Below are 72,089 nucleotides of genomic sequence, written 5' to 3'. Positions count from 1 at the left end.
AATTGCTCACAATTTGCTAGTAGATGCATTGCAGCAAGTACAGCCACCAGCAGATCAACCAGAAATCAAATATATATAACGCTACTGTAGGCGTAAGTAAGCCGTTTGGATTCTCCTATGGCTATTTTCTAGCCAAGTATGAAAGCACACTACTTTGCAAGATGAGATGACACTGAGTTATTAAAAAAATAAACGTAAAATAAAAAAGGAAATGGCAGACTGTGCCTAATTGAAATCCAACCCCTAATAAATTTTCCCACTTCGGTCTTTGCAATGGATATGTGCGTCACTAAGCGCAAAACACAGCGGTCGCAAGTCTCACTACAAATTGCTCACAATTTGCTAGTAGATGTACTGCAGCAAGTACAGCCACCAGCAGATCAACCAGAAATCAAATATATATAACGCTACTGTAGGCGTAAGTAAGCCGTTTGGATTCTCCTATGGCTATTTTCTAGCCAAGTATGAAAGCACACTACTATGCAAGATGAGATGACACTGAGTTATTAAAAAAATAAACGTAAAATAAAAAGTAAATGGCAGACTGTGCCTAATTGAAATCAAACCCCTAATAAATTTTCCCACTTTGGTGTTTGAGGTGGATATGTGTGTCACTAAGAGCTAAACACAACGGTAGCAAGTCCCCCTGCAAATTCCTCACAATATGGTACTAGCTGCAAATAAAAAAAAAAAAGTATAACGTTATTGTAGCCCTAAAAAGGGCTGTTGGGTTCTTGGAGAATCACTCCTGCCTAACAGTAAGCTAATAGAACACCCTAACGCTTTCCCTGACCAGCAGCAGCTCTCTCCCTAGCGGCATCCAGACACAGAATGATCCGAGCAGCGCGGGCAGCGGCTAGTCTATCCCAGGGTCACCTGATCTGGCCAGCCAACCACTGCTATCGACGTGTAAGGGTACCACGTCATGCTGGGTGGAGTGCAGAGTCTCCTGGCTTGTGATTGGCTCTGTTTCTGGCCGCCAAAAAGCAAAACGGCGGGAGCTGCCATTTTCTCGAGCGGGCGAAGTATTCGTCCGAGCAACGAGCAGTTTCGAGTACGCTAATGCTCGACCGAGCATCAAGCTCGGACGAGCATGTTCGCTCATCTCTACTCCTGTGTCTATAAACTCTTTTATGCAATTTTGAAAATGGGGCAAGTTTCTGCTTTCAGAAATTATTTGGTTTGTTGGGTTTTTCTTTTTGCTGTAATTTCAATTTTATTTTTAACCATCAGAATTGTAAAAATTCTAGTCTAGTTATTATCTCCTATAATCTGACCATTTATAAATCTCACTTTTTCTCTTCATCTTTCATATTTATCTTCTATCATAATAACTATAATTAATAATTCTTTATTTATATAGCGCACACCGATTACGCAGCGCTGTAGAGAACTTGCCAAATCAGTCCCTGTCCCCAATGGGGCTCACAATCTATTCAACCTACCAGTAATTTTTTGGAGTGTGGGAGGAAACCAGAGGACCCGGAGGAAACACACGGAAACACCGAGAGATGCAACATGCAAACTCTTTGCAGATGTTGACCAGAGCTGCAAGGCTGTAGTGCTAACCACTGAGCCACAGTGCTGCCCATCAATCTCCCTATCATCTATCTATCTCCCATACAATTCGCCCATATTACAGTTTGTTTTACCATACTAAAGGGAGCCTCTTGCTGACTGTGACTGGTCATAAAATAGTTTTATTTTGGGGCCCCACTTTTAGTTTTGCCCAGGGCCCCACTTTGTCTAGAACCGGCCCTGGTGGCTCCATAGTTAGCACTACAGCCTTGCAGCGCTGGTCAACATTTGCAAAGAGTTTGAATGTTCTCTCTGTGTTTGTGTGGGTTTCCTCCGGGTCCTCCAGTTTCCTCCCACACTACAAAAAATTACTGGTAAGTTGAATAGATTGTGAGCACCATGGGGCAGGGACTAATCTGGCAAGCTCTGTGCAGGAATGGATAATCTGTGTGCACTATATAAATAAAGGATTATTAATTATAATTATTATGATAGAAGATAAATATGAAAGATAGAGATTTCTAGATGCAGAATATAAAGTAGATGAAATGAGAGATAAATACAGTAGAAGAGAAATAGAAGATTGATAAATAGAGAAAAAGTGAGATATATAAATGGTCAGCTTATAGGAGATAGTTAACTAGACAGATAGATATATAGACAGGAGAAATATGATAAGCATCTTCACCCGGGAATTCAACCAAGGGGTATTAATTCCAGGCATTTCTGGATTTTTTGTCCCGGTATTGACCAGAGCAATTTTTGCAATTTTGACATTTAAAAATAAAATCAAAATTACAGCAAAAAGAATTTAAGAAGTAAAGCAGACACTTGCCCCATTTTCAAAATTGCATTAAAGAGTTTATAGACATAGGCACCTTCATGCAATTTTGATTCAAACTGAAACATTTTATAAAAAATACTTAAAATTTGACTTTGATTGCAAAAAATGTGCTCTAAACAGAAAATATTTACCTTCACATCTCCTAAGTGTAATAGATGGACATGTGTAGAGTTCACAAATGTCCCATATTGATATGTTCACATAAATAAATCCACATAATATCACTAACTATAATAACTAGATATCTGCTTATGAAATAAAAGGCAATAAGAGAGAAAGTGTGCTCTTAGATAGTTCTGCAGGGTTAAAAACATGAATATTACTGTAGTTGTCAAAATGTAGTAACATATAAAGTGAATATTTCCATTATCTGTGAGGTGAAGCAGCTCCTGTGTGCAGTGGATTCTCCCTGTATCCTGATGGCTAAGAATCTGGAGTGGGGGGGACACTTCAGGGGGCTGTATCTCTGGCTCTGTGACACATAGAACCTCACTACTTATTTCTATGAAAGAAGAGAGTCTCCTCTTTTATATGAATCTAAACTTATGTTTCGGAAAACAGTGTCAGGAAAACGGAGATATTAACTGTTAAACTGCCATTGGGAGTGATTTTTATATATAAATATATGATATTCTCACCTTAAACCTGAATATCTCTGGATCCCTGGCACCTAGAAACACAATTCAAGATTCATTTGAAAGAAGAGATTCTCCCCTACCCATCGCGCCGGCCCTGAGTTGAACTACTTCCTTCTCAGCTCCAGTAGCTCACAGCTATGATCAGGAACTTCATTGCATTTTCTTGTGGTCATAGTTATTGTTGCAGAGGTTACATTAGCAAGTGATGATGACAGGAGCTTGAGTGCAGCTATAAGGGGTAGGGGGTAAAATAATTATTTATGGACGATACTATGGAGTGCTCTATCCTGCATGTACCTCCCTCCTGCCATTGGTGGCATGATAATATCAGGATTTTTTTATGCGGGAGCTAGAACAGAGGAAACCAAAGCAACTGTGGGGGGTGCCCAGTGGAAAACAATTATTTTTTCCCTATGGACCACCGTCCAGCTATATTCTATCAGTAAGTGGCATACGTATAATAGTATACAACAGTGGATAAATTCGTTAGGGGAGTCCAGTATAAATATGATTAACCCCTCACGCACCACAAAGTACTATGATGTGGTGCTGTAATGGGGTGGGTGGAGAGAGATCACGACAAGAGTACCTAATACTGCTGCTTTGTGCTCTGTAATAGCCACTTTTTTGCCATTTTGCAAATAAATGGTACCAATGAAAATGTCAGCTCACCCGCACACCCAAATATATAAAAGTTATCAACTCCAGAAGATGGTGGAAAAGAAGGTTTCATCTTTAAAAATCTATTAAAACATTAGAAAACCTATACAAATTTGGTATGCCTGTGATTGTACCAACCCAAAGAATAAATGGGAGGTGTCAAGCGCAAAGGCAAAGCCGTAAAAACAGAGAAAATGGTGCAAATGCATTTTTTTGCCAATTTCACTACATTTGGAACTTTTTTCCAGGTTCCTTGCAGGTTGCATGGAATATAAAATACAGTCATTAGCAAGTACAATTGGTTATGCAGAAAGGAAGCCCTTATATAGCTCTGTACAGTGTAAAGTTAATTCAGGCGACTTGCACATAATATTTTTATACAGAGTGCTTTACATAATCAATTATTCAGAAGGAATAGTTTATATTACAATATATTAGGAGTAACAGTTTTTTTTATTAAAAGCTCGATCATTTGTGTGTGCTAAGGGGAGTTTTCTAGGAGCACATAGTGCTATACATCTATACGATATATATATATATATATATATATATATAATTCCTTTATTTATATAGCGCACACAGATTATGCAGAGCTTGTCAAATCGGTCCCTGTCCCCATGGGGCTTACACTCTAATCAACCTACCATACCTACCAGTATGTTTTGGAGTGTGGGAGAAAACTGGAGGACCCAGAGGAAGCCTACACAAACACAGAGAGAACATACAAACTCTTTGCAGATGTTGACCCTGGGACATGAACCCAGGCGCTACAAGGCTGTAATGCTAACCACTAAGCCACTGTGCTGCCCAGATTATAAGAGATCATGGTGTTTTTAGGGGTACCCTATGAAGATTCTGCAGAATCCTAAACAGGACAAGTTGTCATGAAGGTCTCTTCTTGATGGAGCAGATTGTCCCATTTGAGCTGCTAGATAACTCTTATACCTGGTCTGATCAGTACTGGAGTCACTGACTAACCTTTCAGTTTGTTTGACAATTTTTAGCATGTACCTATCAAATCACTAGTGGCTTCATGTAGTCACAGTAGTCATCAATTATAATCAATATTTTAAGAATTTCTTGATTGGGGTGCGCATGATTGTTTTCAAGACTCACCTGATTAATTTCAAGGACATGAAAAAGTATGATATATGACAGCGCCCAGATAAGATTGTTGACTCCAGATTATTTACCTGCTACGTTGGAGTCTGATGTAGTCCTAATTTCACCTCCATTTCATCTATGAATTAGGTTGATTTTTCCATTTATTTTACTACGCTGCTACATTCATTAATAAAACCAGAATTCATATAAAAGTCTCTGACATAGACTTGAAATTCTCTGCATGGACATATATGGCAAAAATTTTACTCCAATAGGCATTTAGGCGTTATGTAATTCAGTAAGCAGCCAGCTCCCCCTAGTGGTGGCTGCTGCTAGGTAGAATGTTCTAATTTAACTAAGGCTGCATTCACACTAATGTATGTCCCGCCCGGCTACGGGACGCACACTGGAGAGTAGAAGGGGTGAGTGCTATGCACCTCTCTCCATTGGGATGCATGGCCGTGCACATAGGGAAAGGTAGCACATGCGACATGAGTGTGACACCGTACTGTCAGCGGGAGCCTTTTGCCATATATATTCACCGGCCACTTTATTAGGTACACCATGCTAGTAACGGGTTGGACCCCCTTTTGCCTTCAGAACTGCCTCAATTCTTCGTGGCATAGATTCAACAAGGTGCTGGAAGCATTCCTCAGAGATTTTGCTCCATATTGACATGATGGCATCACACAGTTGCCGCAGATTTGTCGGCTGCACATCCATGATGCGAATCTTCCGTTCCACCACATCCCAAAGATGCTCTATTGGATTGAGATCTGGTGACTGTGGAGGCCATTTGAGTACAGTGACCTCATTGTCATGTTCAAGAAACCAGTCTGAGATGATTCCAGCTTTATGGCATGGCGCATTATCCTGCTGAAAGTAGCCATCAGATGTTGGGTACATTGTGGTCATAAAGGGATGGACATGGTCAGCAACAATACTCAGGTAGGCTGTGGCGTTGCAACGATGCTCAATTGGTACCAAGGGGCCCAAAGAGTCCCAAGAAAATATTCCCCACACCATGACACCACCACCACCAGCCTGAACCCTTGATACAAGGCAGGATGGATCCATGCTTTCATGTTGTTGATGCCAAATTCTGACCCTACCATCCGAATGTCGCAGCAAAAATCGAAACTCATCAGACCAGGCAACGTTTTTCCAATCTTCTACTGTCCAATTTCGATGAGCTTGTGCAAATTGTAGCCTCAGTTTCCTGTTCGTAGCTGAAAGGAGTGGCACCCGGTGTGGTCTTCTGCTGCTGTAGTCCATCTGCCTCAAAGTTCGACGTACTGTGCATTCAGAGATGCTCTTCTGCCTACCTTGGTTGTAACGGGTGGCGATTTGAGTCACTTTTGCCTTTCTATCAGCTCGAACCAGTCTGCCCATTCTCCTCTGACCTCTGGTATCAACAAGGCATTTCCGCCCACAGAACTGCCGCTCACTGGATGTTTTTTCTTTTTCGGACCATTCTCTGTAAACCCTAGAGATGGTTGTGCGTGAAAATCCCAGTAGATCAGCAGTTTCTGAAATACTCAGACCAGCCCTTCTGGCACCAACAACCATGCCACGTTCAAAGGCCTCAAATCACCTTTCTTCCCCATACTGATGCTCGGTTTGAAATGCAGGAGATTGTCTTGACCATGTCTACATACCTAAATGCACTGAGTTGCCACCATGTGATTGGCTGATTAGAAATTAAGTGTTAACGAGCAGTTGGACAGGTGTACCTAATAAAGTGGCCGGTGAGTGTATACGGTTGTGTGAATGCAGGCGACTAATGTCTAAGTGAAAAGAAGTGGGGGGTTCAGATGTCATTGTGTGAAAAATAGAAGATTATCCCCTTGTATAGATGTACAATAAAACAAATCTCTACAGAAGTCTGATTAAGAAAAAAAAAACCTAAGCGAAGATGTTCCTCATTTGGCTTAATTTTAAATCTCTGCTGCATAAATTTGGGGCCTGTGAATCAGCCATACTTTCCTCAGATCTCCAGTGTTTATAGATCTGCCCCAAACTCTTCTGATTTCTTTCATTTAATCTTGGATGAAGATCTGTGAAACGATGATGAAAAGAATCTGACAGAACGGGGCGATAAAACAGAAAATAAGGGAAACAAGTCCCTGTGAGAGCAGTTTCAGGATTGGTGTTTATGTTCAAGGTTTCACCATTTTTAACATCACTGCTTGCCATGAGAATACTAGAATTATGTACATAATACTTGCCACAGCTGAACATTAGCCACACAAGTCTACACGTCTTGTTAGGTACATAACTGTGGCTCCGGACCTATTCCCCCTCATATAGTAGCTTTTGTTACACTGTGTCAGTGTGCGTAGGTGATGCAATGATTCACAAATGAAAGAGTTAAATAAGCGCAGTGTCAGCTTGGAGCTGAGTCCACATAACTGCCCTTCCAATGGCTTTTTTAGTGTGAAGTGAATTACCGCTGACTAATAATCATTTACAATCGTGTAATAACATTGCCATTAATTTTAACATTGTGCTGAATGTAATTCCCTCATCATTACTCATTAGATCATTTTGGGTAATAAAAGGAATAAGTGGCACAGCAGAGGTGAGGTGTAGCGGCACAGCAGAGGTGAGGTGGAGCTGGCTCCATGGGGATGACAGAGTTAAGAAATAAATGGAGGTTCTGCGCTGTGCAATTATATCAGCAGGCAATGGAGTCATGAAAGATACAGATTTAGCTCAGATCTGTCATGTTCATCTGTACAATGACACCGCTGTCAATTTCGGGGCGCTGCGCGGGCAGGATCTGCACCCCTGGCAGGAAACGTGCACATTTCGGAAGATTTTATTCAGATTTTTCTAAATTAAAAATCAAATTGAAAAGACAAAAATCTCAACATGAAAAGGTAAATGATGAAGAGTAACGAAAAGAGGTCACCCAGGATCATGAATATGAGAATCCACAGCAAAGAACCCATAATGTACAGCTCAGCTAAATCTATAGAAATAGACCCCGAGCTGCAGGAGGGAGGAAAGGGGGTCAGCACAGTGTCTCCATAAAACTAAGCTCCACTAAATACCTATCTCTATATCTCATCACTATCTATATCACATCTATCAATCCCATAACCAGGTCCTTGTTCCAACCAGTCACATGCAGAATATTAATATCCTCTACTTAGAATTAAGCTGCTTCTGTTTTCTCTACTTTTCTACAACATCAAAGCTTTATAAATCTGTGCCCCTTGTACTCTGACCTCCAAATCCTTATGGTGACCCTCTGGGCAGCTGTACCAGGGGGAACACACCTCGGGCAGGATGTATCAGACCCGTATGACTGTCTGATGACAGATCTATAGCAATCACAAACACCTGCACCATGTCATCGAGTGAAAGTGACCAGCCGCCCGGAACCGCACTTCATTTAATACTTCCAAATCCCTTGCTGGGAATTCTAATAATTAACGGTCTCATTAAAAGTGTAATGTGATTGGGCAACTGGAATAATATTAAAGAGGACAGGCTGTCAGGCATTGATAAGCTGGTTACATGATCTAGCTCCATCAGGAAGGGCTGAGTCTACTGTACAACTCAGCTCAGATAAAATGAATGAAATCTCCATTATGGTGGTCAGCACTTCAAAGTTTAACACAATTATTCAGGACCAAAGACCAATAGTCTGTGATATTAAAAAATTTAGCCCATTTTGCTGCATTGACGCATTTTCCAAGCTGCATAATAACAATAATAATAATCTTTATTTATATAGCGCTATCAAATTCCGGAGCGCATTACAAATCATAGGGGGCATATACAACATTTACTAAAGGTTGCACTGCTCACTTTCGTCAGACTGTGCACCTTTTTCGGGGATTACATGGCTTGCAGGGGTATTCAAGTGTCTGTGCTGGGCTTTGGCGCATGCAACACAATTTAGGGGGTGTGCCGTCGGACGATTCGACTGATTCGGAGCGCGGGATTTAACTTTCAAGTTGTGTTGCAAGCCCAAGCACTTAGATGCACCACTAAAAAGATGGTGAACTTTGTCGGACCTGAACGGGAAGCGACACATGCAGGATATGGGGCGCACAATGCACAGTGAACTACAGTGGGAATGAGAGTAAATGTGCCCCATAGACTTGTTTTAAATGTTGCACTATACACTTCCTCGTTATTCTTTAACAACCTACTGTATAGTGCACTGTATACATGTATACTGATATACTGTATAGTTCCTTCTAAACATAAAGATGCAAATTTACTAATGTGTCAACAGCTCTGACAGTGCAGACCTCGACAACACTAGTCATACGCTGCACCAGATTGAGATGATGAATTCTGGTGCAGTTTAAGACTGTCGGGTTCTATTTCAGACCTTCCTTTAGCTCATCTAAACTATGCACAACAGTATGGCTCATAGGCTACTTTTTTGGTGCACTAACTATGCTACTTTTTTGGCAAGGAGGGAAAATAGTGTAAAAGCTTTTAGAAATGTGTCACAAGACATTTTTTGCCAGAAGTCTGGCCAAATTGCCTTACTAAAATCCCCACTGGATGTATCTGCTGGACAGTATCTCACTTCTGAACATCCTTGTTTTATCTGCTGTATAGTTTTCTTCCAATGCTATAAAGACTTCAGTACAGTAGCTTTTCTTTACATGTATCATAGTTTATACGGTTGAAAAAAGACACATGTCCATCAAGTTCAACCAAAGAAGAGAAGGGATTAGATGAGGAAGCAATCCCCTATAACTTAACTGTCAATGTTATTTAGATGTAAAAAGCCTTCTTGAAGTTCTCTGCTGTCCCTAGTATGCCCAGCACCTGTGGAAGGCTATTCCACAGATTGACCGTTCTCATAGTAAAAAAGCCCTGTCTCCTCTGGTATTCAAACCTTGTTTTTTCTAGGCTGGCACCATAGTTTTTGTATGAACCATTCATATATTTATTTAAATTAATCATGTCCCTCGAAGTCGTCTCAACAGAGCCCGCCTCAAAGCAGGTTGGACTTCCTGTGGCAGGGTACCACCAGGTCGTTACACAGGTGCGACTAGACCGCAGTGGCAGCCGAGGTCGAGGTACATTAATGGAAGTCTCGTGGTCGGGTCCAGGCACAAGGTCAAGGCAGGCAGGAGAGATGCAGGGTCAAGTCCAATCCGGGATCAGCAGCTGGAGTTTGCAGCAGATGGGAACGAGAACACCGCCCACTGGACACAGGAACACAGCGACACAAGAACACAGCAACATGGAGGAACTCTGATAACATGGGAACACGGCAACACAGGACTCAGGAGCAGGAACACACGGGAGCAGGAACACAAGATACACAGGAACTAACAGGAATGCTGGAGGCACAGGAACGCAGGGGACACAGGAACACAGGGTAATTGCTAGGTAGCTTTTTCTAAGGCTGTGAGGCACAAATATCCGGCAGGGTGTGATGGGACAGGCCGGTTTAAATAACCTTATAGGAAAATGGTCAGCACCAATCAATGGTGCACTGGCCCTTTAAATTTCCTGAAGCCGGCGCGCGCGCCCTAGGACACAGGGACGTGCGAACGGAGCGAGGCCGGGACTCGGGAGTGGGGACAGGTGAGAGGAGCTGGCACTGCGCCTGCGGGGAGCGAGGGGCACCTGTGATATGGGTCGCGGGACCACCCGTGACAATTGCGTCCCTATCCCTAAATGAAAAGAAAAAGACAGATGTACATGGAAAAATAACTAATCTGTAATTCAAAAAATAACAAGACATATTAATAACACTTAAAACACACACAATACGGGTGAAAGCTCAATTCTCCCCAAAAGAATGATCAAATATAGAGTATAAACAAAATGGAGGTAAGTACAAATCATGCACAATAGTTGTTTATCCTGTATAAGCTGAATTGGGCAAAATTAATAACTACCTAAATGCTAGTGCAGAGCATGCTATACCAGTCTCCTAAAGTGCGGTTAATAATGCATGAAAATAAAGAACAATAACATTACCATATGAAAAGGTCCTGGGGAGAGGGAGTAGAGATGCCTTACATCCCTATCGATACCACTTTTGATACATGACAAAATGTTGCTGGCTTTAGAGGCAGCAGAGACATTGCATGCTGTTATTTAATTTATGATCTATTAGTACCCCAGGTCCTTCTCAACAAGGGACTCTCCAAGATTTACTCCTCCAAGGACATATGTTGCCTGTGGATTATTAGCCCCCAGGTGCATAACCTTACATTTATCTACATTGAAGCTCATTTGTCCCTGCAGCCTATGAACATCCTCCATAGACTGTATTACACTACACAGCTTGGGGTCATCTGCAAAAACAGACACAGTGCTATTAATTCCTACCTGTATATCATTATAAATATATTAAATAGTAGTGGGCCAAGCACAGAACCCTGGGGTACACCACTCATAACTGGTGACCATTCCAAGTAGGAATCATTGACCACAACTGTCTGGATACGATCATTCAGCCAGTATTCAATCCAATTGCAAATGATTCCTGCCACACCACTAGACCTTATTTTACCCATCAGGCGTCTATGAAGGACAGTGTCAAATGCCTTTGCAAAGTCCAAGAATACAATATCCACAACATCTCCTACATCCAGGCATCTGCTCACCTCCTCATAAAAGCAGATCAGGTTAGTCTGACAACTTCTATTCTTAGTAAACCCATGCTGGCTGTCACTTATTATACCATGTGATGTCACATACTCCTGTATGTAGTGTTTTACTAACCCTTCCAATATTTTCCCCACAATGGAGGTTAAGCTTACAGGCCTGTAACTGCCTGGCAAAGTTCTAGAGCCTTCTTTAAATATTGGCACCACATTCAACTTGCGCTAGTCACTTGGTGATTAGGGAATCTCTGAAGATTTTACACATCAGCACAGCAATAACAGAACTGAGTTCTTTAAGAACTCTGGGGTGTAACCCATCTGGTCCAGGAGCTTTGTACACATTGATTTTATTGAGCTTAGATTGGATAATGTCTACATTCAGCCAATCTAGTATATTACAGGATGCATGGCAAAACCCATGTCAGAAGTTCTTTATTCTATTGTATAAACAGAGCTGGAAAACCTATTAAGTATCTCCGCCTTCTCTTGGTCTCCAGTCACCGATGCCCCATTTTCAGAATAAAAGGGTCCTGCTCTGACCCATTTTTTTTCGCATCGAAATGCCTAAAATATTTCTAAGGATTTGTTTTGCTATCATTGGCCACCTGTCTTTCATTTTGTATTTTGGCTGATTTTATTTCATTCTTACAGAATGTAGAAGCATCTTGTAATTATTGTAGGCTATAGGTGACCCATCAGATTTATATGTTTTGAAAACTCTTTTTATCATTAATTTCCCTTCTAACTGTAGCTGTAAGCCACATGGGGTGCAATCTAACCCCTCTATACTTATTACCTATGGAATAAATTTGGAAGTATAATGACCCAGTAGAGATTTCAATGTCTCCCATTTAACTAAAGCGTCATCATGTGACAGTATCTGATCCCAGTCTATATCCGGTAGTGCAGCCCTGAAATTCAGGAAATTAGCCTTCTTAAAACTAAAGCTGCACATAATTGTTTAATCTGCTATAGAGTATTCTTCCTCTCCATGCTGAATAGGCTTATTTTACCTTCAGTTCAGTAGCTGTCCTATATATTCTACATATTTGATAGTATCTACTGTAGCCTTCCTCTACATGTATCTGCTGTATTGTATTCTCCCCCTCTGCTGTGTGGGCTTATTATTGTAGCCTTCCTCTCTGTGTACTGCATAGTCTTATTTAATTGTTTACTTGGTAACCTTATTTTATCTGCTGTACAGGTCACCGAGTCTCCATGCTGAACAGGCCATGTTCGTCTGCAATACAATATTACTCCTCTGCAAGTTGTCTAGACCTGTTTTATCTACAGTATAGTGGTACTGAAGTATCATAGGTCATCACTGTGTTTCATAGCTGTACTATTTCTGCACGCTAAACAAGCAAGGTTCATGTGTATTCCTCTTCACACAGCCTAGACTACTTTGATCGGCTACACAGGATTGTACTTCTTTATGGTGCATAGACTAGTTTTGTGTGCAGGAGTTTTCTCCATCCTTAAAATACCCTGTTACAGCTCACTTAAAGGAAATCTGAAATCAAAATCCATCATGTTAAAACCAGGGGCTCTTTTTATATTTGTTATCCATGACCTCCTTCCTTCTAAAATTTCCACCTCCCATGCTGTAGCTTCACTGGCTGTTACACTGAGCAGGAGCATCCCCCTCCCCTCCACTGTGTGAGATAACAGCAGGTACATGGAGTGAGGAAGTGATGATGGAGCAGTGGGGGGGAACATGATGTTGTATGGATTTTGATGGCAGGTTTCCTTTAGTGCCTCTAATTTCCTTTTGACTCGACTGAAATACAGACTGGGAAGTAGTAAACATTACCCATTTAACTACACATTAAGGCACTTTAGTAAAGATACATAATCCTACCCGTAACATTAATCCCATAAACCATTAATAACTAAACATAACTAAGAAATGATGACACAAGGCAGAAAAGGTCACAGCTATTTATTGCTGATAAACTCAATTATTATTATTTTAATATTCTCAAAATCAACCGCAATCTCTGTTCGTTTCTTTGGAAACCATAGCTCCAGACTCCAGAACCACCACTTCGACTTCCGAAAAATCCACATCCATTCTCTTTTCCGCCAGCTGTGACTTGAGATGATCACCGAAAACCATTATTACTTTAATACTCAAAATTAACCACAATCTCCGTCCATCTCTTTGTAAACCATATCTGCCCGAAGCGGTTTGCTCAACCAGACTCCCGAATTAGCACTTTGACTTCCGGGCAAATTCACATCAATTCCCATTTTCCATCAGCTGTGATTTGAGATGATCACCAAAAACAATTGTTACTTAATACTCTCAAAATAAAAATAAAATTAACCACAATTTTCATTCATCTCTTTGTAAACCATAGCTGCCCGAAGCGGTTTGCACAACCGGACTCCCGAATCAGCACTTCGACTTCCGGGCAAAATCCACATCAATTCTCAGTCAGCTGTGACTTGAGATGATCACTGAAAATCGAAATCATCAAAACACAAAAACCAAGTAACAGTAGGGAGGGAGGGAGGGACAGCTTGAAGATGGCGCGGGAAAGAGGAAGTGCAGGCACAGTGCCTGCCCTATTAAGGCTCAGCTATGGGAGGGAGCAGCAGCAGGGAGGAGAAAGGAAGCAAATACCACCCCTAACGTCCCATGTAATAAATTGCAACACTAGGACACCCCCAGTCTGTGGGCACCCTCCATATACAGTCGGGGGCACCCTTCATTATTGTAATGTAGTCTTTCCTCAAATATTATCTAACTATATATATAGTTATATATTACATTTATGCATATATATACACTCACCGGCCACTTTATTAGGTACACCTGTCCAACTGCTTGTTAACACTTAATTTCTAATCAGCCAATCACATGGCGGCAACTCAGTGCATTTAGGCATGTAGACATGTGCAACACCCTCGCCGATGCAAGGCAGAGCTGTGTTTGTGAATATGTTCCACCATGTAGCTGGCAGCCTGTGTAGGGTCTGACTAGCCCCACAGCATGTCACTACATAGTCCTTAGATAACACAGGGGAACACTGCAGTGGTAGAACCTGCCTGGTAAGGCAGGAGTTAAGTGTTTTGTGTGATGTCATATGTGTCAGCCAATCACATGTGTTACACTCTGTTTCTGTGAGCTGAGATGTAATTGGAGGAGTAGCCACCACCTGACCAGTGGGAGTAACAAAACCCCTGTTCAGGAAACTTCTAGAGGGCAGAAGAAGTCAGTTCTCTCTGAGAAGAGAGTGCAGTGTGAGGAGAGAGTTCCCTCTCTCAGATTAGAGACTCAGTGCAGCTAGCACACCAGACCAAGAGCAGGTGAGCCAGCTCCCTGCCTGAAGAGTGGAACTAATAGCTAGTATAGTGAGGAAAGGGGTATCATCCTACCTTTAAGGGTGATACCTGAAGCAATCCAGGATAAAGCTGAAGCATCCTTGCAGGACACAGCTACCTCCCAGCCTGCCCTTTGCATCCAGGCTGATGCTCCATCCTGTGGCTCCCTCCAACTACATCTCCAGCACTCCACCATCCTGTTAAGGCACGTTGCTACGGTTCCTGTCGGTTCCAATAAAGAACTGTAAGTTGTTTTTGTTCAACGTCTGCCTCCGTCTGGTCCCTGCTACTACGGCTGTCACCAACATAGGCACCCTGTCCACCACACAGAGACTCATACTCTAGACACCAAAGGGTTGCCCCAGGGAGAACCGCTATAGCAGCCTCTCCCTCATCATTTCTTGCCAACACCACCCTGCTGGAGACCTGTCAGGCTGTAGGACAGCCCTTCACTTCCCCATTCCAAGCACTGTGACACTAGCGTGCCTAGGCCGCAACCGCCAGCCACTCAGGTACTGCGGGCCCCGGCTGACTCCAGGCCCCAAGAAAAGGCTAGGCCCCGGTGAAGGATGTTGCACATGGTCAAGACAATCTCCTACAGTTCAAACCGAGCATCAGTATGGGGAATAAAGGTGATTTGAGTGCCTTTGAACGTGGCATGGTTGTTTGTGCCAGAAGGGCTGGTCTGAGTATTTCAGAAACTGCTGATCTACTGGGATTTTCATGCACAACCATCTCTAGGGTTTACAGAGAATGGTCCGAAAAAGAAAAAACATCCAATGAGCGGCAGTTCTGTGGGCAGAAATGCCTTGTTGATGCCAGAGGTCAGAGGAGAATGGGCAGACTGGTTCAAGCTGATAGAAAGGCAACAGTGACTCAAATCGCCGGCCGTTACAACCAAGGTAGGCAGAAGAGCATCTCTGAATGCACAGTACGTCAAACTTTGAGGCAGATGGGCTACAGCAGCAGAAGACCACACCGGGTGCCACTCCTTTCAGCTAAGAACAGGAAACTGAGGCTACAATTTGCACAAGCTCATTGAAATTGGACAGTAGAAGATTAGAAAAACGTTGCCTGGTCTGATGAGTCTCGATTTCTGCTGCGACATTCGGATGGTAGGGTCAGAATTTGGCGTCAACAACATGAAAGCATGGATCCATCCTGCCCTTGTATCAACGGTTCAGGCTGGTGGTGTCATGGTGTGGGAGTATTTTCTTGGCACTCTTTGGGCCCCTTGGTACCAATTGAGCATACTCCACAGCCTACCTGAGTATTGTTGCTTACCATGTCCATCCCTTTATGACCACAATGTACCCAACATCTGATGGCTACTTTCAGCAGGATAATGCGCCATGTCATAAAGCTGGAATCATCTCAGACTGGTTTCTTGAACATGACAATGAGTTCACTGTACTCAAATGGCCTCCACAGTCACCAGATCTCAATCCAATAGAGCATCTTTGGGATGTGGTGGAACGGGAGATTCGCATCATGGATGTGCAGCCGACAAATCTGCGGCAACTGTGTGATGCCATCATGTCAATATGGACCAAAATCTCTGAGGAATGCTTCCAGCACCTTGTTGAATCTATGCCATGAAGAATTGAGGCAGTTCTGAAGGCAAAAGGGGGTCCAACCCGTTACTAGCATGGTGTACCTAATAAAGTGGCCGGTGAGTGTATATATGCATAAATAAATAGAATAGTCTGCACAAGCTCCTCAATTTTTTGGATAATATATACTGTAAAGAACATAATATGCAGTTGTCTTCTCTACTTGTAGAGGTAAACATTGTATATTAGTAATTTCTCTTCCAGCTAAAGGCTCCATGGTGTGAGATTTTATGCAGAAAGCTGTAAACTTAGTTCTAAGGGGATTTTATGATTTAATCTTATATTCATCCTACTGACCTGCCCCTATAAAGTTGCGGAGACGCATGTGTTGAGAGTAGCAGGTGTTTCACCACTACATCATCCCCTGCACCTTCCCCATTGCTCACAGGTGTTCAGCGCCTGCTTTACTCATCATCCTCCGCCTGCTCTGTGATCCCATACATTTCCCTTATTAACTTCAGGTCAGAGCATCAAGAAAAAGGAATGATTGCAAATGTTAAACTTATACAGTTACTCTTTCTTTTGCTATAAAAATGTTCACCCAGACCCCCCTTTTCCCCAGCCTGGACATTATATTGTATAGCCCCCTGAGGGGAGACTAAAGTGATCTGCAGACATTTACCAACCATATTCAGGATATTTTGAGAACACATAAATAGGAGCTGTGTCTACAATGCATTCTGGATGAAGAAAAGTTATGTAAAGACATATTGGGGAAATTCATTAAAATTGTCACAAAGAAAGAAATAGTTACAATAGACTTATGCTAAGCCGTATTTATCAATGTTGACGATAATGGGTGATAATTCTGGCACAGTTTAAGACTATCTAGTCATTCTTTGCACCATCTATTAGTTGTTCTAATTTTGGCTTATATGCATAAGTTATAGGGCACAGATTTTTGTTCATGAAACCATGCACTATTAGTCGTAATAGTGGCTAACAGTAAAACCCTTAACAAATGTGTCGCTAGTCATTATAGAATGTTTTTTTTAAAGATATGAAATAATGAAATAATTATTAATAATTCCATTGCATACAATTTCTCCCCAAATGTACGGGGAACAAACAAAATAAAATTTAGGCCAAATTAAAGGGTTTGTCCGAGAGTAAGAAAAAAATCGGCAATGGGAGCTGCGCAAAAAAATAAACTTGTACTTACCTCGTCCAGTGCTCCCGGTGTACCGTGCCCATCTTTGTTTACAAGGGGACGGATCACCGATCCGAGAACTTCCAGCCACCCGACCACTTGATACAGTGCTGGGACAAGAGACGGTTGGGCGTTTCCAGCTGCCCGGAAGTTCTGGGAGTGAAGAAACAGGGGCATGGCTCAGGCTGACTACGGCACAAGACACAAGGACAGGAGAAACCTCTTTAAATTTACAGTACACAAATCGTCTTGTCTTATTTTTCGAATAATTGAGAGAAAAGGTCCTGGCAGAGTGGGGACATGGTGGATTATAGATCCCATATACTATGTGCAATTCTGAATATTGGTATCTTCTTATGTAGCAGGGGCAAGGCGTGATGCTTCCTCTCCACCCTCTATAGCTCCAACCCTAATATAGACATCCTGCTAAAAACTGTAAGGAGTTCAAAGAAATAATCAATGTCTTTAATACCAGTATGGTTGTATGTTGGCCTTAGATGGCCCATTAAAGGTTAGAACCTTAGAAGTGAGCTAGTTCCTAGCTCTTCATCAGCCGGTTATTATTTTGTATAAATGAAGGCACATTGGAGGAGAACTCATCTGATTCCTTTCCCTGCACTGTGAAAGGACAAATATAGGAGCCATGGTATCAGAGCTTCATTAAACACATAGAGATGGGTGCACCTTCCCCTCTCCTGCTGCAGATGAGAGATCACGTACTTGTATCAGGATATTGTTTTATCATTCTCACTTTCCTCACTTTCTTCTTGAGGTAATTACTGAAAATTGTCTCCTTACAGGTCAGAGGGGTCAAAAATTTACAGGCTGGAGTCGTGATGCTCTAGGATGAGAGCAAGAATAAAGAGTTGCGTGTGCAGGTCAATGTAAGACGCCTCTGAAAACGAGGATTATACACTACAAGCAAAGAGATCTGTCAAGACATCTACACAAGGGGCAGGTATGAAGTATATCCTATGTATGCTACAGTCTTATGTGAATTAAACCAATGCGTAATGAAAAATTCTTTATATTTTTATACTTTATTCCACATCTCTGGTAGCCGTCAGTAAATTGTTACCAGTTTGGCACATTAATAATTTGAGCTGCTAATTTATTTAGCACACAGGAAAAAAAAATGTCCTTACACATTATAAGAAACCTTCAGCTGTGAAAACGGTTAGAATGTTTTCCTTCCCTTACCTTAAACATAGCAAGTGTCTAAGAGATTCAAACATCAAGTCAGAGAGCTGTAGGATTTTTCGATATTGATATATAACTGAACCATCCCTTTAGTGACATAGTCCTCCAGTTTGCTTACCTTGATCCGTCAATGAGATATGGACATTTTCACTGAGTGCACAAGCTGAATTTTAATCTGTGAGATTTTTGATGTTGAGGTCAGTGTATAATTGAATATGCCCTTAAAATCTGTAAAGGAAAGGGTCAGTGTATAAGAACAGGAGATTAAACCTGCTGAAGTCTGGGGTATAATCAGAGTGGTAGGAAGCGCAGTCAGATGTGGGGAGGGGGGAACAGGAGAAAACTTTGAAGATAAAAGGAGAAGAAGGGAAAGCTGGGGCTATGGTTACAAGAGTCAGGCCAGAGAATACAGTCAGGGCAAGAAGCCTCCAATGTGACCGGGGACATAGAACAAGAGATCTTCTCATTCTCATTTTATCTTGTTTGAAGGAAGATGTAACAGCAAAGACGAGTAAAAATGTTTATTTCATATCAGCTCCAGCCAGAAAAATCGACTCACCAGATGGATCTGAGTCTCCAAGCCAATTTCATGCTATAAATCTACAGAAAAAAAAAACAAAACTGAGAGCTCAAAGTAAAATGTCAAAGAAAACAGACGGCCGAGGGATAAAATAAGATGCCTGTGAGATGTGCCGAGACCACAAGGACATGACGAGATCACTCCACAAGTACATACAGGGAAAGTCTTGAGGGAATGACAGCACCTATTCAGTGTAAAATAAATAAGGAATATATTTATAAAATGTATGTTTCAGGACGTTTTTAACCACCTATCCTCAGGTTAGATCATCTATAGAATGGCAGGCATTTGAAGCAATTGCGGCTCTTCAGTGCCACCTCTGCTTCACAGGCTGGTCATGTCACGTTCATTGTCATGTGACCTTGTTTGTAGTTCTGTTCTACTCGGATGGATGACATTCAGCTGCAATACCAAGCACTGCCACAGAACAATGGCCCACATTTATCAAAAGTAGTGCAAACTGCACCGCCAGAAAACTGTTGGATTCACAAGTGGTGCCAAAGTCGAGAGTGTTGGAAAACACCAATATTGCGACGCCGACACTTCATATTTAGGGCGCAGAAAGGGAAAAAAATTACACCAGTTCTCAGTTTGAAAGGTGATAATAAATGACCCCCAAAGTGTCTGTAAATGATAATAGGATTAGAGGATATAAAACAACCCATAGCGTGCCTGGTGGTCATGATGGAATCCATTTATCCTCCGATATGTTCCTTTCCTCTCTATAACTAAATCACGTCAGGTCTACATTCCTAGATTTTATTGATAGAGACCCATGAGATGGAAGTTCCCGTCATTCGTCGGCTCATGTGACAGCAGATTTCACTGTGATGAGGTTTGATTGTTCCCATATAACAAAAATAAAGGCCGCAGACGCCTCTATTACATTTAGATACGTCTGTTCTACGTTTCTCTGAAAATTGCTGTGACAAGAAAAAGCAGATCGTAGCGCCTCTTGTGCCTCCTGCAGTGACACGTTCTATACTGTGCCCAGCCGGAAGGACTGGCAGAATTGTAAACTGATTATTATATTCTTGGATAAAACCAATTCTGTTGCTGAACTTCCATCTGAAAATGAAAAATTTTAACATTCAACAGGGTGTGCCATGAATGTAACTTGCTCCTAAGCAAAGGTTCATTCCCTATGAATAGGGATCCACTTGTATACTTGACCGGTGTTCCAATATGTTCTATGGCATTGTTGAAGATCTCAGTCCCCAGATGTGAATGTAGCACTGGTCACGCATTCTGTCAATCGATGAGGGTACGACAACCCATTTTATATGGAGTATTCGACCTGTAGTAAGAAGCCATCATGATGCCGCATGTATCTGGCTGATGGACAACAGTAATAGTGAGCCAGTTACAGTGAAATATCTGTGCTCTCCCACCATGGCCGCTGTACAGAACAGAACAGCCATTCATAGACAGATGAGTAAAAGACTGGGCTGATGGAAGAGAAATATTGTTGTAAGTGGGACACTGGAGGTCACATGGAGGAGGAGACATGGGGCCATGGATTCCGACTCCCCCGAAGTGATGACTGACAACTTCAGGAAAATAAGAGTCGTGTTCAGTGAGCGGAGCAACATGAGTGTGGACAGCAAATTGTGTGGAAACCAATGAGTGGAGATATCATATTTTCCAAAACTAGGTCCTGCTATTAGCACGTGCTATTAGCACGTGCAAAGAGAGGTAGCACGCCCACTGCTGGTGGAAGAGACAACTGTCCTGGAGAGGAAACATGGGGCAAACAGAATAGTATTATTTCAACCACAAAGTGTCAAAAAGTAGTATACAGACATCGATGTTCACCAAAATGAAAACAGCAGAAAGTGTAAAAATGATAGAGAGCAATGACAAACATTACCAGTGAGGGAGAAAAGATAGCATGGAACAGACCCCCAGGGGCACAGAGACTGCACCAATTTAGCTAAATTGTCCCTAAGATAACTTCAACACAATTATCCAATTATGTGATTAGGCTCTTACACACTGACCATTGCAATTATAGTCACAGGGAGGGGTCCCAGTAACAGCTTACATATCTGGTTAACTATTTGTGGTATACTTGGATACTTCTCAGTATCTACTCTTATCCTGTATATATGGACACTGCACAGTACCACTTCTCTTGTCCTGTATACTGGGTGTAATTCTCAGTATCTGCTCTTATCCTGTATATATGGACACTGCACAGTACCACTTCTCCTGTCCTGTATACTGGATGTAATTCTCAGTATCTGCTCTTATTCTGTATATATGGACACTGCACAGTACCACTTCTCCTGTCCTGTATACTGGGTGTAATTCTCAGTATCTGCTCTTATTCTGTATATATGGACACTGCACAGTACCACTTCTCCTGTCCTGTATACTGGATGTAATTCTCAGTATCTGCTCTTATTCTGTATATATGGACACTGCACAGTACCACTTCTCTTGTCCTGTATACTGGGTGTAATTCTCAGTATCTGCTCTTATTCTGTATATATGGACACTGCACAGTACCACTTCTCTTGTCCTGTATACTGGATGTAATTCTCAGTATCTGCTCTTATTCTGTATATTTGGACACTACACAGTACCACTTCTCTTGTCCTGTATACTGGATGTAATTCTCCGTATCTGCTCTTATTCTGTATATATGGACACTGCACAGTACCACTTCTCCTGTCCTGTATACTGGGTGTAATTCTCAGTATCTGCTCTTATTCTGTATATATGGACACTGCACAGTACCACTTCTCTTGTCCTGTATACTGGATGTAATTCTCCGTATCTGCTCTTATTCTGTATATATGGACACTGCACAGTACCACTTCTCCTGTCCTGTATACTGGGTGTAATTCTCAGTATCTGCTCTTATTCTGTATATATGGACACTGCACAGTACCACTTCTCTTGTCCTGTATACTGGATGTAATTCTCAGTATCTACTCTTATCCTGTATGTATGGACACTGCACAGTACCACTTCTCCTGTCCTGTATACTGGGTATTATTCTCAGTATCTGCTCTTATTCTGTATATATGGACACTGCACAGTACCACTTCTCTTGTCCTGTATACTTGGTGTAATTCTCAGTATCTGCTCTTATTCTGTATATATACACTGCACAGTACCACTTCTCCTGTCCTGTATACTGGGTGTAATTCTCCGTATCTGCTCTTATTCTGTATATATGGACACTGCACAGTACCACTTCTCCTGTCCTGTATACTGGGTGTAATTCTCAGTATCTGCTCTTATCCTGTATATATGGACACTGCACAGTACCACTTCTCCTGTCCTGTATACTGGATGTAATTCTCAGTATCTGCTCTTATTCTGTATATATGGACACTGCACAGTACCACTTCTCCTGTCCTGTATACTGGGTGTAATTCTCAGTATCTGCTCTTATTCTGTATATATGGACACTGCACAGTACCACTTCTCCTGTCCTGTATACTGGGTGTAATTCTCAGTATCTGCTCTTATTCTGTATATATGGACACTGCACAGTACCACTTCTCTTGTCCGTATACTGGATGTAATTCTCAGTATCTGCTCTTATTCTGTATATTTGGACACTACACAGTACCACTTCTCTTGTCCTGTATACTGGGTGTAATTCTCCGTATCTGCTCTTATTCTGTATATATGGACACTGCACAGTACCACTTCTCTTGTCCTGTATACTGGGTGTAATTCTCAGTATCTGCTCTTATTCTGTATATATGGACACTGCACAGTACCACTTCTCTTGTCCTGTATACTGGATGTAATTCTCACTATCTGCTCTTATTCTGTATATATGGACACTGCACAGTACCACTTCTCCTGTCCTGTATACTGGGTGTAATTCTCAGTATCTGCTCTTATTCTGTATATATGGACACTGCACAGTACCACTTCTCTTGTCCTGTATACTGGATGTAATTCTCAGTATCTACTCTTATCCTGTATGTATGGACACTGCACAGTACCACTTCTCCTGTCCTGTATACTGGGTATTATTCTCAGTATCTGCTCTTATTCTGTATATATGGACATTGCACAGTACCACTTCTCTTGTCCTGTATACTGGGTGTAATTCTCAGTATCTGCTCTTATTCTGTATATATGGACACTGCACAGTATCACTTCTCTTGTCCTGTATACTGGGTGTAATTCTCAGTATCTGCTATTATTCTGTATATATGGACACTGCACAGTACCACTTCTCCTGTCCTGTATACTGGGTGTAATTCTCAGTATCTGCTCTTATTCTGTATATATGGACACTGCACAGTACCACTTCTCCTGTCCTGTATACTGGGTGTAATTCTCAGTATCTGCTCTTATCCTGTATATATGGACCCTACACAGTACCACTTCTCTTGTCCTGTATACTGTGTGTAATTCACAGTATCTGCTCTTATTCTGTATGTATGGGCACTGCACAGTACCACTTCTCCTGCCCTGTATACTGGGTGTAATTTGCAGTATCTGCTCTTTTTCTGTATGTATGGGCACTGCACAGTACCACTTCTCCTGCCCTGTATACTGGGTGTAATTTGCAGTATCTGCTCTTTTTCTGTATGTATGGGCACTGCACAGTACCACTTTCTCTTGTCCTGTATACTGGGTGTAATACTCAGTATCTGCTCTTATTCTGTGTATATGGACACTGCACAGTACCACTTCTCTTGTCCTGTATACTGGATGTAGAGATGAGCGAACACTAAAATGCTCGGGTACTCGTTATTCGAGACGAACTTTTCCCGATGCTCGAGTGCTCGTCTCGAATAACGAACCCCATTGAAGTCAATGGGAGACTCGAGCATTTTTCAAGGGGACCAAGGCTCTGCACAGGGAAGTTTGGCCAAACACCTGGGAACCTCAGAAAAGGATGGAAACACCACGGAAATGGACAGGAAACAGCAGGGGCAGCATGCATGGATGCCTCTGAGGCTGCCTAATCGCACCATTATGCCAAAATTATGGGCAACAGCATGGCCATGACAGAGTGACAGAATGAAGCTAGATAGCATCTAAAACATCCAATAATTGACCCTGACACTATAGGGGACGGCATGCAGAGGCAGCGGCAGCAGGCTAGAGAGTGGCATGGCGACATACCCTAATTGGACTCAGGCTTCAAACCAATGGGTGTCAGAGAGGAACCAAAGGAGGTGAGCAAGAAGCGCTCAAATAATATCGGTACATGATAAAAGTTTGCCAGTATATTTTGTGGATTACACAGCAGGGTGGCGACAAAGTTAACATGGAAGCCATGAAAACAACCCAAAATTCTGCCTGACACAGCTCGTTTGATAAGGGGACCATGTATGCTTACAGTTCATGCCAGTCGCTGCACTGGCTGCCAGTCTCCTTTCGAATACAGTTTAAAATAATAATAACCCTCATCCATAAAGCTCTGTATAATGCTGCACCCCCCTACCTCTCCTCTCTTATCTCAGTCTATCGCCCAACCCGTGCTCTTAGATCCGCCAGTGATCTTAGATTAACCTCTACCCTAGTGCGGACCTCCCACTCGCGTCTCCAAGACTTCTCTAGAGCTGCACCAATTCTATGGAATGCTCTGCCCCGGACTATCAGACTAATACCTAACCTCCAAAGTTTCAAACGTGCTCTTAAAACCCATTTCTTTAGGCAAGCCTATAACACTCATTAACTGCATGAAGTTTTAACTCTTCTACTAACCCGTCCTGTGTCGTCCTCCCATCTGTTATCCAGCAACCAACAGGCACCAGACTTCTCTGCAGTCCCATTCACCCTGGACCTGGTATATAAGATGACGGCTGAGTGGTTCAAGCGACAGCAATTCCATTTATTATATTTTTTTCTATTCCCTAAGAAGAATGGCTTGACCATTAAATATTCTTTTACCTCGTGTTACCCCATCATCTTCATAAACCGTAAGCTCTGGCGAGCAGGGACCTCACTCCTGTTGTTCCATACAAATGTTGTGCTCTGTTACATTACATTTGTATTTGTTTCCTATGATTTGTAAAGCGCTACAGAATATGATGACGCTATATAAATAAAGATTATTATTATTATTATTATGGAGGCAGTGAACTAGTAGTAGATTAAAGGTGATGCAACTATGTTAGTTGGATCTTGGGATGGAGCTGGCGCTCTGCAGCCAGGCGAGCTTTCGCCAATCCAAGCCCCTGTCTCTAGGCTACTCCCCAAACAGCACTTCTAAGAACCTTTTGTATAAGATCAAGTGTAGTAGCGTTCTTATAAGTTTAGGATATGGCGGGTGAGGGGAATGTAAACAGATGCGCAAGAAGCGCTGAAATAATATCCCTAAATGGTAAAAGTTTGCAAGTATATTTTGTGGATTACACAGCAGGGTGGCGACAAAGTTAACAACTTTGATGTGGAATGCCCTGTAATAGCTCTTGGGCGGTGTGCCTTTTATCGCCTAGGCTTAGCAGTTTCAGCACCGCCTGCTGTCGCTTAGCGACGGCACTGCTGCTGTGCCTAGAGCTACCGACTGATGGCGCCATGCCCACGGATGGTAATTCCGAGGAGGAGGAGGTGGAGGAGGGGTGGGAGGAGGTATAGTAGGCCTTTGAGACCTGGACCGAGGTAGGCCCCGCAATTCTCTGCGTCGGCAGTATATGACCAGCCCCAGGGTCAGACTCGGTCCCAGCCTGCACCAAGTTAAGTGTAGTAGCGTTCTTATAAGTTTGGGATATGGCGGGTGAGGGGAATGTAAACAGATGCGCAAGAAGCGCATGATGCGCATGGAGCTGGCGCTCCGCTGCCAGGCGAGCTTTCGCCAATCCAAGCCCCTGTCTCCAGGCTACTCCCCAAACAGCACTTCTAAGAACCTTTTGTATAAGATCAAGTGTAGTAGCGTTCTTATAAGTTTAGGATATGCCGGGTGAGGGGAATGTAAACAGATGCGCAAGAAGCGCTGAAATAATATCCCTAAATGGTAAAAGTTTGCCAGTATATTTTGTGGATAACACAGCAGGGTGGCGACAAAGTTAACAACTTTGATGTGGAATCCATGAAAACAACCCAAATTTCTGCCTGACACACCTCGTTTGATAAAGGGACGATGTATGGAGGCAGCTATATGGACGACTTTTGGAGGTAGCAATGGAGACAACGTGTGGAGGCTGCTATGGAGACAATTTAATTTGGATAGTGCCTGTATGTGGCAGTCCCAAACATTTTTCAAACCAGAGGAGCAGGTAGGTGGCCCTCCAGTAAAATGGAATAGATTGAGTGCCTGTATGTGGCAGTCCCAAAAATTTTTCAAACCAGAGGAGCAGGTAGGTGGCCCTCCAGTAAAATGGAATAGATTGAGTGCCTGTATGTGGCAGTCCCAAACATTTTTCAAACCAGAGGAGCAGGTAGGTGGCCCTCCAGTAAAATGGAATAGATTGAGTGCCTGTATGTGGAAGTCCCAAAAATGTTTCAAACCAGAGGAGCAGGTAGGTGGCCCTGCAGTAAAATGGAATAGATTGAGTGCCTGTATGTGGCAGTCCCAAACATTTTTCAAACCAGAGGAGCAGGTAGGTGGCCCTCCAGTAAAATGGAATAGATTGAGTGCCTGTATGTGGCAGTCCCAAAAATGTTTCAAACCAGAGGAGCAGGTAGGTGGCCCTGCAGTAAAATGGAATAGATTGAGTGCCTGTATGTGGCAGTCCCAAACATTTTTCAAACCAGAGGAGCAGGTAGGTGGCCCTCCAGTAAAATGGAATAGATTGAGTGCCTGTATGTGGCAGTCCCAAACATTTTTCAAACCAGAGGAGCAGGTAGGTGGTCCTCCAGTAAAATGGAATAGATTGAGTGCCTGTATGTGGCAGTCCCAAAAATTTTTTAAAACAGAGGACCGGGTAGGTGGCCCTCCAGAAAAATGGAATAGATTGAGTGCCTGTATGTGGCACTCACAAAAATTGTTTCAAACAGAGGACCGGGTAGGTGGCCCTCCAGAAAAATTAAATGCATGAAGTACTATAGCAAGAGCCAGTGGGCCCTGTCAAAAAATAGCCATTTTCCTCTGCTTTACTGTACAAAGAGGAGGAGAAGGAGGAAAATGAGGAGGAGGAGGAGTGGATCAATTATTCAGGTTGAGCTTCCTTCACCTGGTGGAGATTGGAAATTCTGAGAAATCCAGCCTTTATTCATTTTAATAAGCGTGTGCCTGTCAGCGCTGTCAGTCGACAGGCGTGTACGCTTATCGGTGATGATGCCACCAGCTGCACTGAAAACCCGCTCGGACAAGACGCTAGCGGCAGGGCAGGCAAGAACCTCCAAGGCGTACAGCGCCAGTTCGTGCCACATGTCCAGCTTTGAAACCCAGTAGTTGTAGGGAGCTGTGTGATCATTTAGGACGATGGTATGGTCAGCTACGTACTCCCTCACCATCTTTCTGTAAAGATCAGCCCTACTCTGCCGAGACTGGGGACAGGTGACAGTGTCTTGCTGGGGTGACATAAAGCTGGCAAAAGCCTTGTAAAGCGTACCCTTGCCAGTGCTGGACAAGCTGCCTGCTCGCCTACTCTCCCTCGCTACTTGTCCCGCAGAACTACGCACTCTGCCGCTAGCGCTGTCAGAAGGGAAATACTGTTTCAGCTTGTGCACCAGGGCCTGCTGGTATTCATGCATTCTCACACTCCTTTCCTCTGCAGGGATGAGAGTGGAAAGATTTTGCTTGTACCGTGGGTCCAGGAGAGTGAACACCCAGTAATCGGTGCTGGAATAAATTCTTTGAACGCGAGGGTCACGGGATAGGCAGCCTAGCATGAAATCTGCCATATGCGCCAGAGTACCAACGCGTAAGAATTCACTCCCCTCACTGGCCTGACTGTCCATTTCCTCCTCCTCCAACTCCTCTTCTTCTGCCCATACACGCTGAACAGTGAAGGACTCAACAATGGTCCCCTCTTGTGTCTCGCCAACATTCTCCTCCTCTTCCTCCTCCACCTCCACCTCCTCCGATATGCGCTGAGAAACAGACCTGAGGGTGCTTTGGCTATCAACAAGGGAATATTCTTCCCCTGTCTCTTGTGACGAGCGCAAAGCTTCCGACTTCATGCTGACCAGAGAGTTTTTCAACAGGCCAAGCAGCGGGATGGTGAGGCTGATGATGGCGGCATCGCCACTGACCATCTGTGTTGACTCCTCAAAGTTACTCAGCACCTGACAGATATCAGACATCCACGTCCACTCCTCATTGTAGACTTGAGGAAGCTGACTGACCTGACTACCAGTTCTGGTGGAAGTTGACATCTGGCAGTCTACAATCGCTCTGCGCTGCTGGTAAACTCTGGATAACATGGTCAGTGTTGAATTCCACCTCGTGGGCACGTCGCACAACAGTCGGTGAGCGGGCAGTTGGAGGCGGCGCTGCGCTGCCCTGAGAGTGGCAGCATCTGGGCTGGACTTCCTGAAATGCGCACAGATGCGGCGCACCTTCGTGAGCAAATCAGACAGATTGGGGTATGTCTTGAGGAAACGCTGAACTATCAGATTTAACACATGGGCCAGGCATGGCACATGTGTCAGTCTGCCGAGTTGCAGAGCCGCCACCAGGTTACGGCCGTTGTCACACACAACCATTCCCGGCTTGAGGTTCAGCGGTGCCAGCCACAGATCAGTCTGCGCCGTGATGCCCTGTAATAGCTCTTGGGCGGTGTGCCTTTTGTCGCCTAGGCTCAGCAGTTTGAGCACCGCCTGCTGTCGCTTAGCGACGGCACTGCTGCTGTGCCTAGAGCTACCGACTGATGGCGCCGTGCCCACGGTTGGTAGTTCGGAGGAGGAGGTGGAGGAGGGGTGGGAGGAGGAGGAGGCATAGTAGGCCTGAAACACCTGGACCGAGGTAGGCCCCGCAATCCTCGGCGTCGGCAGTATATGAGCAGCCCCAGGGTCAGACTCGGTCCCAGCCTCCACCAAGTTAACCCAATGTGCCGTCAGCGATATATAGTGGCCCTGCCCGGCAGCACTCGTCCACGTGTTCGTGGTCAGGTGGACCTTGTCAAGGGCTTGGGCGTGCGGGTGGGTTGCACTATATTTGCGTTTCTGCTCCAGCGTCTGGGGTATGGAGAGCTGAACACTGGTGGATGCTGTGGAGGATCGTGGAGGCGACGATGGGGTTTTTGTGGCAGGGTCCTGGGCAGGGGACTGACTATCAGCTGACACAGGGGAAGGAGCAGTGGTGTGCACGGCCGGAGGTGAACGGGCTTGTTGCCACTGAGTGGGGTGTTTAGCATTCATATGCCTGCGCATACTGGTGGTAGTTAAGCTAGTAGTGGTGGAACCCCTGCTGAGCCTGGTTTGGCAAATGTTGCACACCACAGTCCGTCGGTCATCCGGTGTTTCCTTAAAGAACCTCCAGACTTCTGAAGATCTAGCCCTCGCCGCAAGAGCCCTCGCCACGGGAGCTTCACTAGTTGACACATTTGGCGCTGATGCACCAGCTCTGGCCCTGCCTCTCCGTCTGGCCCCACCACTGCCTCTTCCAACCTGTTCTGGTCGAGGACTCTCCTCCGTCTCAGAAGCACTGTGTTCACCCGGCCTCTCAACCCAGCTTGGGTCTGTCACCTCATCATCCTCCGATCCCTCAGTCTGCTCCCCCCTCGGACTTCCTGCCCTGACAACAACTTCCCCACTGTCTGACAACCGTGTCTCCTCATCGTCGGACACCTCTTTACACACTTCCACTACGTCAAGAAGGTCATCATCACCCACAGACTGTGACTGGTGGAAAACCTGGGCATCGGAAAATTGCTCAGCAGCAACCGGACAAGTGGTTTGTGACTGTGGGAAGGGTCCAGAAAACAGTTCCTCAGAGTATGCCGGTTCAAATGCCAAATTTTCCTGGGAGGGGGCAGACTGGGGGGGAGGAGGCTGAGGTGCAGGAGCTGGAGGAGTGGCGATTTCGGTGACATGGGTGGACTGCGTGGAAGACTGACTGGTGGTGGACAAATTGCTCGAAGCATTGTCAGCAATCCACGACATCACCTGTTCGCACTGTTCTGGCCTCAACAGTGCTCTACCACGAGTCCCAGTAACTTCAGACATGAACCTAGGGAGTGTAGCTCTGCGGCGTTCCCCTGCTCCCTCATCAGCAGGTGGTGTCTCACCCCGCCCAGGACCACGGCCTCTGACCCCTGCAGTAGTTGGACGCCCACGTCCCCGCCCTCGTCCTCTACCCCTAGCCCTCGGGTTAAACATTTTTAAAATGAGAGTTATAACTTTATTTTTTTTTTAACTTTTTTTTGTTTTTTTTTGTGTTTTTTGTTTTTTTTTGTGTTTTTTGTTTTTTTTTGAGTTTTTAAAACCAAACAATGCTATCCTATTGCTATGGCTATTTTCTAGCCAAGTATCAAAGCACACTACTATGCCAGATGAGATGACACTGAGTTAGTGCCTAATTGAAATCCAACCCCTACTAAATTTTCCCACTTCGGTCTTTGCTATGGATATGTGCGTCACTAAGCGCAGAACACAGCGGTCGCAAGTCTCACTACAAATTGCTCAGAATTGGCTAGTACATGCACTGCAGAAAGTACAGCCACCAGCAGATCAACCAGAAATCAAATATATAGAACGCTACTGTAGGCGTAAGTAAGCTGTTTGTATTCTCCTATGGCTATTTTCTAGCCAAGTATCAAAGCACACTACTATGCCAGATGAGATGACACTGAGTTAGTGCCTAATTGAAATCCAACCCCTACTAAATTTTCCCACTTCGGTCTTTGCTATGGATATGTGCGTCACTAAGCGCAGAACACAGCGGTCGCAAGTCTCACTACAAATTGCTCAGAATTGGCTAGTACATGCACTGCAGAAAGTACAGCCACCAGCAGATAAACCAGAAATCAAATATATAGAACGCTACTGTAGGCGTAAGTAAGCTGTTTGTATTCTCCTATGGCTATTTTCTAGCCAAGTATCAAAGCACACTACTATGCCAGATGAGATGACACTGAGTTAGTGCCTAATTGAAATCCAACCCCTACTAAATTTTCCCACTTCGGTCTTTGCTATGGATATGTGCGTCACTAAGCGCAGAACACAGCGGTCGCAAGTCTCACTACAAATTGCTCAGAATTGGCTAGTACATGCACTGCAGAAAGTACAGCCACCAGCAGATCAACCAGAAATCAAATATATAGAACGCTACTGTAGGCGTAAGTAAGCTGTTTGTATTCTCCTATGGCTATTTTCTAGCCAAGTATCAAAGCACACTAATATGCCAGATGAGATGACACTGAGTTAGTGCCTAATTGAAATCCAACCCCTACTAAATTTTCCCACTTCGGTCTTTGCTATGGATATGTGTGCCACTAAGAGCTAAACACAACGGTAGCAAGTCCCCCTGCTAATTCCTCACAAAATGGTACTAGATGCAAATTAAAATAAAAAAAGTAGAACGTTATTGTAGCCCTAAGAAGGGCTGTTGGGTTCTTGTAGAATCACTCCTGCCTAACAGTAAGCTAATAGAACACCCTAACGCTTTCCCTGACCAGCAGCAGCTCTCTCCCTAGCGGCATCCAGACACAGAATGATCCGAGCAGCGCGGGCAGCGGCTAGTCTATCCCAGGGTCACCTGATCTGGCCAGCCAACCACTGCTATCGACGTGTAAGGGTACCACGTCATGCTGGGTGGAGTGCAGAGTCTCCTGGCTTGTGATTGGCTCTGTTTCTGGCCGCCAAAAAGCAAAACGGCGGGAGCTGCCATTTTCTCGAGCGGGCGAAGTATTCGTCCGAGCAACGAGCAGTTTCGAGTACCCTAATGCTCGACCGAGCATCAAGCTCGGACGAGCATGTTCGCTCATCTCTAACTGGATGTAATTCTCAGTATCTGCTCTTATTCTGTATATATGGACACTGCACAGTACCACTTCTCTTGTCCTGTATACTGTGTGTAATTCACAGTATCTGCTCTTATTCTGTATGTATGGACACTGCACAGTACCACTTCTCTTGTCCTGTATACTGTGTGTAATTCACAGTATCTGCTCTTTTTCTGTATGTATGGGCACTGCACAGTACCACTTTCTCTTGTCCTGTATACTGGGTGTAATACTCAGTATCTGCTCTTATTCTGTATATATGGACACTGCACAGCACCACTTCTCCTGTCCTGTATACTGGGTGTAATTCACAGTATCTGCTCTTATTCTGTATGTATGGGCACTGCACAGTACCACTTTCTCTTGTCCTGTATATTGGGTGTAATTCTCAGATTCTGGCTGTATTTCCGCCGAAGCATACTGTAGATGGAAGCACCACAGGAGTGGGTCGTGTTACCCATTGCTAGTTTCTATGGTTAATTGCTTTGTGTTGTGGCAAAGATATGTTATTATACTGTAGAGAACCTTTCACAGTCCCATCCATTGGCTCATCTGTTGATTCATCTCAACTGGTATAAGACATCTTGGTGGAAAGCTATTGTAAGTTTATTAATGTGTCTCTGGTTCACTGTGCATGCCCTGTATATCAGATAACTGGCACTTTTTCCTTGTTTTGCTTACTTCTAGGCTGAAAAGTGTTTGGGACCAATATACCAATATACTCTATGGCAGTACATACATCAGCATTACTGATAAAAATATAGCTTACAATATCCAAGTTACTGGCAGTTTTTTCATGATGTATACACTCACTGCACCAAATATATGTTATGTCCCACATTGCTCCAGCATCCTGGAGATAAACAACAATTAGTAGCGGATCTGAATAGATATGCACATGTGTGATGATGCTGAGAAGTGTGCACATGCGCAATGGCAACAGAAAACTGGAGTAGAAGCAGTGATAAATCTCCCCCATTGAACCTATTTTGTCATTACATAATTGCCTGCTCCTTCCAATAGGCCATAAAATGGTTGGCATATCCTGGTCTCCATGGCCGTCCCAGACTTTTGAAGATAAAATTTTGTATTAAAAGCAGAATAATTATGCTTCAAAATGTAATGAAGTCAGATATGTTTATGACCCCAAGAGGTAGACAGCGGTGCATTTCTCTATGGTGGGGAACTATACAACATATTCAACAAGACTAGAAAGTAGGAGGAGTACAGGTTTCCTGACACATAGGGACATAAAGGAGGTCCTCTAAGTTGAGGCAAAGAGTACCAGTCACAGGGAGCACGGGTAGTCTATGAGAGAACCAATGCCACTGTGTCAGCCAGCTCCAGGGGTAGACAGCCTGGGAAGCATTCATTATTGACTTACCGACAATTTTGTGTCATTTTATTTTTTTTATTTCCTTGCTGCATTATTTATGAAGTGTCGGTGCCACAATATTGGTCCATTTCAAACATTAATACACTTTTTTTTGGGCTCACAATTTAACACAACTTTGAAATCCCAATACTTTTTGGGAACAATTTTTGACACACAGTAAGAGCTACAGAAAACTGGTCTATGGAGTTCCATTTCACCTTCATTAATGTGGAGTCAGTTCGGACCATTTTCGGTTATGCAATTCATTAAGTTGAGTTAATTTAGTCAAAACTGCTTGACCTTTTGTGAGGGATCTTGCAACTGAGCAGTACCTTTTCTATAGTCTTGTGTAGTACATGCAATATCTGCTTTTATTTTCTATAAATGGACACTGTGACTATGTGGCCATTATTCCCGTGATGTGACACTGCTGTCTAGGTTTGTTTCACAATGGATTATTCCCAAATTCCCTAATGTTCTTGTTCGATCTGTATAAATATCATCTGACATGTGTAAAACGACATTTATAAATAACCGCTGTAGGATTTACAATATTGCGCTGTGGAAGGGACGCACTATGCAGAAGTTTCCATTTTTGCTGTTGGGGGTAAAGCTCTCTTTATAAAAGCCAATTCTAATCTCATCAATAAACATCTGCATTATAATCTGTGGGAAATCCTGTTATCAGCCAGAGGAAACATGGAATCATCATTCAGAAGACTGCAGAGGATTAAACATGTGGAATCTAGGAGAAATATGGATTATTGTCAGTGAATGGGTGGAAAGTGACACAGTATGCAATGCAGAAAAATGGCAGATTCATTTTAAAGGGGCCGAACAGACATCAACTTATTTTACACTGATGACTCATCTTCCCTCCATGTTGTTCCAGGGATAGTTGCTCTGGCTTCTAGAACAGACAAGCAGAAATGTCTTATTTTAGAATAAAGAAGTCTGCTTGACAGATATACAGACTGCTAAATAGGAGCTATTGGCAGTTTTGATCTGCAGACAGCACTGTGAAAAATTCACTTATATTCCAGGGTCGTAGCTGGACTTGGTGCTTGTCAGAGTGTCCTCACACTGCTGTGCTTTGATATCTCTGTAGTGAACTCCTCCAAAGCACCTCCCCTCTGAGTGACTGCTACATTATGCAACCGACTACAAAAGTCATTCAAAGCAGCGGAGAGAGGCTATGGAGCAGTTAAAGCGGTTGTTTGAGACCCTATGAAAAATAGGTATGTAACTAGGGGGAACTGCTTAAAAAAATAAACTTGTACTTACCTCTGCAGTTCCTCCCGGTGTTCTGCGTTGCCACCTCTCTGGTCGTCCCCCTGTTTGTTTACAGGGGCACAGAAGCTGCGCTGAGAACATCTTCCAGCTGGCCGAGGTGATTGGCCATGCCCACCCATCCCCATATCCCAGCCAATTGCGAATCTTCATGTAGGTGGTATACCCAGGCCCTATATGAAGATCCACAATCAGTCTTTAAAAAAAAAATCTATACTCACCTACCGGGCTCTTCTCCCCGACCCTGGGCTCTGTCTTCTCCTCTTTCTGCTCCATGCACATACACTATGATGTGGCGGTGTCGCGGACGAGTGACATCATAGTGTGTGCATGTGCTGTAAGGGCAGGAAGAGGAGAAGACAGAGCAGTGGGGAGAAGAAGACGAAAGTGAGTATAGAGTTGTTTTTTTTTAAGAGGGCTCTGGATTTCATTAGTTGGGGGGGATCTCTGCTGTGGACATTTATTTAAAGAGAAGGCCCTGCTGTGGACATTTTATTAAAGGGGATCATCTGCTGTGCACATTAATGTAAATGGGGGGAATCTCGGCTGTGGACATTTTATTAAAGGGGGCATCTGCTGTGGACATTTTACTAAAGTGGGTCCTGTTGCGGACATTTTATTGCTGTGGACATTTATGTAAAGGGAGTGTCTGCTGTGAACATTTTATTAAAGGGGGCATCAGCATTGGACATTTCATTAAAGGGAGGGCATCTTCTGTGAACATTCATATAAAGGGGTGCATCTTCCGTGGACATTTGTGTAAAGGGGGCATCTGCTGTGGTAGTTTTATTAAACTACTGTGGACATTTTACTAAAGTGGGTCCTGTTGCGGACATTTTATTGCTGTGGACATTTATGTAAAGGGAGTGTCTGCTGTGAACATTTTATTAAAGGGGGCATCAGCATTGGACATTTCATTAAAGGGAGGGCATCTTCTGTAAACATTTATATGAAGGGGTGCATCTTCCATGGACATTTGTGTAAAGGGGGCATCTGCTGTGGTAGTTTTATTAAAGAGTGGCATCTACTGTGGACATTTTATTAAAGGGGAGCTTTTGCTGTGGACATTTCATTAAAGGGGAGCATCTGCTGTGAACATTTCATTAATTAGGTGTGGTTGTTGCTGGACATTTTATTCTAGGGCTTATGCTCAAGTCAATAACTTTTCCCATCTTTTTTGTGGTAAAGTTAGAACTCTTGGCTTATACACAAGTATTTACCATATGAGAGGGCGTTAAGCTGCAGAGTGCACAGAGGCCGGGCCAGCCAAGGGCAATAGTCCACATCTCCTACACTGTCTGGGAAAGCTGGTCTGGACGGTTTCATACAGTTAGGGTATGTCTTCTCCTCTTCCTGCCTGGGTGGATACACTATAACGCTGTGATGTCATGGCCACGTGACGTCATAGTGTGTGCGCGCAAAGGCAGGAAGAGGAAAAGATTGAGCTGCAGGGAGAAGAAGATGGAGGTGAGTATAGATTTTTTTTAAGAGGGCCCTGCTGTGGACATTTCATTAATGGGGGTATCACTGTTATTGGTCATTTCATTTAAGGGGTCATCTGCTGTGGACATTAATGTAAAGGTGGGCATCTGCTGTAGACATTTATTAAAGGGGGCATCTGCTGTGGACATTTTATAAACGGGGGGCATCTGCTGTGGACATTTGGTAGGACATGGTCTATAGCAGTGATGGCTAACCTATGGCACTGGTGCCAGAGGTGGCACTCAGAGCCCTTTCTGTGGGCACTCAGGCCATCACCAGAGATGACTCCAGGTATCTTCCTGCAGTCCCAGACAGCCCAGGACTTGCTGTGCACAGAGCTATATTAAAGTGACAGCTCTACCTGGGACTATTTTCTGCTTTATTGGTGTCCTCAGGTGCTGGTATCAATGAAAACTGTGACAGAGAAGGGAGTATAAATCACAAATTAAATTTCTGTGTTGGCACTTTACGATAAATAAAAGTGGGTCTTTGTTGTAGTTTGGGCACTTGGCCTCTAAAAGGTTTGCCATCACTGGTCTATAGGATCTAGAGCCACTATTTTTCAATGGTTTACAAATTGAATTTATTGAGTATGGAATCTATCATATCTATCTATATGAATTTCCTATGCTTCTGCCAGTAACTAATTCTACCAGTATTATTCATTGTCATTTTCATCTTATGATTTGCTGTCCCTGCCCACTTTTGTTGGTCCTGTCTGCTGCCAATATATGTGTACCCATGTTTTTCGACCGTTCTTGTTTTAGTATGCAGTAGAACAATTTAATAATTCTGCAGTTAAGTGCATATAAAAGTATCTTATATAATTTCGCGAATATTGATGGATTACCCAGAATGCACCAGGTCATTCCACTTGTTACTCTGTCATGTCAAGCTCAAGTGCTTCACTAAAGTAGGTCACTAAGACATTAGAGTCTATTTCTAGCTTTTTCTTTGGATTTCTTTTCCGTCCACATATAAAACCTCTTCAGCTTTGTTCTCTGCTAAATATATAAACTCAGTGTTGTATAACCAGTGGATGGTTCTATGAGGTGAAGTTCAATAATAAAGAAGCTGTCAGGAAAGTATCAGCCTCGCTGGACTTTTGAGGGAAACATGGACAACAAAGAATACAGGATATCTGACCAGAAATAATCAGAAAAGGCTTATGTACCATATAAGAATACTGCAAAAAAGGAAGATGAAAATGGAAGGATAGAGCAAGGGAAAATATGAAAGGGAAAGACAGAGGACAATAGGTAAAGAAGTAGAATAGATGAAAGTGTACAGGAAAGAAAGGAAATTGAAAAGAAAAGGGGGAAAGGGAAGGTGAGAGAAGGGGAAGCAAAGTAAATGAGAAGGTAAGGAAAAGAGAGGAAGAAAATATAAAGAAGATGAGGAGGGATAAAGTAAAAAAGTGAAGGTAATAGAAGGAAAAAAAAAGTTAACTTAATAGAAGATGAGGAGAGGAAAAGGAAAGGATCAGTGAAGATAATAGGAAAGGAGATGGAAAGGAAAAGAGAAGTGAATGTATTAGGAGCAAAGAGGGAAAGTAAAGGAGAGGGACAAACAATGAAAGGTAAGGGAGATTTTATGTAAATTAGAGGTGAGAAGGAATAAAAAAAAAATTCAGTATTTGGAAATGAAGACAAAGGAGGCTGTTTTACTGTACAATTGAGACAATTGAGTAGTGTTTTAAATGATTTTAACCTTTGTCTATCTTGTATATTCAAATTTCATATATATATATATATATATATATATATATATATATATATATATATATATGGTTTTTAGCTTTTTCTGATAACTTTCTCTCTTTATTCTCTATACATTGATCCTACTGTATATCACAGGGGCTTCTTCCAACCAATGATATAATAATTCTATAAATCCATCAGCTTGTGTCTCTAGGAGCTGACAGTAACCAGACAGTAAATATTACAATGTACTATTTCTTTCCAGTTGCCTACTTGTCTACTTGCCCTCTTCTCCTCCATACAGTGACACCTGCTTCCTGTGTCTTCAAGGGTCAAACATATAAAGTGCAAGTTGAGAGTCAGTTTATTAGAGTGTTTTCAATGCCTGTCATTAGGATAAGCTTATTTTAGGAGGGGAGCAATGAATGGAAGCTGCAATTAATGTCATTTACATCCATAAAAGGATTCTGAAGGTAATTACCTGGAGGAAGGTTTAGTGATTAGCTCGCTCTGTTAGATAATACTTACATAAGCCCCTCATTTCCATAGTGTATATAGTGCTCCTGTGCCCACCCTGCAGTGCACTCAGGGCTAATTACCAAAAAGCTGCTGTCAACTTGGATTCATTGTACCTTTACAGCCTAGATATCAGTTATCTGCAGCATGAATACTCAACCCAAGGAGATCAGCGAAGAAATCCAGACATAATGCAGTGTGTGACACTGAGCTCACATGGTCATTAACAGTGAGTTTAAAGGTCCAGTCAGAATCATTGTGAAATTAAATATTCTACTTTTTCCTAATAGACTTTGTCGAGATCATTACAGAATGTCATTAATTAGGGCCATTTACATCCAGAGGCTTCTCAGAACGAGGGATTATATCCTCTCTGATCTAAGTGTTTGTGTAATAACAATCTATCCATACTGTATATATATTGTTTACATTGGATAGAAATAAAGCAATCACTCTGCTGTAACATAATTACTCTGCACTGGATTTACCATCCATAAAAGTATCTTAGAAAGTATCAGGGTTATCTTCTCTATAAAGAACTTAACCAAAAGAAAAAAAGGAATCAGCTTCGGCTTCCCTGATGTTCTGGACCTGGCTGCAATTAATGGCCGCAGAAGTCATAATGCCGTACTACAAGCATAATTACTCCCATCACTAATAATATTGCAAGTAAATATTTTTTCAGAGTTAACTTTCCCAGTTCCTTGCTATAAATCCAATGACCCCTTTACGTCACATGGGCAGATAAACGTTGGGGCACATTTACTAAGAATTTAGGAAACTTCACTAAAAGTGCTCTTTCAGTGTATAATGCTCGATGCGACAGATTCATTAAAATTGTGAGCCATAAATCATGACTCTGGCGCTTCCCTGCACTGGCCCGACAGATTTCACCAACTTTTCTGTGGTGCACCTTTAACATGCGACAGACTTTGCATGATAAATCTGGTGCACAGTCTGACTGAGCACCGGACCGCCGCCTTATTTGTGTTGCATGATGCCTAGTGCAGTGGGTAGTGATACCTAGTGGGTTTCAGACACTTCTTGAATACATGTGCCACAATTTGCACTGAAAAGAACAGGCAAAGTCTGACAGAAGACTGGCACAAAGCCCTTAGTAAATGTGGGCCACTACTATATATACCTTCTGGGAGGACAGTGTGATTATCCTTCTCTTTACAGGGAGGCTGTACTGACATCTTCTACATTAAAGGATTATATTGCATAGTCTATTTAAAATACTTTTATGTTAAAAGTATATAATTTTTTCTTATTGAGACCCCATGGTAATGACCCTATGGATTCTTCTATTTAAAAGAAATCAACCCTTGAAGTTAGTGGTTTAAACCCAAGCATACTTAGATGCTGGTGCATGCCCCCTGAAACTGGTTCCATTCCTCATTTAGCTATTATTGGTTTATTTTTTGTGAAAATGGACATTTCAAATTATGAAAATGAGACTGTGGATCACATAATCCCTTCTGGCTCTGTCAGCAGTCAGGAAGGAAGGAGAAGAGATACACAGGAGCCCCTGAGGCTAAGTCTAAATAAGCCATTAACAGTTAAATGAAGAACAGTTCCTGGTTCAGTGGGCATACACCAGCGTGTAAATATGCTGTAGTTAAAACCACTAAATCCATGTGGTTGATTTCCTTTAACATGATGTTAAAGGTAGATCCGGTGGCAGATTCAACTAATTAATGGAATCAGAGCCCTTTTTAGGGCTAATCCCTGAGTGTCCTCTAACTTTAGAAATCTTTTATCACCCTAATATGCAAATATGTGCTACTGGGCAGAACTCCGGCATCGGAGCCAAGTATGCACAGCCACAGGCTCTGCATAGATAGAGACAAATGCACACATCTACCAGGAGCGCTGATGATGTCATAGTAAGAGGATCAAAAGAGGCTGCTGAGGTGTGGAGTAGCCACGCCGTGTAGCCTCAGCTCCGGCTACTCGATGCCCCAGTAGCCTCTTTCACATATCTGCTTATTAGGGTGATAAAAGATTTTTAAAGTTAGAGGCCACTCAAGGATTAGCACTTAAAAAGGGCTCCAATGTCATTCATTAGTTGAACCTGCCACCAGATCTTCCTCAATAGGTAGATCATTATACTGGACATTATCAATAGAACTTTGTAACAAACAGTCACATGTTTCTTATTTTCTAACAGCCTGTAGACACTTCTCCTTGTCAAATATTCACAAACCTCCTTAGTCAGTAAATTACCCATCTAGAAAAATCTAGTAAAGACAGAGAGAAGGGGTAGGAGGGGGATGCAGCTGTCTATAAAGGAGAGGACAGTACAGATATTAGATTGACATCACACCAGGAAATGATCACCTATCCAGCAGTCATCATGGGTGGAAAATATGCTGCTCTGTACATTAAGAGAGAACCACAGAAGGAGGGAAACTACATCCAGTCTACATTTAGGCCTGCAGAAAGGTGTGATGATTGCTGTTACAACTGTAGGCTTGTTAATACTTTATTTACACAATGCACAAATAAAATCATTTAAAGGGGTTGTTCCTGTGGATAGGGGATAACTAGCTGATAAGTGAGGGTTTGACTGCTGTGGCCCCCAACTATTACAAGAACGGAACTCCTAGCTCTGCAGAGAAGGGGGATCCCACTCTCCCTTATGGGGGAATAAGAAATAGATGTTTATTTCTATCATTTCCATACACTTGAATGGAGGAGACATGCCGCTACATCCTTAAACAATTCCACACAGGGGCGTTGCTAGGGTGGTAAAAGATTCGGGGCACGGGCCCCAATGCATGTGTATCGCACTTTCAGTAATGCCCCCTCCTGTACATAACCCCCTGACATGTGGTTGTGCCAATAACAAGGTTACTTCTGGTATATACAGCTACAGAGAACAAAGGTGAAATCCCCATCACCACATCTTATGTTCCTCATTGTCCCTATATCTTTGTTCCCTGGCAGTGTTATCCTGCTGCTGCCCCTAACAATGTCCCCAAATACTGTAAGGCTGCGCTCACACTTTGCCTGCATTTAAACAAAACCAGGTGCTTGTTACCCATCACATGTGTTTCACTGGAAAATATATGTGATCAAACCAAGGCCTGTCCTAGTGCCACGGGTGAACACGCTCCAAGAAATGTCCCCCACACAGCCCCCCCAGTAAGTAATGTGACCACACAGCCCCCCAGTAAGTAATGTGCCTCACACAGCCCCCCAGTAATTAATGTGCCTCACACAGCCCCCCCAGTAAGTAATGTGACCACACAGCCCCCCAGTAAGTAATGTGCCTCACACAGCCCCCCAGTAAGTAATGTGCCTCACACAGCCCCCCAGTAAGTAATGTCCTCACACAGCCCCCCAGTAAGTAATGTGCCCACACACAGCCCCCCCAGTAAATAATGTGCCTCACACAGTCCCCCCAGTAAATAATGTGCCTCACACAGCCCCCAAGTAAATAATGTGCCTCACACAGCCCCCCAGTAAATAATGTGCCTCACACAGCCCCCAGTAAGTAATGTGCCTCACAAAGCCCCCCAGTAAATAATGTGCCTCACACAGTCCCCCCAGTAAATAATGTGCCTCACACAGCCCCCCAGTAAATAATGTGCCTCACACAGCCCCCCAGTAAATAATGTGCCCCACACAGTCCCCCCAGTAAGTAATGTGCCTCACACAGTCCCCCAGTAAGTAATGTGCCTCACACAGCCCCCCCAGTAAATAATGTGCCTCACACAGCCCCCCCAGTAAATAATGTGCCTCACACACAGCCCCCCCCCCCCCAGTAAATAATGTGCCTCACACAGCCCCCCAGGAAATAATGTGCCTCACACAGCCCCCCAGGAAATAATGTGCCTCACACAGTCCCCCCAGTAAATAATGTGCCTCACACAGCCCCCCAGTAAATAATGTGCCTCACACAGTCCCCCCAGTAAATAATGTGCCTCACACAGCCCCCCAGTAAATAATGTGCCTCACACAGCCCCCCAGGAAATAATGTGCCCCACAATGTTCTCCCCCTTCCCTAGTAACCATCATGTTTCTCACCTCACAGATGCAGCTCTCTCTCTCTTTCTGTGCGCTGCTTTCCCCTGCAGGTCATGTGATCATGACATCATCACAGGTCCTTCAGCCTCTGGAACTCCCGGAGGCTAGGTCCTTGCAGGGGAAAGCAGCGCCTGCACTCGTTCTCATCACGATCTGAGGACACAGATCGTTATGAGAACGAGAGGGAAGGAATCTCCCAGGCAGCGGGGCAGATGATCTGCTGACCCGAGGAGATTCGGGGCACTGGACAAAAGATCCGGGGCACAAGCCCCGGATCTTTTGACCTAGCGACGCCCCTGATTCCACATATAGGTTAACATCTGCAAACCATTGATTATATATGGAAGAATAGACACATTAGAGAAGAGCAGAAACCATCCCGTATCCTTCCCTGTGGAGTGACCTTTGTTTAGATTTTGAAGGGGATAAAAATGGCGGCAGGTTTTTTTTATTAAGTTCTTTAAGATGTTTGCGGTTTCGTGACGGATGTGACCATAGAGCCATTACAACATTTGAATCTGAGCAGGTCAGGAGATAGCTGTGAAGATGCAGGGATCCATAGCTGGACAAACTCCACATCCTCTATATATCAATATTACAGTAGATAATATCAAAAGTGCATGAGTGAAGAATAGCCCCACAAATGTTTCATCCTGCCCTATGGATCAATATTCTTTACAAAAACCTTAACTATTTTGCAAGAGAAATTCAGACGGTTTCTAATAGATGTGACACTATTCCCTCAACATTCTATGGCATTTACTTGCAGTCAGTGAATGACATCATTGCTGTTTTCATTGAGAGCTTGTAAATGTGAACAGACCTAATGTTTTATATAGCTGAGGAGCGGATCTGAGGACTGATTTCATTACTATAGTGCTATGATGTAACTAGTCCCACCACGTGATCCAGTTACACCCTGAATATAAGGTTGCTAACAGCAGATTGATGAAGTAATAGCTGCAATAGATACACATGTAACTCATTTCTATTCTGTTCTTTGAATTTCATTCATTTCCCTTGGTGTGAAAACATTCATTTACATCTATTAGGTAAATTCTGCCATTTGATGATTCTTCACAGTAAGGAGATTACATTTTCCCTTCCATTTTACACAAACTGTTGAAGGATAATATTGGATGTGACCTTACCACAATCTCTAGGCTGAAACACTCATCTAATTTTAATACTTTTACTAGGTTTGTATTTTTTCAGATGTAAGAATGCAAAACCTCAAAATCTAAAATATTGCAGAATCCACACATTTTCATAATCACAAAATCTCGGTAATAATCCGAATCACAGGAATCAGAGAGTTTTAAGAATCACAAAATCCACAGAATCTTCTGAATCTCTGGAATTAACGAGAACCCACAGAACCTAAGATATCACAAGAAAACATTCTCAGAATCAAAGCATCCATACATTCTTCAGAATCACTGGATTCACAGAATCGCAGGAATCATTGAGGGGTATTTATTAATTTTGTACGCAGGGTGGCGCTGGAACCATGCTATATTTACAAGCAATCTACAATTTTGCACCCAGAAAAATAAAAAGGCTAGCCTGTCAAAAATACCAATATTGTGGTGCCAACATTTTATAAATTAAGGCACATAATTTTAATAAACAACCTCCACTGAATCTTCAGACACGGAGTGGCATTTATTACCGACTTTCAAATGAAAAACTGGCGAATTTGTTTCTTCTTCCCTTGCTGCGCCTCTTACGCATTATTTATAAAGAGGCGGCACCACAATAATGGTCTAAAATATTTTTCCGACACTCATAACTTGTTCTTTCTTGGGCAAAAATTGTGGCACCACTTGTGAATCTGATTCTTTTCTAGTGCTTCTATTAGTTTAGTGGCACAATTTTTGGCGCACAATTAGAGCAGCTAAAAGCTGGTCCAGGGAGTTTCACCTTTATGAATGAGGTGACAGAAGTTGCCAAAAACTGTGCCAAAAATCACGTTAAAAACTAGAATTGTAAGAAAAGTGTTGGATTCCCAAGTGGTGCCCAAATTGTGTGCCCAAAAAAAGAAAAATTTGTGAGTGTCGAAAAAGCACAAATAATATGGCGCACAGCAAGTGGAAAGTCAATAATGAAAGTCCCCCAAAATATTCTGAATCACAAGATCCAGTGATTGGCCCCACTGACATCTTGAAAATGATGACAAGAAGTCAAATGCAAACTCTGTAGGAACACTGCAGAATGTTTCATTATACAGGGATTATGCTGTATTTATATAGGGCTGCATGCCTCTTTTTAATTTACAGGAATATTCAGGTTCATATAATGTTTCTGCAGGTGGAAATCCCTCCGTATTTGTACAAGATGCTGTAATTTTTACATAAAACATAACATTGTCTTTACCAATCATCCAGTGGGAGCTCAATATGTGACCATTCCAACATTTGCCATACTGACGCATTTAGCAGATCCCGGGGATCGTCATCAGTAACACTATGGCATACTTGCTGGTGTCACGACGCGTTGGAATATGATCCCAGTGTAAGCACTAATTGTAATAGAAACACAACGCAAATGAGGTCCTGCCGGCCCCCGCACAATGTGACAAATGACCCCCAAAGGTTAAATGAAATATTTTCATGTTGCTGTCGCTGGCCAGTGATTTATGCCACAGCGGATTGTAAATAGACTTCAATTAAGATCTCAATATTTAGTCAGTTTTATGTTGAATCGATGCCAGAAATAACAGCTCCTAGTCTTGAGGAATAAGAGCGGCCTCAGCTGCGACTCTTTTGAAGAGGCAAGTAATGAAAATATGGAATGTTTAGTCCCTGTGACTCTTTCAGCTCTCTGCAAACACCTATAGTTGGAGTCATTAAAGAAGGAACACCCCACTTTAATCCCTGGCTTTTGCTGCAGCCTCATCTGGGAATAAGAAAGTAAAAAGTTGTGGATTGTGACCTGAGAAATGTGCAAACTGAGAAAGAATTCACTAATCTCTTCATAACATGGCTATGCGGGCAACATCTGGAGCTGCCTCCTTTCTATTGTGCCCCTCCGATGGTTGAATGGCCTGCAAAGATCAATGTCTCAATGGGGCACATTTACTTACAGGGTCACCGGAGTCCACCGAAAGTGCAATGCACCCTGCGGCGATTCACTAAGATCGTGCACCTGAAATCATGAATGTGTCGCTGCCACGCTTAGGTCCGACAGAGTTCAGCATCTTTTTTGTGGTGCATTTTAAACATAGGGTTTGTGATACAAAGTTAAATACGGCGCTTTAGCCCCGAAAAAACTGTGCACCGTGACCCTTAGTAAATGAGCCCCTTAGTGTCTGGAAGCTAAAATCTGAGATAATCTCCATATACCAGGGTAGGCCAATCTTTGTTAGGGTATATGTGTGTTTCCTAGGAAAAGCTAGGTGACAGGTGCCCACAAAATGTCCTAAAAAGTGAACAACAGATGACAAGTATTGTGGGTCATTGTCAGTAAGAAACAACACAGGGGATTAAAATGAAAAATAAGGTTTAGCTAAAGTTTGCCCCTTTGGCAACTTTTAGAGCTATTTATCACCTAACAGCCATAGATTGGACTGGTAACAGCCTGGTGAGGTAGAGCAGCCTCCAGCTGAGAAATCAATGGTAATAAGAGGGTCTCATCTGTGGCATGAATTATGTTTTCAAAATCGCATACTTTTCGCTATATTAATGTTATTGGGGCATCCTATTGTAAGATACATTTGGGGTCATCCTTCTAGGTATTTTTGGTGTAGGGGTTAAAAAAAAGCAAAAGTCATATTGAACATTGGCCTTATAAATGTACAGCAAGTGGATGACACCTATATGTCATCAATGGGTTGTTTATCCTTCTTATGAGTTCGGCCCTATCCTCTTTAAATGTTCCTTTACTTAGATTGAGTGTCCACATTGTACTTTCCTCAGGAGTCAACAACTTCTCATAAAAGAAAGTTTGTAAAAGCTCCAGGCTGAGCACTGTAGGAAGATATATCACATCCATAGACGATGGCTTCCAATCAACATGACTCACACTTATGACTTTGTGAGGGAAGACAATATGATGTGCTCCCCAGCTGTATATTAGAGCCGGTAACTTGTTCCACAAGATATATGAACTCTCCTGACGTGATTTGTGCTCTGCAATGAGATGTGCCAGCATTAAGGAGGACGCCGGCTGCGGTAATAGGGTATTACAGACAGGCCTGTTATAGATGATGGACACACAGAGGGTCATTTATAGGAAAGGAGAATACAGATGTGACCCATCCCTCCCAGTATTACATGCCAGGAGCTGAGTGCCAACCGTCTGTTCTTATTATAGCATCTCCGGGGTGGATCATGTCCAGCCAATGTCTTATGTCACCTCTCAAGCATGAGCGGCTGCCACTCTCCTCTCGTCCATTGATGATTCCTGCTGTAAATAATATATATCCACTAAATGGGATTCCTGCAGAAGAAAATGCAAAACGCTTCAGAACAAAGAGCAAAATATCAATAAAAGCTTAATCTTAGGGCAGCGAATACAAATGAAACTATATTATTACTGTTGGAGTATAGAAAATATCAATGCAGAGAAGTTTCTGAAATTATGTAAACAGTAAGAAATTCTCAGACTTTTAATTAAGCTAAATACTCCATGTTTTCTGCTTGCTTTCAGTGAAAAGAGACACTTTTGTCTACATTCTTATGTATCCTTGCCTAAAAGTTAGACATTATCACGTACCAGTCTAAACAGTCAGACCATGAATAAGGCTTGCAGCTGAATTGCGTAGAAGATTTTTACTTTTTCATCATCCGTCTCTCCATATGTGTTCCATTTTTACTGCAGTCTACTCTTCTAAACATCAGAGTGATCCATGTGCACCTGTGTCGGCTTGGATTGAGCTTGGTGTGCCGGGTGAGTTGGACTGTTATATTGATAGTCTAAACAGTTGTATGAGAATTAAGGGAGTTGTTTGAAAGCATAAAATGTAAAAAACTGCAGGAAAAGAAAATTACTTGTCCTGTTTATGCGATGTTTATGCAATCCATCCACTTCACCTCTGCCGGACATAACTGGCTACATGAAGGCAGCACTGGTTATCTATAAAGCCAGTGCCTGCAGTGGTCATAAAAACTGGAGAGGTCAGGGATTTACAATTCATCACCATGATTTACCTATACAAACTGCTATATTATTTAGACCTTTACCCACACATGCCAAAAAACAACTTATGCATATTGCTTTGAGAGAATTTGCCGAGTGCCTCCAGGCTCTGGCCACACAGCAATAACTCCCTCGCTACATTTCCACTGGCTGGTGCCTTCTCTTTTCCTTCACCCTTCACGTCTGGGTCCATCAAGATGTGGAGCCTGAGGTTCTGTGCCACTGTCCCCTGATGTACTTCAGCCTTATTTGCATATTTATAAAGTGGGGTTTGGCCACAGAAGTAGAAGCTGGACAGTTAAAACAAAGGTATGAGTGCCATGTGTCAGCACGGCTCTACATGTCATAACATTTAAATCAGGTAGGAAAATTGTGCTGAAAGAATCCCTTTAAGCTCATGGCCCACATGAGAATATGGTCCCCTAAACTTGCTCCACGTGCTTGCGGGATTTATTGGACTGAATTGACATGCTGCAATTCTACTTTCTGTCTAGTAATACCAGGATGCACAGGGAGCAACTTTGTTAGACTAATAGCATATTACTATATATCTGGAGTCCAGGTTATTTCAGGTAGCTGACAGATGACTGCAGAAAAGTTTTTGTAGTGCTTCAGCCAATCATATATGCCCAAAATTTTTATTACATTGCAGAGTAAAAACAGTCATATGCAACAATAGGAGTGAGGGTCCTGCTCACAAGAGCTTACAGTCTATAATCATGAAGGGGATGCCACAAGAGCTTACAGTCTATGAGGATGAAGGGGGTGGCACAAGTGCTTACAGTCTATAAGGATGAAGGGGGTGCCACAAGAGCTTACAGTCTATGAGGATGAGGGGGTGACACAAGAGCTTACAGTCTATGAGGATGAGGGGGTGACACAAGAGCTTACAGTCTATAATCATGAAGGGGATGCCACAAGAGCTTACAGTCTATGAGGATGAAGGGGGTGGCACAAGTGCTTACAGTCTATAAGGATGAAGGGGGTGCCACAAGAGCTTACAGTCTATGAGGATGATGCGGTGCCACAAGAGCTTACAGTCTATGAGGATGAGGGGGTGACACACGAGAGCTTACAATCTATGAGAACAAGGGGGTGACACAGGAGCTTACAGTCTATGAGGATGATGCGGTGACACAAGAGCTTACAGTCTATGAGGATGAGGGGGGACACACAAGAGCTTACATTCTATGAGGGTGAAGGGGGTGACACAAAGTTTAAGAGCTTGTATAATGGTCCAGTCATTCTTTATAAGGGAACAGTATAAAATAATTTAATAAATAAAAATTCTGCTGCTTAAACCAGCCATCAGCCGCCATCTTATACTGTATACTTGGTCCACGGTGATCTTACAATGTATGATTACATGATAATACTGATTTAGTCTATAGAAAAACATTACATAGAATACTATAAGGCCACATACAGGTCTGGGATGTCTGGGTCATTTTGAAATGACAGCTCTGCAGATCTGCAGAACATTCCTGGTTCTATTGAAGATGAGAGGTTCCTGGCAGGTGCTGGCATTATATCATCGCCTGATTTCCCAGGTGATCTGTGATGCCAGGGCCCTGGTCATTGACCTACATGGCCACAGTCACATCATAGCCCCCTCACTCTCCATCTCGGACTTTGAAGAATAAAAGGTTTGCAGAGAATACAGCGCCGGATCCAGAGCACCTAACCTGTCACATGATTCTTTTATCTGAAGGTCTTTTCATGTTTGCAGCAAATGTCATAAGTTGGATGAGAAAGGAAAAGCCTAAAAGGACATTGAAAATCTGCTATTTCTCCAGGATTTAAAGACGAGGTACGACGTCTTTGTGCTGCCGGCTTCCTGCGGCCTCACATCCAGCAGACGTTTTTAGCAGGTCAAAAATAGCAGCGTTTTTGGAAAATAAAATGAGAAAATTCTATGATAAGCAATCTTGTTCTCCCTACAGCTAAAGTGTCAGTGTCAGGGAAAAAATGACTATTGTGTTCCACAGGTGAAGGTATCTCCTTTTGGACATAGTTTTAGATTTTTAGTTTAGCAGATAAGAAGATGCCGTCAAAGTGACTGAAAGTCTTTATTATGTTTCTGAATTTATCTCCTTATATTTAAGGTCAAGTTTAGAGGGACTGACTGATTGATTCATTCTGCACATGGACTTGGAAATGGCCTCATGTTTCTCCTTTTCTTCTCTGCTGCCAGCTCTGTCATTGACATTAAGATTCCTATAGATACAGTACATATGTACAGCCTTTACAATAAAGTTCCTAGTAACTAGTCTGTCTCACATTAATCTTGATGCCATGAGTACTTATGTGAGGGCAAGATATTTTCTATTCTTAGGTCATAATGTTGTGTCATATATTCTGAGTGAAATCTAAGGTAAAATATAAGGTAATTTGCTTATTTTTTTTTTTACCACTGCCACGGAGAAATGTCTCAGCATGTTGATCTCAATGGGATAGGGATTTTTGGCAAAATCTTCTATGTTAACTTGTCTTATTCTTATACATACCACAACAGAGACATGAAAGAGAAAGATGTGAAAGGTCACCTGTTAACAGGATTTGCCTGAACAGGTTTCTGAATTTTTTTTATTTCCTGGATTCCTATAAATCCATCTTCTGTCATGTCTGTATGAGAACCAGTATGAGACATATTCCAGCTCTGGTGCAGGTGCTATATCACCTCTGCTCTGCCTCTCATCTCTCACGCTTATCAATCCCTGCCCTTCAGGACCTGTCATACCTCAACACCGTCTAATCCTACTAAAATGCAGGGTGCTGGAAGATACTATCCTCCCTGCTGATCAATCACCAACTCCGACTCTCTGGGCCGTATGTATATAGACACCCACTTCCTACTGCATGCTGCACTTTTAGATGGGTTAAGTTCTATATAGCTCCACCTGAATATTTTATAGAAAATTCAGAAAGAGCAATTGTTACATCTTCTCCACAGCTCGTCTTAGAAGTCCACAAACAGTAAATTACTCAGCACCAAGAGGGCAACACTGAGCACAAAGATATATATCTCCGAGATAACAAAGTGGGGCACATTTACTTCCCTGTCCACGTCGCAATCCCCGATACTATTAATGACCTACTACATAGAGTGCTCAACCAAACACCCTGATCAGCTGTTATACACAATGGTTATACATCCTTAGTGTATTGGCTGTCCAGTCAAGCTGCAGTGCTGATTCACTTATATGAGTCATCTGCAGGTTCCAATCACAGCTGATCACCCTTGTCACACTCCCACCCTTCAACTTCTAGTGACTTGTCCTCTGGATAAGTAAAATATAGTATAAGAAAATCCCTAGAATGGTTTTGTGATCGGACAGGCCATCAGTATTAAACCAATTTGGTTATAATTAGCTGTTTCCGACACCCTCCGGTTCTAGAATCAACACCAAAAACATAGCCAGAAGGTAGCAAATCTTCAAAACTCACTATAATACTAGATGTATTATAACATTGCAGAACCAAAGGGACTGTATCCTAGGTGGCATCTGTACTCCAATGGGGCAGTCAATACCTGCCCGGTGAGGTCAAGTTGCTGAAAGCTTTTAGATTGTAAAGTTTTACGTGATGTATAATGCATTATGAATTGTGGCTCTCGGCCAAGGGCTCAGGTTAAGTTTCTGATGTCGTATGACTCGTAATTTGTCAGTTTCCACTTCAAGGCTAAGAAGACACATCTCACAAAGCTGAGGAGCTGGCGGTACATCACTATGTTCGCTTAGAGTTGTGGAATAGCTGCTGCTGCTTTCTGCTTCTATCTCACCTTGTATCCCTCTCCTCCCACAGAAATCCTGCTCCTTCTAAATACCAGCAAAAATATCTTCAGGACTCCTGCAGGGATATCAGCTCTCTACTTGAGAAATCCAGCACACCTCATATCCTGTGCAATATGCTGCCCCATGGGAGACTGGACTCAACCGCTATTCCAACTGGTAAATATAATAAGTCTGAGAAGGGTGCGATAATCTTTCTGCTATGTGACAGATTGGGACATCTAGGGTATAGGGTACTTTAAAAACCTGCTGAGGCCATTACTGCTCCTAGGCTTTTTGATGGTAGAGCAGCAGTTTTGTAGTGGGAAAGATGTATATTATAAGGTTGAAATATGGACCCTTGCTGGTGCAATTTTACCAAATTACCCCTCATTCCCAAACATGAGGGTCTGATGACAGAACAAGTGGCCAACAATCAAGTTAATGTCTTTGGACCAGTGTCTGGTCCAGTCGGTAAATATTTCTCAATGTTTCAAAGTTTTAAAATTAATTAACAAATTTGAACATTTCTGCTTACTTATAAGTGAATAAGAATATTGTCTATAACCATAGATGGCAGATTGTTAAAAACCCTACAAAACTCATCACTGCAAGTTTGTTACAGTTTTATCCAGGTGAGAAATATCCTGCCATTTCTAGTAACAGATCTCATTCTATAAATAGCCTTCTTCTTCATATCTTTAATAATAGTCCCAAAAATCTTGAAGTGCATATTTATGGTCTTGTCCAAAAGCTGCAGATATAAGACTGACTGACCTATATCCTTGTAGCCATTGTAGCATTTCCCTAAGGAATGACTCCATACTCATAATTGCTCTGCAGCCTCTAATAAGTTGTCATGTGTGACATAATCTACCATAATGTACATTGCAGAAGAACCAATTGTCTTCAACTCTTCTCAGCTCAATGAGCAACTTCAATAGGAAATAATGAGTCCATGAATGTCCATGTTAAAAGAACAATTTTACGGCTCAGTGATCCCATAAAATGTCACACTGCTAAGATGAATGTCAAAATGGACACGCAAGGATGTCTCCAAGAGTATGAAGAGCCGGAACAACCTGCAAGTACACGTTGTATAGGCAGTGAGATACAGTCAGTAGAGGATCATAAAAATACGGGGAAAGGGGTGACTAGTTAGAAAAAGAGGTTCTGTGTTATAATAAAGCAATTAAAACATCATATATATAATATGTATTTACCTGGGTCATCATCTTGTAACAGATACTACATAGTTGGTTATGGACAGTTATTTGATTTCTTTCATGAAGCAGGTGGCAGATTATGAAGAGGGTCCTGCAGCAGCAAAAAACACATAAATACATCAATCAGACTTAGTCATGCTTCATAGATGGCTGTGGATGAACTATATAGAGAGAAGCTTTACATTTATATTGTGCTGGGACAATTAAGGAGACAATTAAAGGGGTTCATCTAAGGGTAAAACCATCACCTCAAGTTGTACATGTCATGGAAGAGTCCATTATTACATGTAATATGCTATGGTTTCCTTGAGCTTTGCTTGACCTACTCTTATCCTCGTCTTCTAACATGAACCCTGGGGTAGCGAGGTGTGTGCGAACCTCCTAAACTGTGAAATGTTTCTGCTGTAGAATAAAATAGACAGCTTCCCTACAAGCAGATGATGAAGGCTTTCCATGTTACTATAACAGCAGCAGACATGCCTCCGCTCCTGAGTACCATGCCTTTCACTCCGATATTGTATAGTTCAATCTCACTGCTTCAAGGAAGATGGCTGCATATTGCTTTTCATTTCCATCTGACATGGCAAAGCTTTTAACCATTACCTTTTGCAGACACATTTTGCCATTCACCGTTCATGTGTGAGATTTATTGAGTTACAATCATCTGCACAAACACCAGTAACAATTCAGCCTAATGCACCAAGATGAGAGCAGGGCTAGGAGAGGCAGGCTTTAGACCACGAGCAGTGCAAGGTAAGTAATTCCAACCCCAGGCCAGGCAATAAATAATAAAACAGACCGAAAATAACAATAATAATGGAGACCCCAGAAAAGACAAATAATAATAATTGAGGCCCCAGAGCAGAGGATGAATAATAATGGAGACCCTCTAGAGCAGATAATAATAAAACAGACAATAATTATAGGGAAGTGTGAGGAATACAATAAAGCAGCCATAAAGTTACAAATATATCAATCCTTTTTAAAGTATATTAAAGATACAAAAGTCACCAGCACATAAAAACAATAATTCATACCATGTGGTGATGGTAATTATGTAATTCAATTGTGAGTCCATAGTGAATCAAATAGTATACCAGCAATATAAAAATGTCCGTAACAATGAATATATGTATCAGGCCAGGGTATTATATGAAAGTATACACAGTGACATCTTAACAAAGTCATAAACAGACATAAGATAATGATGGTGCTATATAAATAAAGATTAGTATTATTATCTTCCATAGTACACACCTGAGATAACAGTTCAAATGAGAAATATCCAGGGGAGGGGGAGTGGACAGCAGGACTAGGAGTATTTCATCTCTGCTTCCTGCTGTCTACTTCCCCCATGTGGTCAGCAGCTAGCTGGCTGCATGAAGTCAGATCTGTGGCCTCTGACCCGCCTGAGATAAGGAGACTACCTACCTGATAGTGAGTCAGACAGTATACAACTGTGTGTAGATAAATGCATGTGTGCTGCTATGAGGCCCATTCTCTTCTAGTTATGCCCCTGGTTCTTTGGCCTCTTTGTACATGAAGAATTTGCTGACTAAACCCGGGGACAAGGACAACCATCAAATAAATATCAGTAGAGACTGGGGATTGCTTTAACATCTGGGGTACGAAATCAATTAACATCAGTATCTGGGGAACAAAATCTGGGGCTACAAATCACTGGATACCAAGGACACAAACCCAGTGGATAGAATCAACTGGGGCAAAAATACACAACTAAACCACCTAAATCACATTTTCTTTTAGTGTAAATGGGAGGGGCCGAAGCCAGCAATGAAGGGGTTATAGATCAGAGATGCCAAGCCATAATCGCCCTCAGAGAATCTCCCGGCGGCTCCTGTGGGCTTCTCATAGCTTCATTAATTTGCTGCGAGCTCTTTCTTCTTCCTGCTTTGCTTGTTCATCTCATTTTAATTGAAAGGCAGCTTATCACAAATAATACACTTCAAATAGCAGCCTAATTAAACAAACAAACCGAGGAAGAAGACGTATTTCATTAATCAGAAGCTCCGCCACTTGGACAACATGTTCCGTGGAGAAATTCCTTCTGCTGATACAGTAAAGGGAGAAGCACCCGGATTATCGGACACCAATGTAAAATACATGGGCTTACCAGGGATAACCACGAGGCCTGCTGCAAATTGTGGCCCTGGATAGAGAGGCTTTTTCCCAAAACTTGCTTTTTTAAAAAAAATAAACATTAGGTCCAAGTTGTGCAACAGAAATTCTACATTTTATGGCAAAACAAGAATGATTGTGTACATAGCATAGCCAAGCATTTCCAGCTCTTAAAATTACAGATCATTGCCTGGAAATGTTTTTATCGCTGTTTTGGGCTGTTCTGGAAACTCTCCAGGCCTTGCATGGGTTACACTGATGATCACTCCCAAAATGTTCCACAGCTGAGGTTTGTTACTATGATTTTGTTTAGATATTCCCAAAACAGCAGAAGCACAGAACTGCAGAACTGAACTGACATGCTGAGTTCAGTTTAGCAGTTCTAGGTACGGTCCGGTAAATCCAGCAGATAAACAGAGCGAACATATCAGAACAAATTTGCTGGGTCCAACTTGTATTTTTTAAGAAATTTGACCAGTGTTTCTTCCTGTGGTAATAACTTTTCAATGCTTTAAGATATCTCTGTGATTTTGAGAGTGTTTTCTCTTGAGACATTGTAGTTTATGTTAGTAGTGTCATTTCTTTGATCCGTTCCTTTTTTGGGGGTAAAAATTAAAAAATTGGGAAAAGGATTAAAGGAAATCCGCACAGGCAACTGTTAAAAGTAAAAAATCTTCGTAGAGCTTTATTGGTTACATGTTAAAAAGTGTGACATCATGGGTATGACTAAGGACACCTTTTGTCCCAAACGCGTCACCTACGATTTGTCTTTTCCCCTTCTATCCTGATGTCACACTTTTTAACATGTAACCAATAAAGCTCTACGAAGATTTTTTACTTTTAACAGTTGCCTGTGCGGATTTCCTTTAATCCTTTTCCGAATTTTTGCTACCCATCACCTTGGATCCAGACCAGGAGTTCTTCGTATCCAGCACGGCTACAGATCGGGAAGCTTCTACTGAAGGGTGAGCACACACAAAAATACTTTTTTCTTCTCTTACCTGGTAAAATTTAAACATGTAGGAATTTTTTTTTTAAAATGACTATTTTCAAAGTTTCAAATGTTTTACTTTTAAGACAAAAAGTCACACCAAAAAAATTTTTTGGTAGAAACCTTTTGCCATTGGTCTTCTTTTTATATCCATTATTTGTTATATGTTTCCTTTTTTTTTATGGATGTGAGAAGGTTTGAAGTTTTAGTAGCAACTTCTCAAATTTTCCTGAAATTTGAGAAATGCAACATTTTTGGTGATCAATTCAGTTTGGAAGTGCCCTATGAAGGTTTTTGTACTATATACCCCCACAAGTAACACCATTTTATGAACCAAACATCTCAACCTATTCAAATCAACATTTAAGAAGTTTGTTAACCCTTTAATTATTTTTCCGGAAGCAAACAAAAATGGATTGGAAATTTTGAAATTTCAATTTTTGATTACAATTTTTCTCATTTAGACCTGAAATGGACACATTCAGAATGAATTTGTGGTAAATATACATCCCAAAAATGTATGTGTTTCTTTTGAGTACGGTAATACCAGACATGTGGGTGTCAACTGCTGTTTCGTCGCACAGCGATGTCCAGAACAGAGTTCGTACTATTCAGCCGAACAACTGAAGCCCTAATGCCAATGTGATCCTAGGGTCATTATGAGGGCAAAAATGGTATGTTGATTACTGGTCCAAAAATGTTAAGATTCCATAAACTTTAAATGTCAGGTAGGAAAATGATAGTTCAAGCCATAGCTATTGCTCTTTGTTACTCCCCCTGTGCACATTTGGTTTGTATGAACTTACATATGTTTGCAATACAAAGAGCGGAATAAGCAGCTAAAATTCAACAAGACTGATCTTTAATTCCCTCAACATCATGTTTCAGAGGAAAGTCAGGAGGTCCCCATTTACATTTAATAGTCTGTTGTTCTGTCAAAATATAGGCATTTTTAAAAAATATGTAAAATAGCCTTTAGTGCAACAGCAATAAAGATGTGTATTTCTGCTTCTGTTTCTCATAGGCTTCTTCCCTATATACTGTAGTAGGACTGGATTCTTCCTTGGCTCCTGTAGACCTCTTATTTCTATCTCAGGTTTTCCAGCCTCGCTTGACCTACTCAACTAGTGGTCCTGACACCTCACCCAGGAGGACATGGCAGCTACATAATTTATGGGCCTTTGAACACTGGCTCTGTTATTCTAATACTGGAACCATTTTCCACATCCACTGGGGAAGTGAAGGTTTGTGTCAAGTCCCCATCCCAACCCTGCACTGTATTCAAGAGCCCCGAGAACCAATTTTACTATGGCAGGAGGAAATTAAGAATTTTAAGCCTTGTGGGGCTGCTCCCAGCACAATGTTACAACTAATTTTACCAGAAACTCAGGTCTGTATGGAGGGAAATCACTGTAATTGGTCCCCTGGGGTTAATTTGAGGGACATAATCTGATTCATTAGAGGGAGGGCTCCAATTCTCCCACCATATTTCTTCATATAGCAGGAGTTTATTTACTGCCTGTGCTTCCTGGAGGTTCACAGTGATTCCCGGAGTATATTAGGGTTGTGATGTCAGACTTTATGTGTGGGCCCCTAGTGCACATATAAACTGAATATGAGACCGCAGAAAAGCTGAGAGCTGTAAATCAGAGATTAGGCAGGTCAGCAGCCATCCAGGAGGACATCACAGAGAGGACTGTGTAAGGGCTAGACAATAACCAGTCAGTGGCTGTCACCAGCACAAAATATCCATTGTGACTTAATATCAATATATATTGATATAAATAAACATAAAAAATTATGTGTGTGCAGCATTATTCAGATTATAAACCAGTCCACATTTGTCTGTGTCCGTTTACCACATTTTTTTTAATTTCCGATTTGCGCCGCATTTAACAGGGATTTTTGGTGCACGCAATCGGATTTTTGCGCATGCGAATCGGGGGCCCAACTGATTCGGACTAAGCGCGAGATTTAAAATTCAAATTGTGTCGCAAGACATGCACTCACATACACTGGGAAGAAGAAGGTGAACTCCAGCTGACCTGAGCAGGGAAGCGACATATGCAGGATATCGGGTGCACGATCGTAGTGAATCGTGCCAGACTTCCTCCTCGTTGGACAATGCACCCCGGGGATCGCGACAGGACCGCGTAAGTAAATGAGCCCCATGATCTAACATCACTTCCAAAAGGACATGAATAGAGGAAAATACCAAGTAGATTGAAACAAGCCTTTACTTTTTAGACCAGACTTGACCATGAATTAACATTTTATCAGACCATTTCATACTATACTGTTATGCATACTATAAGACACTCCGATTATTCGAAACTACAACAATCCATACCGTATACAGGCAGTGGCTACATATAAGATAGGTTCTTTAGGTTTGTTCTTCTGTTGAATTTGTATGTAAGTCAGAACTACTATATTATACACGCAACCATGTTAATACTTGCCATGTTTTTTTTATCATGTTTGTCCTTGTACATTTTCATGGGAACAACTATTAACAATAAAGCAGTAATAAAGCAAAAATTCTATGCAGATACCTTTGATAACGCTTACATACCATGCATCTCATTAGATTTGATAGCCTTCTATTCTATGTATCATATTACATCTGATAAAATACCACACTGTCTTATATGGTTCTTTGCCATACACTATATTATTATATAACATATTGAATCTTGTACTATGCCAAACCCTTATGTATCATTCTATACAGTACTATGCCATATCAAATAATTCTAGACTAAACCATTCCATTACCAATACAGCCCCTACCCTACACTAGACTCAAGACTCACCTAAATTTCAGAAGATTTTGTTTTTGTCCAAATCAATAAATTTCAATTGTCCTTGAAATTGAGATATAACACTCTCTCTAATCCTTCAAAACACAGATTTTTCATGAAAAACCCCTATCTGCTTACATTTTATCATTTTTTTCATTTTCCCTCAAATATTCCCTTTCCCTAATTCTGGTATTTTACAAATTCATCCGAAGCAATTCAGAAAGGATTTCGATTCAATTTGGTGCCTGTACAATGCCGGATTCATACCAAATCTCTTCCCAGAGATAAATGTATAAAGAAAAAAATAGAAATATAAAATACATACACGCTTGTCATGGCCATGATGATAATGATTAGGACTGTACACATGTACTGCTTTCCCTCCCACTCATACCACAATTGACCAGTAAAATGATATTAGAAGTCTGGTCACCACAGGATTCCGTGAAGCCTCCATGATGGTCTGCAGAACGTCTCATAAATCATTCTTGTGATTCCAGGCCGGCCAGGGTTTATGTAAGGAAAGTAAACACTGTAACTGCTGCATTATAACCCCCACTGTCCAAGACAAATAAAACTTCCCTCTATTCTCTGCTGGAGTCTGAGGAGCACAAGACAAATGAGAAGTTGTTCCAGCGTCTCCCACTCTTCCCTTTGCTCTCTTCAAGTGGCTCCATGACCTTTTCCTTTCATGTATCACTTTAATGTGACCTAACCGCTTAACTTCTCCTTCTAAGAAGATTGTCACATCTTCAAGTCATCACCCCTGTATCAAATCTCTCCCCACCTTCTCTGCAGAGTTATGGTATGTGTATATTTTATATTATAATATTCAGCATTAAAAATGTTTGAAGAAATTTTGGAAATCTCCACATGCGCTGCACTTCCATACTTCACCAGGACTCTCTTAGACTGTTGATTGGCCGGAGTTGATCCTATGACTTCCAACCCAGAATTTCTGGAAAACTGTATTAAATAATGCACCATTCCTTATTGAACCTTCAAAGTTTTACATGATGAGATATGTTGGGTTGTTAAATGGAACCTGTCAGCAGATATTGACCTTATTAACCACTACTAGTATGTTGTCATGCAGCTAAACACCTTCCAAATAATGTTGCTTTCATGGTCCCGTATAGAGGCATCATTCAGAAAATCAACTTTGAAGTGAGATTTGAATTAGTTGTATGAAGTCAAGGAGGCAGAGAATTTAGCACTGAAGTCAAGCTCTCCTTCCCCCGTTCACTCTAATTGATAGTCCTGCATCCAGAAACATCACTAGGCAGATCTCCTGAAGTCAGGCGCATTTTGTAAATTACATGGGAGGATTTGGGGAGAGCTTAATTTCAATGTTAAAGTCTCCGCCTCCTTGACTTTATACCAGTTTACTTCAAAGTAGCTTTTCTGCCACACTGAGCCATGAAAGAAACATGATCTGGAAGGTATTCAGCTGCTTGGCAACATACTGGTAGTGGATTATTAGGCCCATTACTGATGGCAGGTTCCTTGTTAAGTCTTTATTAGAGAACAGAACAAATCCTCACTTTCTGTAACATCTGCTCTGGAGTTGTGAATTGCAACATTTTATTGAAGTTTTGTGTTGGTATTGCAATAATAGCACCATAAATTGCTCAAATAATACACTATAGCAGTAGTGGCGAACCTTTGGCACTCATCTCTGTGGGCACAGATTTGGCCGGACAGATTGGGTGACTCAAGGTCTCCTCCTGTAGTCCTAGGTAGCTTGGGATGTACTGTGATCAGCGCTTTTTTAAAGCAACACTTCATGGGCTTCCTGGAACTGTAGGAGGAGCAGAGAGGTGTGGACAGGGATAGGTTATCATTGGCGCTCCTCCCCATGATTCTTCCTAGGGAGAGAAGCTACAATAATAATCTGAATTTCCCCTCCTTCTTTCAACACTTTTGGTGTCCTTAAGATGCCAATATGCAGGGCCGGATTAAGGGCTGTTGGAGACCCCACTGAGTATGGCATGCATGCACATCCTCCTGCTCACTATCCACTATCCCAGCAGTAACACAGCTACATACAGCTGCCTCACCCCCAGTAACACCGATACATACAGCCGCCTCACCCCCAGTAACACAGCTACATACAGCCGCCTCGTCCCCAGTAACACAGCTACATACAGCCGCCTCGTCCCCAGTAACACAGCTACATACAGCCGCCTCGTCCCCAGTAACACAGCTACATACAGCTGCCTCATCCCCAGTAACACAGCTACATACAGCTGCCTCGCCCCCAGTAACACAGCTACATACAGCCGCCTCGTCCCCAGTAACACAGCTACATACAGCCGCCTGGCCCCCAGTAACACAGCTACACACAGCCACCTCATCCCCAGTAACACAGCTACATACAGCCACCTCGTCCCCAGTAACACAGCTACATACAGCCGCCTCATCCCCAGTAACACAGCTACATACAGCCGCCTACCCCCAGTAACACAGCTACACACAACCGCCTCATCCCCTGTAACACAGCTACATACAGCCGTCTCACCCCCAGTAACATAGCTACATACAGCCGCCTCGACCCCAGTAACACCGCTACACACAGCCGTCTCAACCCCAGTAACACAGCTACATACATCCCCCTCATCGCCAGTAACACACCTACATACAGCCTCCTCATCCCCAGTAACACCGCTACATACAGCCGCCTCACCCTCAGTAACACAGCTACATACAGCCCCCTCGCCCACAGTAACACAGCTACATACAGCTGCCTCGCCCCCATTGACATCTCGCAGTCTGGGAGCGGGAGCAGCACACATACATACACCAACATAGAAATGTCTGACTGACAGCGTCAGACATGTTCAGCTGGTGGGGCCCCTCTGGGGGGCTAGGTGGTGAGGGCCCCGGGGGTAGAGCCCCAGGAGCCCCGCCTATAATCCTGCCAATATGATTTAAAATTGTGGCAGAGTAGGGAACAATAGATTGCTGAGTAAATTGTGTCAGCACTATATGATAAAATAAGTGGGTTTTTGTCTGTAGTTTCTCGGCCTCTAAAAGGTTCACCATAACTGCACTATAGAGTAACTAAATATTTTTACAACTAAACTTTGTAACAAGAGGTGAGGAATTACAAAAGTGGATAGGGGCAGGATTGTGGAGATCGTGGAAAAAATGCTTCATATCATACTGCCGGCCTGACATGACTGTAAATCTGCTATATAATAATTCACATATGTGTATATTCCTATCTGCGGTCTTCATACCATATCAGAGGCAGCGGTTGCACAATGAAATGTTTCTAGTAACCACAAATCTCAGTGGTTTCTGTCAGGTCTGCAGCCCAGAATATGTTTTTGCTGCTAATAAAGGCAGAGACATTGAAGCTGTCATCTATGTGACAAGCCTGGGCTGTAAAATGGCCTCTTATGGGGGATTTCTCCCCATGAGTTATGATTGAGACAACCACAGAGCAGGGATGACTGCCCAAAACAGCTGTAACAATGGGATGTAGTAGAGTCCGGAGTGATCTGCTGGATTGTGATGTGCAGAGATCATTGGTAAAAACAAAAATAAATCAAGTGTTAGCAGCTGTGGGGTATCTGAGGGATTTTAGTATTCTACCCCACATTCACCACTAGTCTCCATCTATATAAGAAAAATTAGGCAAGTATGTGGCTGGATAATCTAACTCTTATGCAATTCACCAATTCTCACAACATACAGTATAATGTCAGGACTGAAGGGATGGCTAAGCTCTGATATCAATATAATGTAAAGGCACTTCAGTATATATAAAAAAACGTAAACATTTAAGCCTTTTATACATAACCACATATTGCCCTTTTTCGTTTTCGCGTTTTCATTTTTCATTCCCCACTCCCCACATTCAAAAATCTATAACTTTTTTATTTTTCCACGTACAGAGCTGAGTTATGGCTTATTTTCTGCACAACAAATGACACTTCAAAATGGTGGTATTTAATATTCCATGCCATGTACTAAGAAAAAAATTCTAAATGCAGTTAAATTGGTGAAAAAACGCATTTGCGACATAATTTGTGTACTTGGATTCTACAAATTTCCATATACGCCCCAAATGACATGTCTACTTTATTCTTTGGGTCGATGCGATTACGGGGTTTATAGGTTTATAGGACCGATCTCGGACTGTTACCGGTAAGTCTTTGCTGCAATATGCAGCAAAGACTTACCGGCTATGGAGAGGGCTCGGCCTGCGAGCCCTCTCCATGTACTGGGACCCGGCATGTGATGTAATACTACGTCACATGTCGGTAAGGGGTTAATATAACAAAATTAATGCTCTTCTTGTTGGGTAGGAGTAATGTATGATCTTTATAAAATAATGAAACCTTTGATTAAAACATTCAGATGCATACAAAGCTGTAAAAATGGCCATCCGGCTGACAAGTTGGCCAACCAAGTTAACTGTGACTAAATACCAAAATTCCAACAGCCGTGATTTCATATATGAACAATTAGTAAAAGAGAGGAAAACATTAAACATGTTTGTTACATTTCATTCTCATGGTTCACCTACTGGGTGAGGAGAGGAAGAGGAGGGACTAAGCATAAAAAAAACCCTTGCAGCGAGGAGGAGCACTAAATGAGGTGGGCACAAGGTGTTATGGATAAATTAAAGCAACCCCTGCTTGGGTGCTTTAAAGTGCCACGTAAGAGATGACTGAGCACAACTATATTCCACCACATCCTCTGCCCTCATGGAAGCTAGGAGTTGTATAGTAGCTATAATAAATAGCAATATAATATAAGCAAGTAGTTGTATAGTAGCAGCATTCTTTCCTTTCCATATTATTGCTGGTGTATACAAGTGGTGTATGTGTGCATTTGTATGATGAAGTCAATTGTAATTGCTGTTTGTTGACAGGTATGGAAGTGTATGCTCACCTATTGAGGAAATTTATCAGTGTCACAAAATTTGACTATGATGCCTCAGATTTTACACCGCATCAGGATGCTGGATGATCAATTTTGAGTAATTAAAGGAAATCAACCACTGAAAATAACAAAAAAAGGCTAGAAATACTCACCTCCTTTTCATCTTGATCCCGACACTGTCCTCCGCTAAGCTTGACACGCCAGGATCACCTAGAAAACAAACTTAGCAGTAAGGAGGGTGTGAATTCAGCATCGGAGAGGGAAGGTTGGTGTGGTTTGCACCAGAAGAGGCATTCAGGAAAGAAGAGGCTGGACCGTAAAAGATGAGGGGAGGCTGACATGACACAGCCTTGTGGGAGTGGTAGTCAGGGGGTGTCAGGAATTTTGAGCAGGAGTTACCAAGAGGAGAGATATGGAAGTCAGTTAGTGCGGAGAAGGCAGTCAGCCAAAAGAAGAATGAGGCAACAGAAGAAGGAGTCCCACTGGCCCTAAGCGGGGAACTGGGGGGGGGGGGGATTTTTTTTCATGGCAGCTGAAGGGGTGGTGGGGAGGGAGGTAAAAAAAATACACTGTGCATAGGGCTTACCTATTAATTTGGGGGGAGGGGCAATTGGGTAAGATGGTTTGGGCTCCCGCTGGGTGGTGTCTTGGGGAGTGTAAAAAATGAGTGGAGTTGGCCATTGCTGCATTTAGAGGTGCCCTTGAACCGGCGGTTTGAGGTAAAGAGAGAAGGTTGGGGTGCAGAGTGGTGGCATTTTTGGATCTCCAAGGACCACACTTTCCTTTAGAACAGAGGGTAATTTTTGATGTTATTTTCATGTAACTGTTTAATGTTGCATTGTTTAATAAAAAGGCTGCTGTGGCCAATTTAATCCAAGCAAGTGTGAGAGCCGTTCATCACAGAGGAATTACCCAGTATGGAGAAGGGGTGTATGGGCAGGATGGTGACGCAGAGATGAACAGAGCCCGAACTTAACTGTGCAGTGTCATGCTTTTTGTCAGATTTTCTTCATTGCATCATCAATAGTACAGCATGATGTGTTTTGGCCCGTCCTTCAAGCCTTTCTCAACTGCTGCCAGCTGTAGGATGGCCGAAATGTGTTCTTCCAGAAGTTGAGAAAGGCTTGATGGACAGGCTGAAACACGTCATCCTGTACTATTGATTATATAATAAAGGTTAGCTGATGGAAAGCAATTTTTAGTGCCACGGAATTTCCGATGTTTGGCTTAGGCTATTCCACGTGCACCATGCTACTCAGAGCGCTGTCCATCTTCTGCCTAAATAGTTTTCACTATATTTGCATTATTTAAGCCACGTAGAGTTTATCCAGATAAGCCACACCCCTTTTACATGGACACATCCCTTTCAATGTAAGCTATTTTAGACAGTCACAAACAGTTTGATAAATCTACCGCTTTGTGTTAAATGTGACAAATCAAAACTTCCAATTGCCCGCTGTATTCTGTCAGTTATTTAGCAGATCAATGAACGCGCCTTATGCCACATATAAAGACAACGGTATTATACATGGCAAATGGAGGTGGGGATTCGATATAGTGTTTGTTTTTTGGGCCTGCTTCCCTTAAGTTACACCTCTGTTCAGCTCCTCAATGCTCCAACTACACTTAGATTACAATATTGATGGCCTATCAGAGTCCTTTTTATTCAAATCCATTCATCACTTGGCCTGATTTCAGTTCAGGCCTATTCCAGATGCAATACAAAGCACAGCTACCATAAACTATACACTCCTGTACCTGGTGAGAATTGAACTCCATACTAGAGATGAGCGAACATACTCGTCCAAGCTTGATGCTTGGTACTCGCAACTGCTCGTTGCACGGACAAATATTTCGCCAGCTCGAGAAAATGGCATCTCCCGCCGTTTTGATTTTTGGCGGCCAGAAACAGAGCCAATCACAAGCCAGGAGACTCTGCACTCCACCCAGCATGACGTGGTACCCTTACACGTCGATAGCAGTGATTGGCTGGCCTGATCAGGTGACCCTGGAATAGACTAGCCCCTGACCGTGCTGCTTGGATCATTCTCTGCCTGGATCCCGTTAGGGAGAGAGCTGCTGCTGGTCAGGGATAGCGTTAGGGTGTTCTATTAGATAATAATAATAATAATTCTTTATTTATATAGCGCACACAGATTACGCAGCGCTGCACAAAGCATGTCAAATTGGTCCCTGTCCCCATGGGGCTCACAATCTAAACAACCTAACAGTATGTTTTGAAGTGTGGGAGGAAACCGGAGTACCCGGAGGAAACCCACGCAAACACGGAGAGAACATACAAACTCTTTGCAAATGTTGACCTGGGTGGGATTCGAACCCAGGACTCCAGTGCTGCAAGGCAGATGTGCTACTCACTCAGCCACTGTGCCGCCCCATTAGTGTTACGCAGGAGTGATTCCACAAGAACCCAACAGCCCTTCTTAGGGCTACAATAGCGTTATTTTATTTTTTTAAAATTTGCTTGTGGCTGTGCTTGCTGGCACTAGTAGTGCAGCTACTACCATATTGTGACAAATTTGCAGGGAAACTTGTCAACGTCTTAGTGGCACACATATCCATTTCAAACAGCTAAGTGGAACAATTTATTGGGGGTTTGATTGAATTAGGCACAGTCTGTCGATTTTTTTTTTTTTACAAAAGTGAAAGTCACAGCACAAAATCCTTTTGTGTGCTGTCAGTGGTGCAAATGCAATTTCATCTAGCTTAGTCTGCCTGCTACTGTTTAGCAAGCTAGTCTCCAGAAATCCCAATCCACAAGCATACTGTACATCACGTGTGGCATAATCTAATACGGTTTTTTGTTCACATTAATACCGGGACATTCAGCAATCCGCATTTCAGTTTGGGGTATGTTGCCATGCCACTCTCTAGCCTGCCTCTGCCTCCGCATGCCATCCCCCATAGTGTCAGGGTCAATTATTGGATGTTTTAGATGCTATCTCGCCTCACTCGGTCACTCTGTCATCGCCATGCTGTTGCCCATAATTTGGGCATAATGGTGTGATTAGGCAGCCTCAGAGGCATCCATGCATGCTGCCCCTGCTGTTTCTTGTCCATTTCTGTGGTTTTTCCATCATTTTCTGAGGTTTCCAGGTTTTTGGCCAAGCTTCCCTGTGCAGAGCCTTTGTCCCCTTGAAAAATGCTTGAGTCTCCCTTTGACTTCAATGGGGTTCGTTATTCGAAACGAGCACTCAAGCATCGGAAAAAGTTTGACTCGAGTAACGAGCACTCGAGCATTTTAGTGCTCGCTCATCTCTACTCCATACCCTACAGTCTCTTTGAACAGCTGATCAGTGGCAGTGCCAAGTGTTTACCCCCACAATCTGATATTTATGACCTACCCTAAGCACAGGTCACAAATGTAATTGAACCTTATTATGTGTTGGGTAGAAGGTCTGTTGAGTGTTCAAGTCTCTGGTACCTTCTATGATCATTGTACTCTGGTAGGCATAAGAAGTGTATGAAGACATTTGTATGCAGCCTTGGTATAGGTCCAGCCACCATGATTGCTGGGACTGCAGCCCACCTCCGTTCACCCTGTTCAGTTGTTGGAGGCCATGTTGATAACAAAACCGTCTGGAAGACCCTGGATGTTTGAAGCAATCATTGACACGTGACTTACATCTAACATCTCATAAAAGAGACAGAGAACAGATGACGGATGCGCTCACACACGCGGGAGGATCATGTCTAGAGAATAGAAGGAAGGGGGGCTGAACAGCTAAAAGGGGCCAATTTACATTCCTGCAACATGACACGGCAAATGTCAATTGTGGTCTTCATTTCATTCCAGTTCTCCCGACACGGCTTATCCATACTAGTCCTCCTCAATAAAACACACAATAACACACAGATAACAATTTATAGGTTTCAACTGGCAACAGAAACAATTTAACATAAACATATGTTTAGAGATGAGCGAGCACTAAAATGCTCGGGTGCTCGTTACTCGAGCCGAACATTTCCAGATGCTCGAGTGCTCGTTTCGAGTAACGAGCCCCATTGAAGTCAATGGGAGACCCGAGCATTTTTCAAAGGGACCATGGTTCAGGAATAAAATGTGTTATTTAATTGAAAAATAATGTCTTCTGATAATTTGCAAACATCTGCGATCTATTCTTCACTGTTCCGCGCGTATATTATCTCCCGACAAGTTAGCAGATGTAAAGAACAGTGAAGAATAGAATAAAAACAGTGAACACAGTGAACACAGTGAACACAGGATCATTTAAGATAAAAACACAGTGCAGAACACAGTGCAGAATAGATTACAGATGTTCGGCACATCTGCTTACTTGTCGGAAGATACGCGCGGAACGGCGCGAACAAAATAGCATGTGAAGAACAATATATATGTGTGTGAAGAACACATTGCAGATGTTTAAATACATCTGCAATGTGTTCTTCACACATATATATTGTTCTTCACATGCTATTTTGTTCGCGCCGTTCCGCGCGTATCTTCCGACAAGTAAGCAGATGTGCCGAACATCTGTAATCTATTCTGCACTGTGTTCTGCACTGTGTTTTTATCTTAAATGATCCTGTGTTCACTGTTTTTATTCTATTCTTCATTGTTCTTCACTGTGTTTTTTTTAATTAAATGCTCGATCTCGAGCAGGGGAAATACTCGTCCGAGCAACGAGCCGTCTCGAGTACCCTAATGCTCGACCGAGCATCAAGCTCGGACGAGCATGTTCGCTCATCTCTACATATGTTACATAAAAACTACATAAATAACCTAAAAAATAAAAAGTGCTCATTCTGGTAAATATGCAAATATGTTTTCCAGGTTGGCAAAAGGAACACATTACCTCATTTTGCTACCTTGTGTGGCAGCCCCCTTACCACCAAGCATGGCTTACAAGAAGCCAAATGACATGTGGGATTAAGCCAAACCAGTATATCTATTCCAGAAGGAACAGATTCCCAACAGTAGACAGCAATGTTTTGACTCTGAGACGAGTTGTGGGAAAGAAGATTCTTGAAGGAACATCAATCTGCTTTGGTCACCCCCACAATATACCCCCAGCTGCAACCATGTTTATGGGGAGTAACAACATCACAGTTGATTCATACACTTTTTCAACCACTTTCTGGGACAACAACCAGCAGGAGCCCAAAACATCAAGACCAAAACCATGATAAATAAGTTTGTGGTAAAAATACATGCCATGTCCCCAGTTACTAACTGCTAACTGCATTCCCAGTGTAACGGTGGTGGTATTTGCTCGCTTCTGTGTCACTTGTTCTGACGGGCATGGGTACTGCTGTGCTGCTGCTCCTGCTCATATGTCATCTATTGCTGCCATCCAGCAGATTCTAGGTCTGTAGTTGCATGTATCTCCTAGAAAGATTTAAAGGGCTAATGTGCCTGTATTTGCCTGCCCCCACGTCTGGCTTGTATCCTGGACTCTGGGTGCTGCCAGCTCCTGACCTATATTATTTATTTTCTTCTGGACTGCCACCTCCTGTGAAACCAGAATACATCTGACTACACTTGCTTGACTTCTGGTTCTATATACCAGCATCTTACAAACAGCCTGGGCAAGCTGTTATATACAACGGTATAACAGACCCAGTACAACCCCAGCCCTGACTACACACAGGGATAAAGTGGCCTAGGCCACACCCCATCAGTAACAGTGTGATATACACAACAATTGCTTAATTTTCCATATTTTATTCAGGATTCAGCTCTGGTAAGTTAAGTGTGAAACCTAATTGACTCCAAACATATAACTACATGCATTTCAATGGGCAATATGTCCAATCATTTGAATGGATGTACCATACATGGGAAAAAGATATTGCTTGCTCCCCTATGGAAAAGGAAGGGTCAGCAGATTCCCCCCTCCTCCATCTAACCTTAGGACACTTTTTTAAAAAACTGCAACTTTGGGGGTCATTTACTAAGGGCCGGATTCGCGTTTTCCCAACGTGTTACCCGAATATTTCCGATTTGCGCCGATTTTCCCAGTATTGCCCCGGGATTTTGGCGCACGTGATCGGATTTTGTCGCATCGGCGCTGGCATGCACGCGACGGAAATCGGGGGCGTGACCGAATGAAAACCCAACGGATTCGGAAAAACCGTCGCATTTAAAAAACGGGAAGTGTCACGGAGCATGCACTTACCTTCATCCAGGATAGGCCGGTGTTTTTGAGTGCGTTCCGACGCTCTTCAGCGCAGCAGCGCCACCTGGTGGCGGAACTGCCTTGATGAATCCCGGCCGGACCCGAATCCACCGGAGAGAACGCACCGCTGGATCGCGAATGGAACGAGTAAGTAAATCTGCCCCTTTGTGTTCACAATGTTTACTTACCCGGTCCAGTCGTGATCCAACGGCGCGCTCTCCGACGAGAATTCGGGTCTGCTGGGATTCACTAAGGTCCGTGCGCCCAATATCCACCAGGTGTCGCTGCTGTGCCGAGGTCCGCCGGAGTTCACCAGCTTCTTCCTGGTGCATGTGAGTGCTGATCTTGCGACACAATTCTTTTTTTAAACTCCACGGTTTTTACGAATCCGTCGGGTTGTCCGACTGCCACAAATCAAAATCGGTGGGAAACCCGATGAAAGTGCGCGATTCGGACCCTTAGTAAATGAGCCCCATTGTGATTATGTACACACATTTTTAATCAATGTGATGTCAACACTATGTAAATGCCAGTTGTGATGCAGCCTAACATCCCATTTATATTGTGTTTATGTATAATCCGAAAAATAGAAAGCGAGGCAGCACTCCAGGAAAAATAAGGTGTTTATTCACCCATTGTGGAAAGTGCGATGTTTCAGCCCCTCAATGGAGCTATTTTCAAGCATATAAGAGAAGGTTACAAGCGGAGTATAAATACACTCCCAGGAAGTGATATAATCAATTAGTACCATACTTTGTTACAAGTGTACAATAGATACATACAATACAAAAAAATATGTAAACATATAAATACATACATCAGTGAGAGATTTGTTACACAGTGAAGAGAAAATACATTAATTACGGTGTGCATAATGGACTAATCCTCAACTACCTAAGGGAGCCCTCGATCGGCATACATGGAGTTAAATTTACGTCATTATGTTGCTATGTTACCATGTGATGCTATCAGTTTAGGCAAAAAATTAATCAAACGGACCAAGTTAGGCTACAGCAATAAAAGCTTCTATTCACAGTAAGCATACCTGACGTTGTGTCAAGCAGACGGGAGTCTATCGTGCTGCCAGTGGAGCTGCGATCACCAACTGAGACCACTATATGACACGTAGAACTGATTATGTTATATATGTTTTAATATGCCCGTGTCCAAAACTGTACGTAGGTGAAAACACTACAGAGTGCAGATTAAGATTTAATAACCATAGATCATCGATTTTATCACATGTTTCAATAAAAAGTCGCTAAAACACGACATCAACCTCAAACGCGACATCAAACTACCATATATACTCAGCCTGCCCCCAGTAGTATACAGCACTGCCCAGCCTGCCCCCAGTAGTACACAGCACTGCCCAGCCTGCCCCCAGTAGTATACAGCACAGCCCAGCCTGCCCCAGTAGTATACATCACTGCCCAGCCTGCCCGCAGTAGTATACAGCACTGCCCAGCCTTCCCCCAGTAGTATGCAGCACTGCCCAGCCTGCCCCCAGTAGTATACAGCCCAGCCCAGCATTAAAAAAAATAATAAACTTATATACTCACCCTCTGTTGGCCCCGATCTGCAGCGCTGCTCCCCCGATGTCTGCGCGGCTTGTCTTCTGGCTACCGCGCCCATCCTCTATACATCGCGCTGGGCGCCGCCATTGCTCTCTCCCGGGCGGCGCCTAGTATGACGGCGCCCGGGAGAGAGCAATGGTGGCGCCCAGCGCGATGTACAGAAGACGGAAGATGGACGCGGAAGCCAGAAGAGGAGCCGCGCGGACATCGGGGGAGCAGCGCTGCAGATCGGGGCCACAGGAGGGTGAGTATATAAGTTTATTATTTTTTAAGTATTTTTTACTTGTGACTCGTGTATAAGCCGAGAGGACGTTTTTCAGCACATTTTTTGTGCTGAAAAACTCGGCTTATACACGAGTATATACGGTAATCAAAAACCCGGAATAACCAAGAAAAGACATGCACAGTTTGCAACAAATCCTAGTTTGCAACAAATATATTGCTGAGAAACAACACAATTACAATGTGGCTGCAGTCTGAAGCCCAGTGCACCAAGAAAAAATAGGTGCCAGTGTTTGCACATCCTGAAAACTGACGAGATTAACTAAGAGCGTGAAACACTATTAAATAATGTGGCGCAAAGTGCACAAAGAAAGTGCAAAGAAAAAAGAATAATGCACAGTGCACCAGTTTTAATATATCGAGGCCTATATGTTTTACTCGCTGTCAGCTACAAGAGATGGTAAGAAGTATAAATCCTGCAATTTTTTCTTGCCATCAGTTAGTGAAAACAAATTAGTCAGAGGAAGTATAAATGTATCAAAATACTATGATGATATATAATGGCCCTTTTATATAAAAACTCATTTCTTTTGCACTTGCTTTGTGCATGTTGTTCCACAATATTAAATAGTATATTAGTATAGTAGTATAATATAGTATTGTAGTATATTTAGTAGACGCTCTTAACCCCTTAACGCTGAAGCCACTTTTCACCTTC

At 42.6% G+C, this 72,089-nt stretch overlaps 1 long non-coding RNA gene across 2 annotated transcripts; it reads left to right on the top strand.

Moving 5' to 3' along the window:
- Positions 1-18,266: 18,266 nt before the first annotated feature.
- LOC140068838 (uncharacterized) lies at positions 18,267-57,417 on the top strand. Of its 2 annotated transcripts, none has more exons than XR_011848582.1 (3): positions 18,267-18,414; positions 51,393-51,538; positions 56,739-57,417. It is a non-coding gene; the product is annotated as an uncharacterized lncRNA (long non-coding RNA). The 2 variants fall into 2 exon arrangements; XR_011848583.1 differs by lacking the exon at positions 18,267-18,414 and adding an exon at positions 47,106-47,339.
- The last annotated feature ends 14,672 nt before the right edge of the window (positions 57,418-72,089 follow it).

The sequence above is a fragment of the Engystomops pustulosus genome, chromosome 7 (assembly GCF_040894005.1).
Source record: "Engystomops pustulosus chromosome 7, aEngPut4.maternal, whole genome shotgun sequence".
Lineage (NCBI taxonomy): Eukaryota > Metazoa > Chordata > Amphibia > Anura > Leptodactylidae > Engystomops > Engystomops pustulosus.
Note: the sequence above shows the minus strand (reverse complement) of the source record. Positions and strands in the feature narration are given on the sequence as shown.